Source organism: Henckelia pumila, chromosome 4, assembly GCF_033568475.1.
Source record: "Henckelia pumila isolate YLH828 chromosome 4, ASM3356847v2, whole genome shotgun sequence".
NCBI classification, from domain to species: Eukaryota; Viridiplantae; Streptophyta; class Magnoliopsida; order Lamiales; family Gesneriaceae; genus Henckelia; species Henckelia pumila.
Window position 1 is genome coordinate 69,104,635 of NC_133123.1, and position 72,089 is coordinate 69,176,723.

Consider the following 72,089-nt stretch of genomic DNA (forward strand, 5'->3'; position numbering starts at 1 on the left):
TTCATTCCTGGCCACCAATACAACAACTGCAAGTCCTTGAACATTTTTGTGCTCCCTGGATGAATGGAATACGGAACAGTGTGTGCCTCTGTAATCACATCTACTCTCAATGAATTCACTGCTGGCACCCACATACGGTTCTTGTGGTGTATAATCCCATTTTTAACTATATATAAGGTACCACCTTTGGCCTAATCTCTTTGCTTCCACACTACAAACTGCTGATCATAAGCTTGGCCTACTCGAATTCTATCAAGCAAACTCGGTACCACTGTTAACGCTGATAAAGAGCATAATTCCATTGGTTCGAACACTTCCAATTTCATATGCTCAAAGTCTGCAATCAACTCCTGTTGAGCTGTCAACTTATTCAAAGTCGCAGACTTACGACTCAAGGCATCTACTACAACATTAGTCTTACCCGGATGGTAGCTAATGTCACAATCGTAGTCCTTCACCAATTCCAGTCATCTCTCCTGCCTCATGTTCAACTTCTTCTGAGTGAAGAATTATTTTAGGCTCTTATTATAGGTGAAAATCTTATACTTCTCTCCATATAGATAATGTTTCCACAACTTCAATGCAAACACAACTACAGCCAACTCGAGATCGTGAGTCGGATAGTTTCTCTCATGAATTTGTGGCTGTCGGGATGCATAAGCAATCACTTTTTCATCTGCATCAAAAAAACCCATAATCCATTCTTGGAAGCATCTATATAAACTACAAAAATACCCGTGCCTTCTGTAATTTCTAGCACTGGTGTTGTAGTAACCCGGTCCTATTTTATAAGATTAAATGGTTAAAAATGATTAAGAAATTCTTATTATATCAAACGGACCAATAAATCATATCTAGAATGTCCAAAAAATGGTTAGTTTGCTTAATTGGGCTCGGGAAGTTTGGAAGTTCAGAACTACATAGCTTAGTGGGTTCGGAGGTTCCGAAGGGATCGGAACCAACGAAGCAGTTTGGAAGCAACGTGACGATCGGAACGTCTGAAGGGAGATCGGAGCTTTCGATCGTGGTGTTCTGCACGTGGCAATGATACTTGAACACGTAGCTGTATCCAAGAGATCGGAACGTCCAAAATGTAGATCGAAGCTTCCGATCATAGCCGTTCCGAACGTGGCATCCATGCAGGTATCGGAGCTTTTGATCGTGCTCTATAAATAGGGGCGTGAAGGCTCATTTGAAAATCGTTCAAAATCCTATCCTCTCCCATAATGGCTCGATTTTAATGGCTTTGAGACTCTTTTATAAAGAGTTGGAGTATGTATTAGTATATTTTTATATAATGGACAGTGTTCGTAATAGTAGCCAAGCAGCGGAGCTTTGGCGAGGTGTCCAGATATCGTAGCAGGGTTGTGCCCAAGCTCTGGGACATTCGACATCAGCGGGCTGACGACGGACAAAGGTATAGCTCTAGCTCCTTATAGAAAATTGTGAGACCTCGGTTCTAAACGACAATTAAAGGAGTAATTCAATAAGTAAGCAATTAAAAGCCAAGAGCAATTTTTTTTAAAAGGGGACGCGCGGGCGCGCAGCTTGAGGCGTGGGCGCGCATGGCGTCCTGCCCAAGCCCTCGCGCGGGCGCGCCACCCGAAGCGCGGGCGCGCCTGAAGCTCTGCCCAAAACTTCCGAAACGAAGTGTGGGACGCGCGGGCGCGCATGGCCTGCTGAATTGGCTCAAAACAAGCCTCCAAAAGTGCAATAACATAACCAAAAGAACTCTAACATGATCCAACAAATATATATCCAACAACGTAGCATTTAAATACATAAAAGTGAAGAACACGCATCGATGCTAGCTATTACAAGCCGAATACAGAATACAAGAGTTCTAACCACAAGCAAGACCACTTCCAATCCAAGTTCAAGTTCTTAACATGCTTCAAAACATAAGCTAAATTGTCATGCTAACAAGACTTCTAAACCGAGTCTCACTTCTACATCATTCCCTCAAAGCTAACCATGCCTCTTCTGATTGGATCCTGCCCCACCTGATGCCAAGTACACATACAAAACAAAGCAACAGCCGGATAACCGGTGAGAATGATAATCCCAGTAAAAGCAACATAACAAGTAATACAACAATAATCATGCTTTCAAGACAACGACGAAATCCATGACAACGTAATGATATGCATGTCTTTAAACCGGGATATCAAATCTTATAAACGAGGGATTGCTGCTGTGCTTTTGGGATCCCGAGGGTGAGATTACGTAACGACTCACCGACTCACCCAATCGAGGTGGTGCCACGTATCCCACTCCTCTAGACTTTGAGCAACTATAATGAGTATGCTAGCACTAGGCAAAACGACTACGACCTAGGCCACTCAATCATAGTTCCCAAACGTCTAAACAAAAAGGGCGGTTCTGCCCGCTGAAAATAAGATTGGCTCAAGATGAATGCATAACAGAAACATAAAACATAGCCATATAACAAAAGCTCAATCAAAACAACAGAACACAAGTTCCTCATGCTAGAACGAGTGTAGATGCAAGTATGTGCTTTTAAGGGAAACTCGAGAACCAACTGTCCCGAGTATGCTATCCCGCTATCGATGTCTGCTTTTACCTTTCAATGCCGTAGATCCAACTCCGGACAAGCTACACCAAAAGATTGTATCAACAACTATACAACCTAAACAACAAACAACGGTTCAAGGAAATCTCTTTACCGATCTTCGTCCAACTCTTGACGAACAATGCTGCTAACACGGGCTTGACAAACTCCAAACGAATCTGTTCAGATACAAATCAAAGATCAATTACCATGATCGACTTACAAGCCAAGTTCAACAACTCAATAACGGTTCGAAATCCCCAAAACTCAAACCGACGGCATAACGGCTATAAACTGAACAAACCGACAACGCAGACAGCAGTTCAATAGCGATATCAACTCAATTCAATGTTAATACAACAACAACAAGACAAACCCAACAAATCTCAAAATCATGATTTTCAAAAATAGCTTCCAAAAATCATAACAATTCCGAACGTCGCTCTAATTCAAAACCGACAGATAATAAACGATCAGAACTCCGCCAAGAACAACATACTAGAATCTAGATCGATTCTAACAACCTCCGAAAAACAAAACATATCTGATCGGAGAAATACTTACGGTATAACGGAGCTCTCACTGCAGTGATCACTAATCTGCCTTCAAAAATAATTTCTAACGGCCGGATCGAGCTCGGGAGGAAATCTGGAAGCTTGGAAAAGCTTGAAGGTGTCTTCAATGGAGTCTCTCGGTTGTGTGGAGGAGGAGGAAGACTTTAGAAGTCAATTTCAAGTGTAGATAATATATAAAAATCAATATTTGCGTTTTAGTCCCTGAAATTTCCAAAATTTGCAAAAAGAACCCTGATCAAAATCAAACCGGCTCGAGAACTCTGTAATCTCTGATTAACTCAAATAAACTTATTTAAGATAAAAACAGGGCGTTACAAAAATAGAGAGTATGCTATAGTTTAATTAATGATTTTAGAGAATGTTATATGATGCATGGTTATTATGAATTGTAGTGATGTATGGTAGGCTTGAAACCTATATGGGTGCTTCTAGGAACTGCCTTAGAAAGGTATGTAAGTACTAACTGAGATTGCCAGCGGGTTTGCATGCTTATGTATTGCATATTATTTAACATGATACATGTTACTGCTTTGAGATATCATACTGCATGTGCATTTCATATTAAGCTTGGATCTACTTCGAGATAAGTCAATGTTATGGAGTGCTCAGCCCTTATTAGGAAGTTTTGACACTGAGAGTCGTTTTGACCGACAGGTCTATCGGACTCTAGTGATCTGGGGACATTTGGTCCACGTCCAGTTAGAAGTGAGTTGTCGTATCCAGTGGTTTGATTCCCCGAGATTACAGCTCACATCATAGGCGCCAGTCTGAGAAGATTCTGATTTGTCTATCCAAATATGATACTCGTTCATTTCATTGCGTGCATCATATTTGTATATCTACCCGTACTAGCGTACTGAGCGTTTTATGCTCACATTCAGTTATTTTTTGTTGTTTGGACACCCCATTCGATGGAGCAGTTGCAGGTAGTTATCCTGGATTTGTGGATATTAAGTGGTGACCAAGACAGGATTGCAAGTTAGCCACTAGATTTTGCCTTTCTTGCATTAATTTATTTCGATTGGGTTGTATAAATTTGGATTTATTTACCAGTTGTATTCTTCTGAGTTCAGGACTTTATATTCATTTTCGCAGTTACTCTCATTATGATTATTTACTGTTTAATTGCATGTCTAAGTTTATGATTGGTAGGTGATCACGGTGCGGGTCACTACATTTATAGTATCAAAGCATGCAATAAGATTCTTCAGGATATAATATTAACATTTGGGTTATCCTTGTATATTAGAATTTGGATACAATGATAATAGCAGGAACATGAGTTAGAATAGGAGGGTACTTAGACTTTTCCAAGATCGTCATCGCCGAGATTGGCATCAGAGTTTCGCCTTATGTAGATCCTAGCAGGATGAAGCTAGAAGAGAAGATCCAGATTTAAACTTCAGGCATTTCTCGGGATCTATTGAAATGTGAGAAGACTTGATCGTCTAGATTCTCTGTCATCCATAGATAACCCCAAAAACTCTCCATTAGTATATGGAGAGATTGTCAGAAGATTCTGCCAAGAGAATGCCTCATTAAGCTTTGGGCATCTGTAGTAGGATAAAATATTTTAGATCTTGTGAGGAGGAAGTCTGCTGACATGCTTGTATCTATGTTTTTTTCTGTGGCAGACTAGAAACTTCATGTTCAAGATCAGAAGACGGAATGAAAGATTTTCGCATATAGTCAGATTGTAAGATTTTCGTTGTATTTGGGTTTTAAATACTATATTAAGATTTGTTGTAAACAGTATTTCAGCTGTAAGCATTTGGATCATTGTATTTTTTATTCTAGAAATTTGATGTAATCATTGCACATCCTTCAATGTAAACTGATTTGAATTGTAATAAGAATTATACGACAGTTGGGTTTATCTATTGGTATTTGGTTGTTTTGTTTTGGGAGTGTAATAAAGATTGTTTAGAACCTGGATTTGTGGTTCAAAGTACTGCAATCTTTAGGATTATCATGATGTTATCAGTTATTCAACTACAGTGATTTGATTGATAATTTGTACAATTGGAATAAAGATTATACATGTTTCCAGTACAATAGTTCTATATGCATTCCCTAGAATATTCTATTGAGTTACAGATGATAGTTTTCATTGAGGCAAGATTATACCATGTATGGTGGACTGTATGAATTCACTATATGAAAAAGAAGCGCGACCCTCTGCCGGCATTGCTTTGGAAACCTCTCGTGTTTCACGGGGCATTTATGGGGGAGGCTACCTTAGCCTAGTAATTTTATAGCAGTCATATGGGTATTTTGACTACTTGAATGCTTTATAATCATAAAATTCATATGCATATCATATTTTTTGATAAAATTTGTCTTGATTATATTTAGAAGTTTTTTTCAATACGTATTTTTGCAAACATCGTGTTGCGCTTCGTGGGCCCACGTTATTTATTCATTCCAGATAATATGGGGACTTCTATCAATTTGAGATTTTATGATAGTGTCATCAATTTTGCTAAGCCATAAATAAGAATTCATAAAATCTTCTGGATCTTTTTGATTCAAAAACATCCATATTTATCGATCTAAGAACTTTTGACTTATTCATTAACATATTTGTATACTATCAATAGTTTATATAATTTGAATGCTCAATTCAATCCATTATGTCAAACTCTGAAATTATTTGTATCAATGATACTTTTGGAGCTCTTTAGCTCTTCTAAAAATATTGATTTGTAATATACTATTTAAATCAAATCAGTATATACTAGATTCAAAAATACATATACATCAATATTGTGTATCACTATTTTATAATATCAAGCACATCATCTTTTTTCATCGTCAATCAAACGATCTTCAAGATCATTCATACATTTATATCAACATACGATGAATAATTTTGGTTAGACATCAACGGTCTCCAAAAACTTTTATATATATCTTGCTTGATAGATATCAATAAATTCTCTTTACGTACTTCAAGTACGACATCATTTAAATAGTGATATGAGATAACAATGTACATTTAGTACAATACTTGATTATGACGTATATCTCAATATTTTGTGTCATATTCATGATTCATATCTCTTTTCATATGAGATAACATATTATCTTTGAAGAAATAATCAACAACAGTGTATCAACTGTGTCAATTGTCACTGTCACATTCACTTAAAAGAATGAACCACATTAATTAGACAATTTTCATAGTTGTATTTCATTGAACAAAATATTATATAAATAAAATATTAGAAGAATTGAAATTGAGAAATCGGACGTACCTTTGAAATTCTTGTATGCCCCAAGTAGATCTCTTACCTTCAACAATGACATTCAATCTATCACAAATGTCATCTCACATTAAATTTATATTCCTACATGTAATATAATAACATGTGATAAAAATATGTTATCATTCATTTAAAAAGTGATAGCTTAATCAAATAATTTCGAAAAAAATTCAAAATTTATATCCACAATCAAAATTGAGGAATTTAAAATCCATAATCAAATTTTATGGAATAAAGATGTAAACCCAATATGTCCTTAAAATATAAAAATTCTCAGATCACCAAATTGCATAATCAATATCTCATGCAATATATTGACCAATAGAATAGATTCACAAAATTTGTAGATCTTATTTTGAAACGACCCTAACTCTATAATTAATAAATAAATATGCGGAAAAATATTTTTTTTTATACTTACTAAATAAAATATGTCCATATATGCCCATACATATATGCACAAAATAAAAAGATTTAAAATAAATAAATAAATAAATAAATAACTTAAATAAATGACTAAAATAAATAACTTAAACAAAAATTGCATCCTTTAAATAAAATAAATATCTGAGTCAAACATTTAATTAAAAATACTGCATAAGTAAAATGATCAAGGTTTGCATGCACTGAAAATATTCAAATGAAATATTCAAAACCACAACCACTGAAAAATAATATAAAATGTGTAACGTGCTGACATAATCAAAAACATGCCATGTGACTCAGACATCTACCACGGTCACGGGGTCACTGCATGTCCGCTCATATGTCCTCGCCGCAGGTAGGAGCTACATCCTCCTCTACGTACTCACCTGCACCATATAAGTGTAGTGAGCCTAGAGGCCCAACATGCTAACATAACAAGGGTTTAAAATAATTTAAATCACTTTGATACTAATACATAACATATACATGAATGAGCATGCTTAAAAATATCATGACATAAACATAACTTAAATTAACTTAAATAACATAATACATAAATATTGTTGAGCAGTTAAGTTTCTAACATCGCATGGTTGTATCCGTAGTGTAACCTTAAATCATACATTAAATACTGATCAGCGTGGAAACCAACGTACGTGGCGGTGACGAATCACCTCTTAAATTGGCAGTAAACTGCCCTTCAATAGTTCACATATGGGGACGAATCCCCCTTAAATTGTCACACTACTTCAACTTCCAACATAAAATATTTTATTATTGCTCAACCTTAAACATTTAATTATGCATAAAATTATTTCATGAATGCATGTACTTAAATAAAATGTGTGTCCTTCATATATATTTAATTTAATTTCTTACTAACATATAAATATTAAAATAACTTCAATGCATAAAAATAATTAAATATATAATCAGGAAACATGCAAATTTTTCATGGATTGTACTGGACTGCTGGCCCTAACACTCAAGCCCAATTACTTAAATCTGGCCCAATAACATACTTAAGCCCAATAAAATTGTTCTAAGCCCAATTAAAATAATTTAAAGCCCATAAAACATTTTAGGCCCAATAACAACTTAAACTGGCCCAATGGGCCCAAAAGCCCAAAGACTGGCCCAATAACTTTTATGGGCTCAAAAGCCCATAAAATTAATGGACTAACTTAATTAAAATTTTAAAAGCCCAAATAAAACTATTTGGGAGTCCAAATAATTTTATTTCTAATTAATTGGCCCAAAAACTAATTAATTCATAAAATACTTTAAAAATAAAAAGACTCGAGCCCGGCCCACCAAACCCAGACCCGGACCAACTTAACCGGACCCCCTAACCTACTGACCCGACCCAAGCCCCTCAGACCCGGACCAGACCACCCCAGCCCCAAACCCGTACCCCCCCCCCCTTGCCCTGCTCACTTCTGCTGCGGGCAGCAGCAAGAAAGCCCGGCGGCCATCCCGCTCCGGCCACCCACCGGCCGGAGGACCACCCCTAGGACCTATCCCACATCCAAACCTTTCCAGCAAGCCAATAATCAGCCCAATCCATCGAATATGGAGTGAGAACGAAGCTCTGCAACCCAGCCCATCTGCAGCCAGCGCACAGACGCGAGCAGCTGCGGAACTTCCCTTCGTTCTCGATGCTCCGACCACTAAAGACCATGAAACCTCTTCCAAAAACTTAGAAAACATCAAGGGGATTCTAACCCAACCAACCTTACCCTAAGCCGTGGTCTGAGGAAGGAGAACGAAGCTCCCTTCCCCGAAATCCTAACCTGCGAACCCATGGCCCCAGAACTGATGCAGTTCGGTTTCCAGCCCTGCTCCAGCCTTGACCATGGTCATGGCTCGACTCCTAGGACCCCCACACACTCCTTGGCTCTTGAACCAGCAGACCGATCCAATCCCATGACATAAAACGTGTGATTATGCATGAAACAAGGCAAAAATAATGAGTTTACCATGTTCTAACCAAGAACTAAACAAAACCAACGTGAGTTACATCAAAAATATCTGACATCAGTGCATTAAATAGCTTATATGGTGTTGAGAAAGAATTACACATGCCTTGCACCGAAGAAATCGATAGATCGACGGACGTAGGACGTTTTCGGGACGACGGGACGACAAACAACTCGAAGTTTCGAACAAACTCGGCTATGGAGCCTTGGAGGCTGCTGGAAACGATGAAGGGGGTGATGGAGGAGAGTGGATAGTAGGGAGGGAGGCGGCTGATGGGAAATTAACGTGGGGTTTGGGTAGATTAGGTTTGGTTTTTTTTTTTTGTTTTAATTAAAATATAGGTTAATTAAATATAGAAAAAAAGGTTTTAAATATAAAAATATACAACTTAATCTTTCAAATAAAAGTTAAAATCTGATAACTCAATTTAAAAATATAAAAATCCCGAAATTACAAATTAAGGGAATTTTAAAAATAATTAAAAGTCATTAAAATGGCTAAATTTGAATAAAAATGGACTCCTAAAATTATATCAAATTAAATACTAAGAATTTTGAGAAAATAAAACTCAAAATAATATTTTTGGGCTCTAAAAAGACTCATAAAATAATTTGAATAGAAAGTTGTCATCTCGTCCGTCCACGGTCTCGTCTACGCGATCAAAAATAATTAAATACTATAAATCATAAAAATCACTAATTATGGGTTAAATGCTTAAAAATAAATTAAATCATGCACAAATAATTCACATAATTATTTAACCCATAAATCTAAAATTTAAATAATTAAATATCCTAATTATGCATGCAGATTTACGTATTTAAAAATACCGGGTGTTACAATTCTCCCCCCCTTAAATTGAATTTCGTCCTCGAAATTAAGGTACTTACCCGAACAACTCCGGGTAGCGAGTCCTCATGTCTGCCTCGGTCTCCCAAGTAGCTTCCTCCTCTGAGTGATTTAGCCACTGGACTCTGACCATCGGTATGACCCGCGTCCTAAGCCTCCTCTCCTCCCTAGCCAAGATCCGCACTGGCCTCTCCTCATAAACTAGATCTGGTGGCAACTGCAAGGGCTCGAAATCCAACACATGCGACGGGTTAGAGACATATCTTCGAAGCATGGATACATGGAAAACATTGTGCACTGCCGCTAGCCCTGGTGGTAGAGCTAAACGGTAGGCCAACGTGCCAACTCTCTCCAAGATCTCGAATGGCCCTATATACCTCGGATTAAGCTTGCCTCTCCGGCCAAAACGCACTACTCCCTTCATAGGTGACACCTTCAGGAATACGTGATCACCTACAGCGAACTCCAAATCTCGTCGTCTGGCATCTGCATAACTCTTCTGACGACTCTGAGCAGTCCTCATCCGATCTCGAATCTGAGTCACAATGTCAGCTGTCTGCTGCACAATCTCAGGACCCAGTAAAATCAGCTCACCAACCTCATCCCAATGCACAGGAGATCTGCATCTCCTCCCATACAATGCTGCATAAGGAGCCATACCTATAGATGACTGAAAACTGTTGTTATAGGTAAACTCCACTAATGGCACAAAAGCCTAGTCCCCAATGCTGTGTGCAGACTCTTCCAAAACGCAGATGTGAATCTCTTATCTCTGTCTGACACAATCGACACTGGTATGCCATGCAGTCTAACAATCTCCTTGATGTAAAGCTCTGCATACTGTGTCAATGAGTAGGTAGTCCTCACCGGCAAGAAATGAGCTTACTTGGTAAGTCTATCCACAATCACCCAAATCGTTGTGCAACCTCTGACACTCCTCGGTAAGCCAACCACAAAGTCCATCGTAATATTCTCCCATTTCCATTCCGGAATAGGAATAGGTCTAAGAAGTCCTGCTGGACGCTGATGCTCTGCCTTGACTTGCTGACAAGTCAAGCACTCTGACACCACTCTCCCGATGTCACTCTTCATCCCGGGCCACCAATACAATAGCTGCAAATCTTTGAACATCTTCGTACTTCCAGGGTGAATGGAGTACGGAGATGTGTGAGCCTCTGCTAAAATCTCAGCTCTCAACTGATCGACGTTCGGTACCCACATCCTACCACGGTACTGAACGATACCATCCACTACTGTATACAAGAGGTTACCCCTAGCCTCATCTCTCTGTCTCCATCGCTGCAACTCCTCATCAGTAACTGTCCATCCCTGATCCGATCTCGCAGAATTGACTGCACCGTCAACACTGACAAGCTCAGTGCGCGACCACTCGGATAACACTCCAAGTCAAATCTCTGAATCTCGCTCTGCAGTGGTAACTGTACGGTCAAATATGAGACCACTGACGACTTCTGACTCAAAGCATCTGCTACTACATTAGCTTTACCTGGATGGTAGCTAATGTCACAGTCATAATCCTTCACCAACTCCAACCATCGGCGCTGTCTCATGTTCAACTTCTTCTGTGTGAAGAAGTACTTGAGACTCTTGTGGTCTGTGAAAATCTTGCACTTCTCGCCATACAGATAGTGCCTCCAGATTTTCAAAGCGAAAACCACTGCTGCTAACTCCAAGTCATGCGTCGGGTAATTCTGCTCATGAACCTTCAGCTGCCTCGACGCATACGCAATAACCTTGCCACACTGCATAAGTACTGCGCATAAACCCAGCTTAGACGCATCAGTGTACACCACTAACTCCTCGTGTGGTACTGTCACTGCTAACACCGGTGCAGTAGTGAGTGCTTCCTTCAGCTGATCGAAGCTCCTCTGACAGTCTGAACTCCAGATAAACTTCGCATTCTTCTTGGTTAAGGAAGTCAAGGGTACTGCAATAGAGGAAAAATCCTTGATGAACTTCCTATAGTATCCTGCCAAACCCAAGAAACTGCGAATCTCCGAAGCATTCTTCGGAATACCCCAATTCTGCACTGCCTCAACCTTCGACTGATCCACTACAATCCCATCTCTCAAAATAACGTGGCCAAGAAACGCCACCTGCTCGAGCCAAAACTCGCACTTGCTGAACTTGGCATACAAACGATGCTCCCTCAAAGTCTGCAAGGCTGTCTGTAGGTACTGTCTATGCTCCTCAATGCTCCTTGAGTAGATCAAAATATCATCAATGAAGACTATGATGAACTGATCTAGATACGGCTGAAAAACTCGGTTCATGAGATCCATGAAAACCGCTGGAGCATTGGTCATCCCAAATGGCATCACTAAGAACTTGTAATGCCCATATCGTGTCCTAAAAGCAGTCTTGGATACATCTGCATCTCTAACACGCAACTGATGATAACCAGATCGCAAGTCAATCTTGGAGAACACTGAAGCTCCCTGCAACTGGTCAAATAAATTATCTATCCTCGGCAGTGGATACTTGTTCTTCACTGTGACCCTGTTGAGCTCTCGGTAATCGATGCACAATCTCATACTGTCATCCTTCTTCTTCACAAATAACACCGGAGCTCCCCATGGAGAAAAGCTAGGACAAACAAAGCCTTTCTCTAATAGCTCCTGAATCTGCTCCTTCAACTCTTTCATCTCGGTAGGAGCAAGTCTGTACGGTGTCTTAGAGATAGGCACGGTGTCTGGCACTAAGTCGATGCTGAACTCCACATCTCTCACTGGTGGAATTCCTGCAACATCCTCCGGGAAGACGTCCGAAAAGTCACGAACCACCTCTATCTCTGATAATGATCTGCTAGATGGTTCTGATGCCGTGACAATACTCGCTAGAAAATCTCGGAAACCCCGTCTCAACAACTTCCTCGCCTGAATAAGAGATATCACCTGAGGTGTACTACTGCTCTGAGATGCATAGAAAGTAAACAGGTCGCCTTCTGATGGTTTCACTGACACTGTCCTTCGACGAAAATCAATCGAAGCTCCATTGACTGTCAACCAGTCCATACCCAATATCAAATCAAACCCGCTCAACGGCAAAACCACTACATCTGCGCGAATGGAGTGCCCCTGTAGCTCCAACTCCAGTTCTCGAATGACACTAGAGGTAGAAATAATCTGTCCTGACGGCATAGTGACATCATAACCACTGTCGGCAAATCTCAGGTGTGATGCCGATCCGTCTGATAAACTCTAGGGAGATAAACAAATGCGTAGCCCCTGAATCTAGCAACGCAAATGTGAAGTTTCCTCCTACTAGAATTCTCCCGATGATTAAGGAGGTATCTGGGTCTGCCTCCTCATCCTGCATGACAAACACCCGCCCAGTGGTGTTCTTCTTCCTTGAGCAGTTGTATGCCCCATTCCCTAGCTCCTTGCAGTGGTAGCAAACGTTGGAACCGATCAAACACTGACCTGAGTGAGGCCTCTGACACTATGGGCACAAGGGAACTACTCCTGTCTTAGGGGCCCCGCCCCTCTGCTGCTGCTGCGGCTGGCGCCCCTAAGGCCTCTGCTGCTGTCCCTGCTGATTCGGGCCCTTAGACGGCCCAGTAAACTGCTTCTTCGCAGAAGGCTGCGAAGATGGTCGATAAGCTCCTGGCTGGAACTGCCTCTTGCCTTGCTGTTACCTCTGCATCTCTTGTCTCCCATCCTCAGAACGCAATGCTCCGCTAACTGCCGCCTCGTAAGTAGTGACATCCAACATGCGAACGTCATGCTTGATGTCAGCCCGCAATCCACAAACTGTCTCAACTTGTCTGGTGCACTCAGCAAAAGAGGTACGAAGCGACACCCTCTCTCGAACTGGGTAATGTAATCCACCACATGTTTCTTTACGTAAATCGCCATGCATAACTAAGTGGTTTAAAAGTAATGCTAACTTAAATCCTTAAAAAAATAAATCATACTATAAACACTTAAAACTTACAGACCGGTAGCGTGGATTTCTGAGCTCGCATAGCAGTAATGACCCCTCCAAGAACCGTGCTCTGATACCAACTGAAACAACCCTAACTCTATAATTAATAAATAAATATGCGGAAATTTTTTTTTTTTATATACTTACTAAATAAAATATGTACATATATGCCCATACATATATGCACAAAATAAAAAGATTTAAAATAAATAAATAAATAACTTAAATAAATGACTAAAATAAATAACTTAAACAAAAATTGCATCCTTTAAATAAAATAAATATTTGAGTCAAACATTTAATTAAAAATACTGCATAAGTAAAATGATCAAGGTTTGCATGCACTGAAAATATTCAAATGAAATATTCAAAACCACAACCACTGAAAAATAATATAAAATGTGTAACGTGCTGACATAATCAAAAACACGTCATGTGACTCAGACATCTACCACGGTCACGGGGTCACTGCATGTCCACTCATATGTCCTCGCCGCCGGTAGGAGCTACATCCTCCTCTACGTACTCACCTGCACCATATAAGTGTAGTGAGCCTAGAGGCCCAACATGCTAACATAACAAGGGTTTAAAATAATTTAAATAACTTTGATACTAATACATAACATATACATGAATTAGCATGCTTAAAAATATCATGACATAAACATAACTTAAATTAACTTAAATAACATAATACATAAATATTGTTGAGCAGTTAAGTTTCTAACATCACATGGTTGTATCCGTAGTGTAACCTTAAATCATACATTAAATACTGATCAGCGTGAAAACCAACGTACGTGGCGGTGACGAATCACCTCTTAAATTGGCAGTAAACTGCCCTTCAATAGTTCACATATGGGGACGAATCCCCCTTAAATTGTCACACTACTTCAACTTCCAACATAAAATATTTTATTATTGCTCAACCTTAAACATTTAATTATGCATAAAATTATTTCATGAATGCATGTACTTAAATAAAATGTGTGTCCTTCATATATATTTAATTTAATTTCTTAGTAACATATAAATATTAAAATAACTTCAATGCATAAAAATAATTAAATATATAATCAGGACACATGCAAATTTCTCATGGATTGTACTGGACTGCTGGCCCTAACACTCAAGCCCAATTACTTAAATCTGGCCCAATAACATACTTAAGCCCAATAAAATTGTTCTAAGCCCAATTAAAATAATTTAAAGCCCATAAAACATTCTAGGCTCAATAACAACTTAAACTGGCCCAATGGGCCCAAAAGCCCAAAGACTGGCCCAATAACTTTTATGGGCTCAAAAGCCCATAAAATTAATGGACTAACTTAATTAAAATTTTAAAAGCCCAAATAAAATTATTTGGGAGTCCAAATAATTTTATTTCTAATTAATTGGCCCAAAAACCAATTAATTCATAAAATACTTTAAAAATAAAAAGACTCGATCCCGGCCCACCAAACCCGGACCCGGACCAACTTAACCCGACCCCCTAACTTACTGACCAGACCCAAGCCCCTCAGACCCGGCCCAGACCACCCCAGCCCCAAACCCGTACCCCCCCTTGCCCTGCTCGCTTCTGCTGCGGGCAGCAGCAAGAAAGCCCGGCGGCCATCCCGCTCCGGCCACCCACCGGCCAGAGGGCCACCCCTAGGACCTAGCCCACATCCAGACCTTTCCATCAAGACAATAATCAGCCCAATCCATCGACTATGGAGTGAGAACGAAGCTCTGCAACCCAGCCCATCTGCAGCTAGCGCACAGACGCGAGCAGCTGCGGAACTTCCCTTCGTTCTCGATGCTCCGACCACTAAAGACCATGAAACCTCTTCCAAAAACTTAGAAAACATCAAGGGGGTTCTAACCCAACCAACCTTACCCTAAGCCGTGGTCTGAGGAAGGAGAACGAAGCTCCCTTCCCCGAAACCCTAACCTGCGAACCCATGGCCCCAGAACTGATGCAGTTCGGTTTCCAGCCCTGCTCCAGCCTTGACCATGGTCATGGCTAGACTCCTAGGACCCCCACACACTCCTTGGCTCTTGAACCAGCAGACCGATCCAATCCCATGACATAAAACGTGTGATTATGCATGAAACAAGGCAAAAATCATGAGTTTACCATGTTCTAACCAAGAACTAAACAAAACCAACGTGAGTTACATCAAAAATATCTGACATCAGTGCATTAAATAGCTTATATGGTGTTGAGAAAGAATTACACATGCCTTGCACCGAAGAAATCGATAGATCGACGGACGTAGGACGTTTCCGGGACGACGGGACGACGAACAACTCGAAGTTTCGAACAAACTCGGCTATGGAGCCTTGGAGGCTGCTGGAAACGATGAAGAGGGTGATGGAGGAGAGTGGATAGTAGGGAGGGAGGAGGCTGATGGGAAATTAACGTGGGGTTTGGGTAGATTAGGTTTGGTTTTTTTTTTTGTTTTAATTAAAATATAGGTTAATTAAATATAGAAAAAAGGTTTTAAATATAAAAATATACAACTTAATCTTTCAAATAAAAGTTAAAATCTGATAACTCAATTTAAAAATATAAAAATCCCGAAATTACAAATTAAGGGAATTTTAAAAATAATTAAAAGTCATTAAAATGGCTAAATTTGAATAAAAATGGACTCCTAAAATTATATAAAATTAAATACTAAGAATTTTGAGGAAATAAAACTCAAAATAATATTTTTGGGCTCTAAAAAGACTCATAAAATAATTTGAATAGAAAGTTGTCATCTCGTCCGTCCACCGTCCCGTCTACGCGATCAAAAACAATTAAATACTATAAATCATAAAAATCACTAATTATGGGTTAAATGCTTAAAAATAAATTAAATCATGCACAAATAATTCACATAATTATTTAACCCATAAATCTAAAATTTAAATAATTAAATATCCTAATTATGCATGCAGATTTACGTATTTAAAAATACCGGGTGTTACATATTTTATATAATCAAAATAAATTAAGTGAATCAAAACATGCTAAAGTTTTTCAAAATTTATTTTAAACAAAAATAAAAACTTAATTTACCAAAAATAAATTAGTTCAATAAATAAATAAAATGACTTGAAGTTAGTCATAAATCAACTCATTGACATCATCATGCATAGGATATCATCAATCCATCATCGTTGTTGCCCAATATAGATGATGTTCCAATTCATTGGGTTTAACATTTATTTTTCTTTTTTGGTTCATAGTGTTGCGATCTTACTACCGCAAATTAATAATTTTCAATCAATAGTCTATGCAGTTCATCATTGAACACCAAGTCGTTATTAATAAAAAATAGTGACAAATAATATATATCATGCTTTTTCTAGAGCATTAAAAACAAATATATGCTTTGAATCGATATCAAGTCAATATTTTTTTATATATATTTCACATATATCTTTAATAACAATTTCTTAAAGATATTGGCAATTTTAGATCATATATCGATATTCTTTAAGAAATTTTATTAAATTTTTCAATTCATAAGATCCTCAACAACCAATAGATCTTGGATATCATATCAGATATCCATTATGATTTTTTCAATTTCTCGATATACGAAATCATATATCATATATTTATAATGGATCTATTCAGATTCTCAATATATTACATCATAATTATGAATATATCTTTCGATATATCAAAATCGTAATCATTATAATCTCTCAAAATTCTCAATATGTTATATCATGATCATGAATTTTTTCAAATTATCAATATAAAATCATGTTGTGCTACTTTATAGCCATCAACATATTCATGATTATTCATGGGCACCAATATATCAATTATTTTCATTGTGCTAATTCTAGAGCACCAATGAACATATCTCTCATAAAATTGAGTATTGACAACACGTTGTGCTATTCTAATAGAATCAATAAAACGAGAATTATTTTTATTCTCAGTTGGTTACAACGTCGTGCTGATAACGTGTTATAAATCATGAGAGAAATAAGAGAGATGGGTAGAGAGAATTCATGAGAGAAGAGAAAATCATACGAGTCAATATTCAGATGCAATTTTATTGAACTCAATCACCCCTATTTATAGAGAGGAATAATAGAATACAAATTTTTACAGATATTATCTTGACATATTTATCTTGATCACAAATCTTCCAAATCTACATAGATAAATATAATCATCTATAATAACAATATATTTATAACATCTTTTGATTTTTGAAAAAGGTTAAAAAAATTTCCTTTGTTTATACAAGGAAACCGCTGGAAAATTTTGGTTGTGAGGTGGTGGAGAAATTTTTGAATTTATTTTTTTTAAAATAAATAGTTTATATTTAGGATCCCATCTTTTATTGATTGATTCTTCGCAGAGAAAAAATTTTGCTCGAGAAGTGATCGGCTAAATTGGTGTGATTAAAAATCAACTGGCAAGCGCACCAGGTCAAATTATAATATAGTGAACAAAAGTTCAGATGTCGAACCCATAGGAACTGTATATATATATGAATACCAAAATATATTTATTTCTACTTAATCTAGACTAATGAATAAAGGTGATTCAGATTTTAAATTAATAATAAAAAGTTGCAATTAAAATTAAATTAAATAAAATGCAGCTGGAAATTTTAGATTTAAATCAAATTTGGGAAAAACTCGATCAAGGACACACGTAGGTACCAGACAATTCAAGTAACAAGCAGTCGATCTAAGATATCAGACTTAATCTTAATTCACGAGAATTTTCCTAATTTGTTCGAAGGACTATTTCTAGAACAATCAAACTTATTCAAATATTGATGAACTAATCTTTTCGTAATTCTAATCAAATTCGAATGCATGAATAACTGTGAAAATTCAGTAAACACCTAAACCGCATAATGAAACCGAATTCTATTTCTAGTCAGTTTTACACTATGTTGATTATTGAAGCGATCAAAATCGAAACCTCCTCCGTCGAATTGGAATCAATTAACATGCAAGCAAATAACTGGCCAGAAAATTCACAAGACAAATATAAATTCAATAAACAATAAATTCGAATCAAGTCTGAAAATCTCAAATAAACAAACGAGTTTTCTACATCATTTGTCTGACCCAATCACGTGGCCTTGATCGAATAAAAACTACTCAAGAATCAAATTCATAATTCAAACAATGTTTTAATCATGAATTGAAAATAAAATAAAAGAAAAGAATAAGAAATCTCCCAAGCAGTAGCCTAGCCACCGTCTCTGAAAATCTGGAACTGGAACCCTTAAAATTAATTAAGATTTTCTATTTATAGCGTTTGGATCCCATCAAAAATTAATTTCCTTCTCGAATTATAATTTTCGGAAAATTTTGCCTTCACGACACGCGCGCGTGCGCCATGGAGTCCTAGCGCGCGCGCAGTTATAATAAACAGTGGATTTTCCTCTCTACCACGTGCGTGCGCCAAACAGTTCTGCTCGCGCGCGTTCCTTCATCAATGTTGCTGGAAATTTGTGCCGCGCTCGCGCGCGCTATGTAATTCTTGAATCTTGCGCGTTAGCGCAACATACTTGCGCCAATCCTCTTCCCAGCTTGCGCGATTGCGCTCTTGATCATGCTAACATCTTCCACGCAGAGCTTCTCTTCAAGCGCTAAACTCCACCCTTCAGCACGATAGCACTCCCTTTAGCGCTAACCATACTTCTTTAGCGCGTTAGCACTCTCTCTAGTGCCAAACTCAAGTGCAATCGCGCTACAACACTCACCATCAGCGCCACTTTCAACCTGCTCCGAGCGACAAATTTGAAAAATTTATATCTTAAGTTCTAGCCGTCGGATCGACCTGAAATTTGGACAGCAGCTTCAAAACATCTTGAATTTTATTATGAACGGTGCATATTGGATTTCAATCTTTCTAAAATTAAATATGATTTCTCGATCAAGGCTGCTCCGTAATTCACTCTTCAAAAATCCATTTTCTTACAAAATTAACCCGAAGAGTGAAATACACACAAATGCAATAAAACACATAATAACACACCAAATAATACGAATGCACACAGAATTAACAAAAAAAATATCACGAACTAATGCATACAAAATGCACTTATCAGGAAGCTGCCTCTGTTTATCACCAATATGTTTCCTTATGGCGACGGAGATGGTGAGAAATGCGATGGAGGTATCTGATCCTCCGACTGGTCTGTTCCCAGATTTCAAGACGTTAAACGATTCGAGGATTTCAAGATTTACGTGGATGGTCTAATTATCGACTCCAAATTACCAGCACGTGATAAAATTAAGTACTACGAGCTCTGCTGCAGTCAAAACATGTTTTTTCAATCCCATCTGATCGAGGGCCTTGGCAGTAAGCTAGTCGCTTCGATGATCTGTGAAACCACAAGTATCGCCATCGCAATCCAATGCTCGAGTCTAGTTCCCCATGATCAACCCGATTTTGAATCTTGGGACAAGACTCTTGAATCTTATGAAGACAATAGAATGAGCGTTGGATTTCTGCGTACTTGGATAGATGAGCTAGTTAAGATTTCGCGCAGATACGAGGCTCCTAATGAATCATGGGTTGCGAAATCTGCACATATTGAAAAGGATAAAGGAGCTCTATATAGTTTTTGTTGTTAGAATTCGATTTATAATATTAATTTGCATTGCACGTAGTTAGATGGAATATTAACCAGGTTGCTAGTACGGAATAATATATAACTTCTGATATATAGTGAAAAGCATAGCAACCATTAAAACATCTGTTAGGTATTTATACAAGTCCCCGTCCCGTTCTTGCTTCCGATTCCGATCGCCTTCTTCCATTTTATCCTGCACTAACCTGCAGAAAACAAAAACACAAAGAAACCAACACAAGTGCAGTAACATGAAGATTGCCTCAAGATTTCCGGGGCTCAGACGCTACTCTCCGGAACCACACCAAGAACCAAGACTTGAACCAGGTAAATGCTCTACCTTGTTAGAAGCCGAGATAAGTTCTGAAAAATATTCAGTCATAGCTATTTTTCGCACAGAAAAAAAAAAAAAACAAGCTAGCAGATTTCACACAGAAAAAAGCAGATAATCACAAAGACACACAAAGACACATGTGAATCACAAAGAAACACAGTAAACCACACAAAATAGATTTTCACACATAAATCTGATAAATCACACAAATCACACAGAGAACATAGAGAAAATAAATATAGGCACAAAAATGTAAACACAACAGTAACCAACAAGCAAGACCAAGGAGATGGAAACACAACAGTATCCAATAAGGCCACAGAGGTGGAAACACAACAGTAACCAATAAAACAAATTAATCCTAGGATTCTACCAACTCATAATACCAGCACATAATATCCGCACCAAGCGGTTATGCTACTAATGTAGTAAAAGAGGTTCCAGCCAATATACCAGAGCGAAACTCATTGCAAGAGTTTCGATTCCAACAAACCAAAATTCCAGCACGATGTACGCACCCAGCGTCCAGCTTTGGCAGCACCCAGCAACGACGTCGGCACCCGGCGGTGACGGCAACTAATGGACAGCAACCAACGAACGACAGCACCCAGCGGCTCGGGACGGCGAACAGCTTCAACCCGTGGCTCTGATACCACTGTTAGGTATTCATACAAGTCCCCATTCTGTTCTTGTTTCCGATTCCGATCGCCTTCTTCCGTTTTAACCTGCACTAACCTGCAGAAAACAAAAACACAAAGAAACAAACACAAGTGCAGTAACATAAAGATTGACTCAAGATTTTCGGGGCTCAGACGCTACTCTCCGGAACCACACCAAGAACCAAGGCGAAGACCACAAAGGTTCCCATGCCCAACTACACCTCACGCTCACTGCCCTCACTACACACAGTAGTAAATCCCAACCTTACGTGAAGGAGGAAGAAAGAGAAGCAGCACACACAAAGAGACGCTATTCTTCACTTTTTTCTTGCTCTCACTCAATCACTCTCTTGGACGCCTCACTCAGAAGCAGAACAAGGAAAATGGAACGCTCACATTATCTCTCACAAAGCAGCCGCCTCACACAGAAGTAGAAAAGAATCAATTGAACTCTCACTTAGCAGTTTAGGGAAAAAGATGATTAAATACAAGGCTTGGTAGTGGGCTGAGTAATTATAATGATAGTTGGGCCAAAGCCCAACAACATCAATAAAAAGTGCGGAGGCCGAGATGTAATTGTTGGGATCACTTTCTCACGGCCAATCTAGTTCTTTCCGACGATAAGCACTCTTTGAGAAAATCTTTCTCTAAATCAACTAAAACACTCTTCTATGCTTTTTGTGTTTATAGAAAAGAGGATTGTGCGTTTTTGGTGTGATTTTGGAATGAAGAATGAATAGGTATTTATAGGTGAGGCTTAGGGTGCAAAACAAAATATTATACATCATTGCTTACATAATCAACCCATCGAATCTTGACTAACACAACACGTGTTCGTGTGTTTTGAATTCAAACTTGTGCATGATTTCGATAAATGATGGTTTAATTCTTAGCAGTTTTACTTGTATGTGATCAAATGGATGTATAGATTCTTTCATCAAACATGATTTGTAATATTATTCCTTTAAACCAAGAAGTTGTCTTGTCTCTGTTTTTTTTTTTATGTTTTTGTATTAGATGATAAATATTAAAATCAACGATGATAGAATCATAGAAATAACATAATATAAATGTTTAACAGAAAATATTGCATTGGCTATTTGAAGTTAATCATGTTTATTTTTAAAATCTGAAATAGAAATACATTGTGTTCCCTGATTTTTAGAAATATGGATTAGTAAATTTTCAGAAACGATGTTTTTCTTCAAGCAAAAGCAAGTTAATTTTCGTACACAGTACAAAATGAGTCGATTTAATCAATTTTTATTCATCGGACTGGAACTACTCCAACGGGGGCACTATATTTATTTAAATAAAGAATGGTGTCACCGATGTTTCAAAAAGAAAAAAAAAAGAAAAAAAATAAAGAATGGTGTCACCGATGTTTCAAAAAAAAAAAAGAAAAGAAAAAGAAAGAATGGTGTCACCGATGTTTCAAAAAAAAAAGATGGTGTCCCCGATTTCCTTGCACCAGCCGAGCTTTTTACTCCTTTTTTTAAAAAAAATATTATTTATTTATTTAATAGTTACAAATGATTGATGAATAGTTTAATTTAATAAATAAATAACATAATTGTCTAATATAATTTATAAATATGTAAATTTATGGATTTTATAATAACTTTAAAAATATTTAATTAATAAAAATAATTAGTACAACACCATAGTTTTTAATTAAACATTCAAATTAAACACACAATTATCAAAAAAAAAATTAAATAATCAAGCACACGATATTCTTTTAAATTAAGATTTGAAGTAAATGAGTTGGGGATGAATAGCATATCATTTGTATTTGGTACAAACTTTGCACTAATTTAGCGTGGATCAGTTGAACTCATTAAATAAAATTATAAATTGGAGATGAATTTATACCATTTTTACACATAGGCGTAATTAATGATATATTATTTACGTGGCAAATCATGAGACATTAGATCTATCATTGGGGTAATACTCATATGCTAGGTTGAACTCTACCATATATTTGGATATAATTAAAAACACTTTTTATTAATCAAAAGGATGTACGAAGCTGTTGTAATCCAAAAAAAAAAAACAGAAAAAAAACAATCTTTAATTTATAATATTAATTTAATTACAGACACCTCATTTACAAAAAGTTATGCGATATGATCTCACTGTTCAATTTTGTGAGATAAATTTTCAACTCAAATCATGAAAAAATATTTTTATATATAAAAATATTGCTTTTCATTTCGTATATTGATCGGCAAGATGACAACACGTCTCATAAGAAATCTCCTCTGTATTCCGATCACTATATTGAAAAATAACTTTGATATTTAAATAACTTTGACTACTAAAACTAATATAAATTGTTTTTTTTGTGACGTGGAAACCCGCAGTCGCTATCTTTCGATGCGATGTGGGTAAACCTCCGGACTAACGCAATAGCATTCAAACTACGCTAGTCAGGTAAATCACGCTGGGCAAATCATATGTGATAGGCTAATCCAAGAAAGTGTTGGCAGGGAGAATCGAACTCCTGACCTCTAGCCAAAAGTTCACCTACTCCACTAACTTGGACACCCTCTTGGGGGCAACTAATATACAATTGTTGATGTAACTTTGATAGAGTTTATTGTATCAAACCTCCTTGTGAAATATTGAAAATACACATTTCTTCTATGTGAAATTTTAATAGGCATTACAGGCCTTAAATTTTTGTAATAGTGTACGTTTAACTCTTGTCACAACGATTTTGTTAAACACGTGTTGTTTTTTGCGCCAAAATAACCTTTTTTATAATAATATTAGGGGGATGATACGAAAGGGGATTGATATTTACACTCCAATTTTTTTAAATAAACTCCATATTTAATTTTATACTATATAATGACAATAATACCCTTTGATTCATTATTCTATTTTGAGTAAATTTACTGATTATCTTAAGGGGTAATTATTTTAAAATCCCTAAACCTAAACATAAATTTCTCCTAACTCCCTACATTCAAATTTTTTAGTTTGCACTCCCTAGTGGTCCCCAATTTTGATTAAACAAGTATTTAACTAATCTTTTGTACTTTGGCATTGTTTTACCTATCGAACCAGTTCATGTCGTGAGGAACTATTGGTTGCGCAAGGTTTCCAGCCTATATACTTTAGATTAGGGTCCAACATGCTTCCGTAAAGTAAATCAAATTTAAATACCTCTTTGACCATAATGTCGTCGGGTCATACCTGCCGAGTTTTACGAAGTGCTCCTCACACTCCAACCACGCAGTCGCAACAGATGGTTTCTGCACAAGCTCCTTCAATGACACCCAGTACAGCCTTAATTCGTTTTCTACCTTAAGGCATATGGTATATAAATTTAATTATAAAATATGAACATGAAAGAACAAGAGACTTTAGAAAAATTATTCAAACATAATATTATTACATAAATCAACTCCTTTGAAGAGGAGAAGACAACTTGTTTAGCTACTCATAGTAGCCTCGTTCTTGAAATACATAAACGAAAACTTATTACAATAAAAAGAGAAATATTACAACAATTTTATTCGTAAGAAAATCGAAGGGAATGATCGATGTCTTCAGCTTCCTCAAATGCCTGTATTTATAGCTGTAGTTCTACTCATTTCACCGAGAAACTTCAGGGAATCTTACAGCTGTCTTGTATTTCTTTATGTCATTATTGATGGCATCTTTTACTAGTGGAGGAGGCAGCTGTCTTGAATTTTTTATGCCATTATTGATGGCATCTTTTACTAGTGGAGGAATCACATGTCTGCCACTTTCTTTTGGCTTTATTCTCCTCACATGCCTGCTTTATTGTTGTCGGGGCATCTTTTGCTTTTGAAGTAGACCCCTGTGAAAACGCATCTTTGGTGGTCCTTGTCCACCTTTGCTTGTCTCGGAAAAATCCTTTCGATCCGTTCGGGGTCTAAAGGTTTTTCCAAATTCTGGATCCTTCTGATTTGGGCATTCTGGGCAGATATTCTCTGACCATCGTCCAATATGAGTCATGTTACAAAATTTTCGGCGAGTTTCTTTACTCCCCGGCAGCTTGTTGTTCCACAAAAGATTTCTCTTCTTTTCGAAGAGTTCTTCCGCAAATGCTGTAGTTTTTCCTGTCATTGTGTTCAACAGGAACGATCCGTTCACAGAATTTTGATAAAATTTGAATGGAAACTTGACTTTGTCCATCTCAGTAAGACAGACCCAAATACCCCATGCCCTTCTGGTTGAGATCTCATTTTCCCCGAAAGTGGACACCAAGGGTATTTTTTCAGTTTTAGGATCCTTGATAAATTTATGACTGTTTATATCAGGTCTCCTCAGCTTGATAAAATGAAAGGGTTTGTGTGATCCTTTCACTGTTGGTTCTGGAGCTGCACTGAAAAAATATAACTCAAGCACATCTCCTCTGGACAAATGATCATTATTTGCCCATGTTTCTTGGACTGCTTCCTGAATCCTTTTTGGTAACTGTGATATCTCCAGAAAGCTTGGTGACGTTGTATAAACTGAGGCCAAAGCCCCAAATTCATACCAGAGTTTTACATCTTTAGGATTGACATTGTTTTTTAGCCAAACCCTTGGATATATTCCTGCAACATCAACCCTGCAAGTGTTCGGGTTGATTTCCTTCCTTGTATTCAATTTCTCCCACTTCTGTTGATAAACCTGAAATGGAGAAATAATAGATGGATTAGTATCAATCTTAGATTTGCCCTTGTCAGTGTTGGGCCTAAGATTGATCTCTTCCTCTTTTACCCCAGAGGCGGAGGGTTGACTTGATGAGTTATCCTCATCAATTGTTGCTTCATCTAGATCATCAAAGGCTGATGATAGATTAGCTCTTGTTTCTTGAGGTTTAGATTCCTCAACATCACAACCGGTGGTTGTATTTCTTGTTCTTGTAAAACCAATGGTTTTAGTATATCTTGTTTATGAGAAACCAATGGTTTCTCTATAGCCTTCACAATTGGCCCTTGAATAGCAGCTCATAGTTGTGTTTGAGCTTGCATACATCCTGTAATTCGATTAGATACTTTGATCCGATCAGCTTGTTGTAACCTGCCGGCCATTTCAGCATTAATGGCTAACTGGTTGAACTCGTTTTGAAGCAACCCAAGGTGTTCCCTGAGATGCCTCTGCATTTTCAGGATGGAATCCACGTCACTGCCTTCCATCTCTTGTTAAAAAATCTGCAAGAATATTTTCATGAGATTTAATAATAACAATATCAAAAATATAATTTTGACATAATGCTTGCCATCTTAATAACCTAGCTTTCTCAGATTTAGATTCAATCTTATTCTTTAGTAAAGCTTTTACCTGGGTGTTATCAACCTTCAGAGTGAACTTTTTAGCAAGTAAAAATAATGGCCATTTTTCAAAAGCCCTTTTAACCGCATAAAATTCCTTCTCGTTGATATGCCATCTAATGGCCTCAGATTCTGAAAAAAGACCGCTACAGTATCTGCATGGTATTTCCCCATCTGGAGTGATTTTGGTAAGGACTGCCGCCCACCAATCATCGCTGGCATCCGTAAATAATACCAGATCATCTTCATCTACGGGTATAGCCATTTTTGGGAGATTCTTACATATCTCTTTTAATTGGTTTACCCCTTTAGTATGGTCATCGGTCCATATAAACCTAGCATCCTTTTTTAACAAAGGACTGTACATTGCTAGATTGTTAATGAACATCCCTGCAAAATTAACTACTCCAAGAAAACTCTGGAGTTGTTTTACATCTTTGAGTTTATCTGAAAATTCTTTACCTTTTCCACAATATGGGGTTGTAGAATTATTCCAGTTTCATCAATCTCAATACCGAGGAATTCAATTTTCCTTGTTGCTATGACTGCTTTCTTTTCAGATAACACCAGTCCTTCTTGTTTACAAATTTTAGAGAAAATCTCTAAGTGTTTAACGTGTTCGTCTATATTTTTTGATGATATAAGAATATCATCAATATAAACAAACATAAAGTTGAAATAATCTTTAAAAATGTTATCCATCTTTCTTTGAAATATCTGGGGTGCATTAGCCAATCCCATAGGCATAACTTCCCAAATATAGTGTCCTTGTGGAGTAGAGAAGGCTGTGAATTTCTTACTGCCTTCTTCCATTCTTATCTAGTAGAATCCAGACTTACAATCAAATTTTGAGAACACTCTAGCATTTCGTACACAGCTAATTAGATGTTCTCTACTAGGTATGAAGTACCCGTCAAACTCCAGGATTTTATTAATACCTTGGTAGTTAATAACTAACCTGGGTTTCCCACTTTTTATTTCACCATGATTTCTGACCAGAAAACCTGGGATACTATATGGTGAAACTCTTTCTTTGATTAGACCAAGGTCCAAATGTTCCCTGATAATCATTCTCATATCCCTTTGATCTGTTATGTTCATCGGGATAGGCTTATATCTGACGAATTCATACTCTTTGCCTTCCTTTAGAGTAAGACTGGCTTTGAGTTGATTTCTATCCCACCATGCCAAAGGATGCTCATTATAACTTTCTTTGAGCCTCTTTTTGACATATTCAAGGGATACCTTATTTTCTAACTCTATATCTCTATGATTTAGAGTTACCTTGAGAAGCTCCATATCCTCTGTTTGGAGTTCTTGTTCTGTTGTTATTTTCAACATGGTTTCTCCAAACCTTCTTGGATCTTTCATTTTTGGGTGAAAAAGTTGTCCCTTATCACCACGCTGGCTACGAAATATTATCGGCAATTGTCGATAAAAAGCAACTTTGAGTCTTTGAACGATAATTTTATGATCACAAATTGTAGTGATCATAAGTCTTCTTGACTCATTGTCTTGTGTGTACTTCTTAAACATTTGTAAGAAGTTATTTCCTAACAGGATATCAGCTCCTGTATCATGGAAATAGATTGGTGGTGTCTTTACCTTGTACCAAGGTGTCTGACCTGCTCCTCCTATAAGGATCTCTGCTTGTTTTATTCCTTTGCAAAGAATTAAAATTCTTCGAGAGAAATCTCGTCCAGCAATTTTTGGCAAATCTTCTTCACATTTTTCAGGGAAGACTCCTCTTTTTGCTGTACAAATTTCTGCTCCCGAATCAATATAAGCTGCAAAGTATTCAGCCTTATATTGTTCATACAACATCCCTATCGGAATGTATATGGAGAAAGGACTTGTTGTTATTTTTTAAAGGGATTACTAAATGGCCCTGCCATTTTTAACAGACTGTGTTGTAACTCAGTAATCCGATTAAGACTATTCACCTTTAGTCTTCCTAAGGCTTCAAAAGGTAGAGTATGGTTACTCCTTTCTACCTCTTCAATGCGATCTAGTAAATCATGTTCATGACTTACTAATTTCAACAGCTGCTTCTTCCTCTGTTTGTAAACAGAGTTCTCAAATCTGATTAAGGGATTGTCCCTTATCCAATTCTCTTGGTTTTCCATTTCGTAAAATTCTTATTGAATCCTCCAATTCTTTTCTTTTGCCATGAACTCTATTCCTTTTTCAAGGCGTTTCCATGGTTTATGGTCCTCCAGAAACTCTAGGCCAAGAATGAGTTGATCCACTTCTTTTCCTGGAATTCCACATATTTGAACTTCCAATTCTCCAATATTTATCAATCCTTGGTAGGTTCCTTTTTCATGTTGTTTCAAATAGTAAATCGAGTTACAAGGGAACTGGTTTCGATGACTTGTAATATCGAATACTATTTTCACTTCTTTCCATCCTTCTGGAGATCTAAGTTTTTCTATTATAGAAAACTCTTTTTCTTCTGGTGTAATTTCTTGAATAGGAGATTTGTCCCATCTCCTACTTGTCATTCGGTTTCCTTGAAAAGATAACCTTCGAGGTTCTATTTTAAGGTCTCTGTATAGAACCGGTCTGTCTTGGATTTGAATGTCTGTTTCCTGAATTAAAGGAAACTCGATTTTTTCTGGGTATATTGCATGAGCAACTTTCCCAAAGATCTTTGGAATTTCAATGAACACATTTCTAATAAATAATTCAGAATGATGAGTATTAGAAAGAGCATATGAAATTTGATATGTAATAGAATATGGTCTATTACCTTCCTTCATTAGTCTCTTTTCCTTGAAGTTTTGATGCAACGTCAAGGCTCGACTAAAGTCTCTGTCAGCTAAATTGTAGGCTATTCTTGGATAGATAACTCCTACAATTTTTCCTGCACAAAGATTTCCTAAGATAGTACCCAGGACAGCATCTTGAATATTCCCCATTCTTTTATCGCATACTACGATATCTATGGGTGAATCTATTCCTTCTTTAAAAGTTGTCTTGATCATTATTTGGATTGCTCCAATATGAATCCAAGACATCGTCCTTGCTACCTCACCTTTCAACTTTTGCAATTCCTCTCTTATTTCTTCAAAAGGAATTAACTGCATCTCTATTTGATTACTTGTTAACTCCATGGGAATTGCAATTTCCCTTCTGGATACTTTGTAAATCAAATTATGTCTTCTTTGTCTAAGCCCTAGGTTGCCTAAGACTCTTTCTACTTGTCCTGCCGAAAATCCCTGGTACTTTTGTAACGTTGGATTTTCTCTCATAATCCTTTGGACCATATTATGAGATATCGTGGTTTGGCTAAAGAATCCAGCCAAACTTTCATGTGTTTCATGCCGAAACACTTCTTCTTTATTCTGATTCTGATTCTGATCCATCCTCAGAATCTTCTTGACTAAACAATATCTCTTCTTCGTATATGCTTTCATCTGAGGGGATATCCTCAAATTGATATACTTGGACTAGATCTTGAAAGAAGACCGCATCATCCATATCTGGTGTTGCTTCAAAGAGTTTAACTCTTTTTTTCTTATTTTTTGGACAATTTGTAGATATATGTCATCTTGCTCCACATGTCCAGCAGTTGCAATCCTTGAAACTTTCACTTGCTCTTGTATGAGTTCTTCTGAAAGTTCTTCTTGATGGTGTTCTTCCCCTGCTTTGTGATGAGCTTGTTACTGGAAATGTTCTTGTAGGTCCACTTCTTCTTCCTGACCTATAAGATCTGGCCTTTTGTTTGGACCAAAATTTTCTTGGTTTCCAAGAACTTCTCATTCTTTTATTGTAGGAATTACTTCTGAATTTCTTCCTTTTAAATCCCTGTGATCTGTTTCCAATGATCGTTGGAAGATCATTATCTTTACAACATAAAGGTGTACGTTTATTTATACCCCTTATTTTCTTGTAGTTCTTCTGTAATGCTGCCATATGGCACCATTCTGCCAATTTTCCTTTCAAAAAGGACGTGCGTCTTGCCAAAGTGTCAAGATGACCTGGAACGTATTCTTTAATCAGCATTTCTCTCCAGGGACTTGGAATTTTTGCGAAAAATAGCTGAATAGCTACATTTTTCTCGACTCCTGAATTCCATCTGTATTTAGTGAATAACATAATGTATTCATCAACTAAACAGATATCATGTAACTCGAGGCTATACAAAGCTTGAGTATATCTTCTCTTTTTCTCTGTATCTTGATTGTTGAAATAGTCTACCCCTATGAATTGTGCTTTAAATAGGGTGGCCATTCTTTCTCCAATTTCGCTGAGGGATTCTCCTGCTAAGATTGATTCCTTCGTATCTGGCATAGTCATCTCCCAAGCAATCTTGACAGATCCCATTAGACTCATTTCTAGAAGTTTAATGAATCCTTCTTTATTGAGATCTAAAGTCCCTGCTGCAATTCTCATAGCTGACGTCCAATCATCTATAAGATCTTCTCTATTTTTGAAGTCCAAAACATCAAGGTTTAACATAACCCCGTAAGGATGTATTGGATCTAAAACAGTTTTTCCGTAAGGAGTTTGATGGAGTAGGATTTTACTCCTTCTTGATCTGGTTCCTGCTGGATGTGAATTTTCTCCAACCTGAAACTCACTATGTGGTTCTTCTGTTTTAACCGCATATCTTGGGGGATTCCCTATGGGTTGTTCACCCTCAGGGGAGTTCATTTTTAGATCTACTACTTTGAGATTCGCAAAAGAATCCGCGAGATCTTGTAGATCCTCGAGATTTAATCTCTCTAAAGTAGTCATCAGATAGTGTTTTTCTCTGATACTGCTTTTATAAGATTAATCATCCTTTCATCATCAGTTAAAGGTTTTTGAACCATTTTGGTTTTACCTTTCTGATGTAACAACGGTTCGGTACCAAACGAGAGTGGTAACCTTCCTCCTGTATTTCTTTTTCTAGAACCTGAAGTTTGTTCTAGATTTGTGATTTTAGTTTGAAGATCCTTTAGGGTTACAAGAATTTCTTCTTGTTTCTTAAGACTTCCTTCAATCTGCCGAGGTATTTCATACAGCTGATTGCTGTAATATTATACCGTTTTTTGAATTTCTCTAAGATCTCCGGAGAGTTTAGAGGAATCTGGGGTAATTTATAAAAATTGAGAGTTAAAAATCATATTTCTGTCGTAAGTAATCTATTATGAACAGATTAACTTGTTTATAGGATTTCATATAAATAAAATCCTCTTGATTCAAACATTCGTTTGAAGTCATCTTTTGTAAAAATCTTCTCCTCAACAAAGAAAAGTATGAGTTAACGAATAATATTAAGTCTGAATATTTAACCTAAAGCTTTGATACCATTTTTTGCACATAATTCTTTGTACCAAAATAAGCATTAAAACATGAGATATAAGCACAGAGATCTTTAGATATAAGTATAAAACCTTCAGATCTAAGCACAAAACACCCCATATTGAGTACAAAAATTAAATATTAAAATAATCAAGTTTTGTGGTCCTTAGGGAGTGCAAAGAAAGAATCTTTAAGGGAGGGAGTTGGGAGAAAGAAAGGTTTGGGTTTGGGGATTTATTCATAATTGACTCTTATCTTAATTCCTAAAATAAGTTACTTAAAAAATTTGCATAAAAATATCTAAAAATTTAGAAAAAAAAATTTGAATTTGTTTTGGTTTTTTTTTTTTTTTTACCGATTTGTTACTTTTTTAATTTTAATATTTTTCTTATTTTAAGTTTTCCAATCAAGTTATATTTCATTCCCATATTTTAATATCGTATCCACAATAATATTTTTTTTCTAAATTTTAAAAAATAAAATTTTCAAGTTATATTATAAAATAAATTTATATTTTAAAACTAAATAAAAATTTATCAGAATAGTTAATATATTTTGTGCAAATATTTTTTCCAGTAAAAAATGATCACGTCTAGGAGTGAGTTTTCGATATACACCGTATAAAAAATATTGATATGAAAAAATTCATACAGGTACCGATATCGAAATTTCGAAATTTTGGTATGAAAAAAATTCATACTAATACCGTACAGATACCGAAAAAAATTTCGATATACCAAAAAAATGTCTATATATCGAAAAACTTTTGGTACGGTATCCCAAAAAATCGGTATTTTGGTTCGATATCTCAACCCTGAATTTCACGTCAAATGAATAGTGTCGCAATATATTTTATTAAAATTATAGAGTTTATCACTATAAAATTTGCCAAAAAATTAAACTAATATTAAAAATAAAAAAAAATTAATTTCATATTTTAATTAATGTTTTATTTTACTCCACAGTTTTTACCCCTAAAATTTTAAAGTATTTATAAAAACAACTAACTATAATTTTCACACTGTTAAAGATTTGGGATAAAATATAAAAAATATTATGTAATATTAAAATTAAAAAATCTATTTATATTTTTAAGTTACATGATAGAAAATTATGGTAATTGAAATTTTTTAATTTTTATACGAGAAACATATATTGTACTTGAACTTCCATGATTCCATCATTAATATATATACTTGAAATAGAATAATCAAGGGTATTATTGACAATTTATGTTATAATAAGAATTAAATATGGAGTTCATTTAACAAAAAGTGTAATGTAAATATCAATGTCCGATACGAAAATATCTTCTATTATTGTAATAATTTAATATCTAATCAAATACATCACCCACATGAGAATACATAATTTTTTTTCACAAATACACGTGATGTATTTGAGTAAATATGAAAGATATATTACAATAAAAGAAAGACATTTTCATACTATAAACATAATATTGTACAATATACCTATTATTATATATAAAAAAAATGGTTGATTAGGCGTCGTAACAATACGTGCTCAATAACTCGCTGTGGCAAGAGTTAAACGTGCAACTACTACAAAAGGTTAAGGGCTAGAGTACCTATTAAAATTTCACAAAATAGAAATATATATTTTTAATATTTTATTGGGAAGTTTGGTTCAATAAACTCAACTTTGATATATAGAATCTCTCGCCAACATATGTTGAAACGAAATTTAGAGGGTGTTTGGATAAGCTTATTAAAAAGAGCTTATAAGATGTTTTACGAGCTTATAAGTTGTTAGAACTTATTTTAAAAATAAGCTGTTAAAGTTTTTGGATAAACTTATTTTAAACCACTTAAAGATGTTCATATATTTGGTATTATAAAATTTTTTTATTGTCAAAATTACCAAAAAAAATACAATTCTATGAAAATAATGTTTCGAGTTATATATATACGAAAATAGTTTTAGAATAAACCTATATTAAAAATAAAATTGTTTTAATATTTTACTTTTAGAAAAATTTATGTTATTTGTAATTTTTTTTGTAAATAATTTTTAATATTTAATGAGTGGGGGATATGATGGAGATTTATGAAAATATTCAAAGATATTTTAGAAAGATAAAATGTTAAAAAAAGATCTTTTTGAAAAAAATATCCCCTTACTTTTTTAAAAACAGCTTATAAGTTGTTTTTAAAAAATTTTACCAAACAAATTTGTGGAGCATATAAGCTCTAAAACTACTTATAAGTTGTTTTGGAAAGCTTATACGCTCAACCAAACACCCAACTTAGAATAGTAAATGTTGGAGGTGTAAGCTATTCAAGTTCTAGTTTTAATTTATATTAAAAACAGTTCAGTCTATGCCAACTAATTCCGCTGTAGCAATTTGTCAAATTTCATTGTCGAAATCGACACACTAAGTTGTGTCCCGGGTTCAAGTCCCGGCAGCGGACCTTTTTTCTTTTTTCCCAACCTCACTATTAAACCTAATTAATTATAATTTAAAAATATTTCAAGTTGGTTTCAAAAAAATATATTTCAAGTTATTGAATATATTTTCAAGTTATTATTTCTAGTTACTTTTAAAATTTGGTAACATAGGTTTTTAAAATAACTTGTATTGAAATAAAAAGGGTTTTTTTTAAAATAAAAATCCATTAAAATGACTAAAATATGTATATATAAGATTAAAAACTACTGTATATAAAGAATGTGTCCATAAAAACGAGGACACCATTGTATTTGGCCAAAATTACTCTTATAAGAATATGATATAGCCATATAGATATTATAATTTTGTTCTTTTTCTTGTTTTTGTTTTTGTTTTATTTTATAGGCATTGTTTGGTTTGATGTATTATTAATCTATGTATAACTTATTCCAATCAATTTTGCCTTATTTTCGTTATATTATTTATCTATTTATTAATTAATAATTTTATATTAATTAAATCAAATAAATTATAATCTATTCATCAAATCAAATAATGTATTAACTATTTTTTTATTTATTTTTAATTTACATTATATTGCTTATCTATGAATTACTTATCTTATCACTCAAACCAAACGGTGCCTATATGATATTACTACTATTTGAATATAAATCAAATTGATTAGAAAAAAAAATTGTACAAACATCCATACACTAGTTTTTAATTAAAGAAGAGAAGTGATATTTTTATGCACACGCTTCAACACATCATTTTGTGTCAACGTAAATAGATAGTATAGTATAGATTATCTATACTTGATGTAAAAACAAAGTATCCCAGAGCAAAAACTCAAAAATAAAGTTTGGTATGAAAAAATATATCTCAATTAATCTAGTTACACTTCCTACAAAAATTATTTTATAAAAATCAAATTTAATTGAAGTTCAAATATAAATAGTGGCAATGAAGAGCCAACGTTTGAACTCCTGGATTTATTCATGTAGAATAGAATACAACTTGGCGAGTGAAGTTTAAAGGACAACCCAACCATTAATCTCTTAAGAATCAACCAGCTCCTCAAATTCTGAGGTCTGCATATTATTTTGTGTGTTACCAGTTTCCACAGGAGCATGCAACATGGTAGGGAACATTCTTTCTTTCTTTCTTTCTCTCTTTTCTTTTTTATATATATTTTTGTTGTAGTGTTCTTTTTCTACAAGATCAACTAATAATCGAAATCTGTTTCTTGCTGAGCAGGCGAAAACCGCAACTTGGACGAAGCATTCGGGGTGGTAAGTGATGATAATTCATAATTCCCATTGAATACTCGGGAATTAACTTCTCTGTGTTTCATCCATATGGTGTTCTGTCTGATCTTGTAGCGATGGAGCGAAGGCGAACTCGAGCGGTTGCACCTGTGCATTGGCACGAGCTCGACATGTTCTAGACAAACTATCGCCGCGGTTCGGGAGTTGCGTGCAGCTCGTCAATCGATCGCAGCGAACGTATCTGGTAAATCAAATCTCGAGTATAGTTTGTGACCATAGTTTTGATTGATTTGGAATGATTGTTCTTTTGCCACATGATGCAGGCTCTGCCGAGGAGATTTTGCCATGAACATTTACCAGATTTCGATCAGGCTGTTGTATTTGTGGGTGAAGATGGGAAAAAATTCCGAGTTGCGTACTGTTCTGGTACATGTAGATTCAGTGTTGGGTGGAAAAGATTCTACGATGCTTACAATTTGGTCGAAGGAGATGCCTTAGTTTTCCTTGTCATAGATGCAGAACACTTCAAGTTCAAGGTAACTTTTTTTTTTTGGGTCAAAAGAGAATTATATATATTTAGTACCAGATTTAAGACAGGGCCTGCTCGCGTGTACGACTGATTGCTTGTTGTTTTTTCTTAAGGTTTACGTTGTAAGATCATGTAGACCGAAAAAAGCATACCAGGCTGTTCGAAATCCAAAAGTAGGCGTTTCCATTGACAATGGTATTGGTATATGCGATGATACTATACAGGAACATATTTTCTGCTAAAAAAATGTTTCATTTACGCAATCTCAAAAATAAATCATGACTTGATCTTTTGAAAACTAATGATCAAATGGCAGAAGCTGCAAGTATTGGAATGGCTCGTGTAAAGGAAGAAAATATGGATGATTTTTTACAGGAAGATGGCCATCGAGAGCACGGGACGCAACCACGCAATTTGGAGCGCACGCCTCCCCCACGGCGAAGTGAAGGAGCTGCTATCAAATTTCAAGACGTGAAAAGATTTGAGGATTTCAAGATTCACGTGGACGGCCAACTTCTTGACTCTGAATTATCAGTTCAGACAAAGATGAAGTATTATGAGCTCTGCCTTAGTCTAAAAGTGTTCCTTCATGATGGTCTCATGGAGGGCCTTGGCAGCAAGCTAGTTGCCGGAGTGATTTCCAAAACCTCTGATATTGCTTCCGCGATCACATCCGCTAGACTCGCTCCCTTTCCACCTCTTCGGGATTTGCAATCCTGGGACAAAGCTCTCATAGCTTTCGAAGAATTAGGCATGAGTGTGGGATTCATGCGTGCTCGGATAGCTAAGCTGGTCCAAATCTCACGAGCATGCGAAACTGTTAACGGATCATGGAGTGCGAAATGGGCAGCTGTTGAAGAGACTGACAGGGCTTTGAAGGAGAAAGTTTCGACTATGGATGCATTACTGGAAAGCATTGAGACCCTTAAAGCATCGAAAAGAAGTGTTGAGGAGGAGATGAATGCTTTTGAAGAGGAAGTCGGAGACCTCGACTCAGAGTTCTCTTTGGTAGCTGCTGCTCCTTGGTCATAGCTTTATATGGAGAGTCATAAGATGTTGACAAGGAAAATATTATGGCTTGGCTTTTATGGTGGTATGGAGATTTGGTAATCTTAAGATATGTTGAAAATTGAAATATATATTACATGATTGGAACAGAGTTTTAACCTTTGCTTGTACTATTTCCAATGGTATATAGTGATATAATTAACTATCAATGAGCAAAAAGAGATGGACCAACAATATATAATAGTTAGTTGCAATGTTTCACGTGATGATGTTCCAGTTGTTTTTTTGCAACAAGAATTCTTCTTGTACCTGTGCCTTGGTGCGAGCTCAAGATGTACAAGAGATACTATCGCCACATTTCGCAAGCTCGCAGTCGTGGCTTCAAATCAAAAGGAAGCCAACAATCTGACCCATACACGACTTTTTGGCAAATAGAGGAGGAAATGAAGCACCAAGGAGCTTTGACGACACTCGCTGTTTTGTTTCTTTAAGGTATACATTGTAAGAGCATGCAGACCGAGAAAAAGGCGATCACTGTGCGATTTGCAATCCAAATGTAGATGTTTCCATTGATATTGGTGAGCTGTTAAATCTTGTCATATTTTCGGCTAGAAGACTAGATTGTTCACAAATTGCCAAACAAAGAAATCACATATTTGATCAAATGACAGAAGATACAAGAATTGGCATAGCTTATAGCTATGATGATCTGGTCTATCTTTTGGAAGATACATTTGGAGTGTGTGCGCCTCGCCTAGATCAACGCGATAATTTATGCTCATTCGCCTCTGAAGGCATCGAGCTTTTAGAATCTGTCATCAAGTTTCAAGATTTACGCGAATGGCCTAATTCTTGACTAGGAATTACCATTACATGTTAAAATGAAGTATTGTCAACTGTGCCGCAGCAAAAAATATGTTTCTTCACGATCATCTTGTGAAGGGCCTTGACAGTAAGCTTAGTTACTGGAATGATATTCGAAACCTCGTAGATTGCTGATGCTATAAAATCGAGAGTATCACGGCCTCTGTTCATAATCTGGAGTGCTGGGGGACAAAACTCTTAATTAAAGCTGTAAATCTAAAACTAACAGTAATATTTAAGTAGTTGTTCTATTAAAATTTTTAAAGAAAAATATAGTAAAAATAATTTTGAAAGCTTTAAATTTCAATACCAACTCTAAATTTTTTATACAAAAATTATTTAACAATAAAAGATATATAAGCTCAAATCACGTGAAGAACTATTAGTCAGCATAATCAATTTCAATTTCTTACAAAATTGTGGCATTTAAATCAATGTTTTGACTATTCTTATCAAATCTAAATAATCTCATCCAAGCACAATTTTAAATAATTTTTATTCATCTTTATTCAAAAGATTTATGCTCAATGCTTCAAAATGCAAATTGGTGAATCTGAATTTCATCATCCAAAATTCTGTCAAGAAGAATTGAGAGTTAAAAACGTAAAATTACATTAAAAAAAAATTTCCTGAAAAAACAAAATTTTTGCCAAGAGCAAAGATTGTTTGCACAAAAGCTATATTGAAAATACATATCTTCCTGAATAAAATGAAAAAGTAAAGCCAACAAAAAGGTCTATTATTGGTGGTTGGGAAGTCCAAATCTATTGAAAAATTCAAAGAAATACAAGACGAAACAAAGCATTTTCCATTTCTGTCCATCGTAAATTCGTAATAAGAGACCATAGTCCACGATAAAACAAGTGAGAAGCATGTGTAACTTTCATTTCAAAAAAAATACTTTTAAATGTGGCAATTGCCCTTTAGTTATTTTATTTTAAATTGAATAATTATTATATGAGTTTAAAAGATCATCTTTCTTTTCTTTTTTTTCAAAAATAAAAAATCATATAACATACATTGGATCTTATATTCAGGAAAATTATTACTTTGATCTTCATATTTTTATTTATGTCTCGTACAAAAGTATTTTACTATTATTTTTCATTGTAAATATCTGATCCGTTTAACATATAAAGACCGACTGAATCACGAAAAATTATATTCGGATGGATTTGGTATATCGGGTCAACAGAAGTCGAATGGAGCTAAGGTGTGTTAGCAACTAGTTGATAAAAAATTCAAAACAACTTATAATATAAGATAAGATCTTTACGATTCCGTCTGTGTGACCTAATTGATCAAATGATTCAAATCCAACATATTGAACGTACAAATTCCCAAGCATAATGTACGAACACCGATGGCAGTAAATAATCAGATAACAGAAGTTTACGAGCAAATTAATTTGCAATCAAATTACCGTTGCACGAAACGAAACCTTGGGACAATCTGATCATCAACCCAAATCCAAACACGGGTTCCCCCGAAACAAAAAGTCATCTCGATTTGATCTCAACTTTTATCCCCGAAAACCCGGCAAAGTTTGAATCTTGTTGTATCTATCGGTGTTGATTTCTTTCTGTGTCTTCTGAATATTGCTTTCATGGAGGCTGAAGCCTCCATAAGCATAGTTCTTGTTCAGCTGTTCATGTACCTCGATGAAACCCTAGATTTTCTGCGAAATAACAAAAGGGTTTGAAGCGAGTTGCCAGTAGATATAAGGAAGATGTTCACGTGGAGTATCGCCAAATCCGCCGAGGCGATGTTCTCTCGCTGGGCGGTGAAGCGTCTTTGTAAATTCTTATTGAAGAAGAAATTGGGTCAGTTTATATTGGGAGATATTGATCTTAACCAGCTTGATGTTCAGCTCAGAGCAGGAACTATTCAGCTCACCGATCTTGCGCTAAATGTCGATTATATAAACCATAAGGTAGGGGCGATATATTTTATTCCTTCAATGCCTTATTTTTTTTTATTGCTTTCGATACTTTTTTGGAGTGTTGTACTGTTTTTCAATGATAGCACTGAATTTGGTTTGGTGTCTCTAGTTTTAAGTGGATATACAGTTCACGGAATCATGTATGATAAAGTTTGCAGCTGGTTTCTTGCTGGGAATCTAGTTTAGTTGATAGTAATCTTTAGTTTGAAATAATTCTGCAAATGTTTGAGTACATTCGGTTTGTGTCAGTGCCGCGCCCATGAATTTGGATCCACAGGGTGCATTTTTTGGCTTTTTTTTGGACGAGTTATAGTCGGGTACTTGTGAAGAATTTGATTAATTGTACTGCTATTGACTGTGGTTACTTTCCAGTTCGGGACAGCTGCGGTTTTTGTGAAAGAGGGGTCCATTGGATCGCTGAAGGTGACTATGCCTTGGAAGGATGGTGGTTGTCGAATCGAGGTGGACGAGCTTGAGGTCGTTCTTGCTCCACTAACAGTGAAGATTTCTGAAGAAAAACATGAAAGTTGTAGCGACACGAAAAAGGACCATTCTAGTTTCAGCCATGGTTCTAGCAAGCTAGAAAATGAAGTTATGAACAGTGAGCCAACGAATGTTGCTGTAGATGTTCATGAAGGAGTTAAAACTATTGCCAAAATGGTGAAGTGGTTGCTAACCAGTTTTCATGTGCAAATTAAGAAACTTATTGTAGCATTTGATCCACTTCTGGAAGAAGGAAATAGAAAAGGCTTAGATCAAACATTGGTACTTCGAATTGGTGAAATAGAGTGTGGGACACATATCTCTGAAGATTCTTGTTCTGGCAGTTCCACCAAAGTTCATAATTTTCTTGGCTTTAGTCGATTAACAAACTTCATGAAATTTCAGGGAGCAGTTCTTGAATTACTTCATATGGATGGTCTTGATCACCAGTCATCCCCTGAAGTTCGCACTGAAACAACTTTTGTTGACTGGTTTTCAGGACACGGTTCATCAGGTTCCACGACTACAATAGTTTCTGGGGAAAAAGGAGGCTTTTCGGGGAGTCTAAAATTTAGTATTCCTTGGAAAAATGGTTCCTTAGATATCTGTAAAGTGGATGCAGATCTTAATATTGATCCTCTTGAATTTAGACTTCAACCTAGCACCATCAGATGCTTCATCTTTCTGTGGGGCCTATTCAAAGATATTGGTGAAGAATGCGAAGACCATCATCATCGTGGACTGCTGAACAGTTCGTTAGCTCCAAGCTATTGCACACCTCCTGACAAGGGAATTTTAAGCAATGAAGGCTTTTCTGGTAACTTCTGTGCGATGGAGAAAGAACCTACAAATGCTCTGCTATCGGAGTCCCATCTTATATCAGATTGGGTGAGTAAAACCCAGAAAGATCGAAATGACGAAGAACCGGACTTCGGTGCAAGGTAGGTATCTGTGTTCGCATTTTAAGTTTTCTGTAATCTTTCTCAACCTAATGGTTTTAGAACAAAACAATTTACGAGTCTGGAACAGAAGAAAGAGACCAATTTTCAATTGAGAAAGTGGGAGGGGTACAACGCCCTTATCAAACCTAAGATAAATTTTTTGTACCATACTCTTGGATAGTTTGAAAATTGTCATGTCTCATCGGTTGGATAAAATCCTTGAGATTTACATATATGGTTGGACAATCCCCTCTTGAGCTAACTTTTAGGGTTGAGTTAGGCCCAAATCCATAATCTTAACATGGTATCAGATGGCAAGTGGACTAATCACCGTAATGTTTACCTTATCTGATTACTTTCATTTGTTCTTGATTAGAAAATGCAATTAGTATAGATGAGTTGTATCATGTGTTTGTAATTGAAAAGTCTTGTGCCTTTTGTTTATCTGTACTATTAACATCATGTCATAATAGTTTTTCATTGAGACTATAAATGTGCACATTTTGGTCACAAGATCTACATTATCTTGTCTTCAATAGTTTAGTCCATTTTAAACACTTATATATTATTCATTTCTTGGCAGCGTGGACCAGTTTTTCGAATGTTTTGATGGGCTAAGAAATTCACAATCAGCTTTAGGGAACAGTGGCATGTGGAATTGGACTTGTTCTGTATTTAGTGCAATAACTACTGCATCGAACCTTGCGTCTGGATCGTTACATTTTGCTTGTGGTATGCACTTTTCTTCTTATACCTTCACATCTATTCACTTTTTAAATTCATATGATTTAATTGCACTTCAACATTAGTCTTTGTTTCACCTTTTTAAAAAAAAAATTCTCGTTTACTCCTCTTGGGCAGGCGAAGAAGTCAGGTAGTGAATTGTGGCGTGCCATTTGGTGAACAGTAGAATAACGTTAATTTATGTATTTGGTAGGTTAGTAGTTTTGAATTTATTTTAGTGAATGATTGATGTTAACTTTTCCAAGCATTCCCTCATCAACTAATAACTCACGATATAGAGATGATAGACACTATTGGCTTCACTGCTTTGGTGTTGTTGTGTTCTCCAGAAAATTAAAGAACACAAGTGTATTACAATCAATAAAACCCAGAGTAAAATCTCTGTTACAAGCTTTTCTCCCTAGCTAAGTGCTAGTCACTCTTCACGTGTATAAACTCTAACTAACTCCTCCCCATACAATTCATTTTTGTTCTATAACCCCACCCCCATCACGTGTATTTCTCTTGGATTTCCTCACGTACACGTTAACGATCTTGGGCTTCCACTCTCCATCTCTGCTTGGACTTTCTGGGCCTGAAATCTCTGGGCCTATTGTATTTGGGTTCATAACATTTCTGGCCTCCTCAAAATTTGCCTTGTCCTCAAGGCAAAAATCCGGAAATTGTGCAGCAATATCCAAGAAGCTTTCCCAAGTTGCATCGTCTTCCGATCGCCCTTTCCATTTTACCAGAAGTTGCTTAGTAGTCTCCCCATTGATCACTTTAATTCGGCTTGCGAGAACATAATCTGGTTCGAACATCATCATCATGTCAGTGTCCAGTTCCTGCGGTAATCTGACTTCTCCAAAATTCTTGCCCACAGCTCTTTTCAAACACGAAACATGGAAGACCGGGTGAACCTTAGATCCCTCCGGCAACTGTAAACGGTATGCTACCTGTCCCACCTTCTTGATAATCTTAAATGGCCCATAAAACTTGGCTGCCAACTTCTGAAAAACCCGTGTGCAAACTGATGTTTGTCGATGCGGTCGTAACTTCAAATACACCATATCTCCCACCTGAAAATGGACCTCCCTTCGATGCTGATTCGCATTCTTGGACATTTGTTGTTGAGCTCGCACAAGATTAAATTTGAGTTGTCGCAAGAGCTCATCTCGGTCCCATAAGGCTTGTGACACTGCAGCCACTACTGTCTCCCCTGGAAGAAATCGAATAACAGTTGGTGGTTTGCGCCCGTAGACCACTTCAAAAGGGCACACTCCGGCAGACGTCTGGTAGGAAGTATTATACCAGAATTCTGCCCAATGCACCCACTGTGACCAATTTCTGGGTTGCTCTGAACAAAAACAACGTAAATATGTCTCAATGCATTTGTTCAATGCCTCACTCTGACCATCAGTTTCAGGGTGGTACGCTGTACTCATCTTCAGTTTGGTGCCCTGTAGACGAAAGAGTTCAAACCAAAAGAAGCTCATAAACACAGGATCTCTGTCACTGACTATTGTTTTGGGAAATCCATGCAGCTTCACCACATTTTTAATGAAGAGATCAGCTACTGTGCTTGCTGTATAGGGGCGTTTCAACAATAGAAAATGTCCATACTTAGACAACCTGTCAACCACGACCAAAATTACATCAAACCCCTTTGATTTGGGTAGCCCAGTGATAAAATCCATAGCCAAGTCTTCCCAAATTACTTCTGGAATGGACAGTGGTTGCAACAATCCTGCAGGGGAAGTAGCCTCATATTTATGCTTTTGACAAACTTCACATTCTGCCACAAATTTAGTAATATCTTGCTTCATACCCTTCCAAAAAAAATTATTTGCAACTCGCTTATAAGTCCGGAGTGCCCCAGAATGACCCCTTACCGGAGTGGCATGGAATTCTGTAAATAGTTTAGTGACCCACAATGAGCCCCGTGGAATAACTAACCTGCCCCGATGCAACAGGCAGTCATTGACTATGGAATAATGTGCACTGTTCATTTCTCCCAGTTTCACCTTATTAAAAATGGCATTTAACTCTGAATCCTCTCGAACCGCCTTCTTAACATCTTCAATTTCAATCCACTCAGCTTTTGTCAGTGCGGCTAACTCTCCAAATTCTTCTCTTCGTGACAACGCATCTGCAGCCCCATTTTCAGCCCCTGCTTTATGTTTAATTTCGAACTCATATCCGAGTAATTTGGCCAACCAATATTGCTGGTCCGGAGTGGTGCTCCGTTGTTGTAGCAAACTCCGTAATGGCCTATGGTCCGTTAGTACTACAAACTTGCGGCCCAGTAAGTAATGACGCCAATGTTGAACAGCCATTACCAGTGCCATCAATTCCCTCTCATAGGTGGATTTACTTAAAGCTCGATCTGCCAAAGCTTTGCTAAAGTAAGCTAATGGCTTGCCTTCTTGAGTTAATACAGCCCCCAAACCCACCCCTGAGGCATCACATTCCACAACAAACTGTTGGCAAAAGTCCGGCATGCGCAAGACTGGAGCAGTGCTTAGAGCTTGTTTCAGTATTTCAAACGCCTCCTCTGCCTTGTCAGTCCAACAAAAATTGTTCTTTTTCAGTAGATCCGTCAGTGGCCGGGCTATCTTTCCATAATCCCGAATAAATTTGCGGTAATACCCTGTCAAGCCAAGGAACCCTCTCAAAGTCTTGATATTTAGAGGTTTTGTCCATTGACGAACACTCATAATTTTTTCCGGGTCCACATGGACCCCGTGGCCAGTGATGATGTGCCCCAAATACCCCACCTGATCGAGTCCAAAAGCACACTTTTTCTGATTCAATACTAGTGCATTTGCCTTCAAAACTCCCAATACTTTCTCCACATGGATCAGATGCTCGTTCAAGTCTTGGCTATATATCAAAATATCATCAAAAAATACAAGAACAAATTTCCGCAAATAGGGGCGAAATACCTCGTTCATCGTTGCTTGAAAAGTGGCCGGGGCATTTTTTAGCCCAAAGGGCATTACCAAGAATTCGTAGTGGCCCTCGTGCGTCCTAAACGCTGTTTTAGGCACATCCCTAGCCTGAACCCGAATTTGATGATACCCTGATTTAAGGTCTAATTTTGAAAAATACCTCGCTCCATGTAGTTCATCAAACAACTCCTCTATTACTGGAATCGGGTATTTATCTGCTACTGTAATCTCATTCAATGCTCTGTAGTCAACACAAAACCGCCAACTCCCATCCTCTTTCTTGACTAATATAACTGGGCTCGAATACGGACTGTTGTTGGGCTGTATAACTCCTGATGTCAACATTTCGCCGACCATGCGCTCAATCTCATCTTTCTGCCTGTGAGCGTATCGATAGGGTCGAACCGACACTGGTCCACAACCCTCTTTAATTACTATCGCATGATCTTGGCTGCGAGGAGGTGGTAACTCTTGAGGTGCACAGAACACGCCCGCATAAGTATCCAAAAGGCGATGTAGATCTTTATTAAGGACTGGTGCAACTGTTGGAGACTGCCCTTCCTCATCCCCCTTCCATTTTACTAAAATAGCCCCACAAAATTCTAATTCTGTTGTCTTGACAATAGATTTAAGAGATACCACCGAGCGACCAAGTGAAGGATCCCCATGCAATAGAATCGAACGCCCCTCCCAATTAAACTTCATTTGCATTTTCTCCCAATTCAACATAACATCGCCCAGGGTGCGTAACCAATCCACTCCTAATATCAAGTCGATACCTCCCAAATCAAACAGATAGCCCTCAATCTGCATTGTACATTGACCCAGATCGATGTTCAAGTTCTTGCAAACTCCTTGACAGGAGATACGACCTCCATCGCCAAGGCACACTGCAAAACACACAATTTCATCAACCTCCAGTCCCAATTCCCCAATCAACCCTTTTGCAACAAAATTATGGATTGCGCCACTGTCCACCATTGCAACCACCTCACGTCCTGCCAATCTCGCCTTCATTTTTAATGTCTGCGGTTGGTTTATGCCATTAACGGAATACAATGGTAAGTCTAAAGTATTGTATTCCAAGTTCGACGTACCTGGCCAAACCTCCCCTTCCCCCGGCTGCTGTACACACGCTTCCTCCCAATGTCCTGGTGCACCCCCATCATCTTCACTTTCCTCCTCGGCCAATATAGTGACTCGTAGACTTTTGTTTGCACAGCTATGCATCGGATGGTAAGGTTCGCCACACTTAAAACAAAGTCCTTTCTCTCGTCGGTGAAGAAACTCCTGGTGGGATACTATTCGGCCGTTGCGAGCTTTAAGTGGCTGGATCCTAGCCACGTTGTTGCTCCGATCAACCCCCCCACTCCCACCGTAGAGAGCCCGCGCCCCTCCATTCGCCGGTGTGTGGCCAAAAGGTTTACGCGTGGCTAAATCGCCTGGATGTGGTGCTTTGGCAATCGCCGATGATAGATTATGGGGCTTACTGCGATCCTTGTCCTGGAATTGGGCCTGAGAAGCCCAACCCACTCCAGTAATAGTTTTACGCTCAGGGCCCAATCCAAACCCACTCGCATGTTTACCCCGATCTAACACCGCCCCATACAATTCCATCTCCAATCCTCTCGCCAACATCATGGCGCAATCCACCGTCCGAGGATTATGGACGATCATTCGCCGCCGTATCTCCTCCCTCAATCCGCTCATGAAGTAACCCAGACATTGTTCTTCTTGTACATCTCCCACCTGCGCCACCAGCATCTCGAATTTCTCGATGTAGGCTCCCACCGATAATTCCCTCTGTTGCAATGACGCCATCATCTCATATGGGTTCGCATCAACTCCCCCATACCGTTTGATGAGCTCCTCCGCCAACCTATCCCAAGTCAGATTTGGGATTCAAGCTTTCATCCAGCGGTACCAATGCACCGTGGATCCTTGCATACCGATGTAAGCCAACTTGAGCTTACAATCCCGGGGCGTATCATGAACCTCGAAGTATTGCTCCATCTTCCCCGGCCAGCCCATGGGATCCTCTCCTTCAAACATCGGTAATTCAATCTTTTTAAGCGCAGCCTTCATCTCATCAACAATACCCTCCTTGCTACTTCCACCAACTCCGGCGGCACTCTCCCCTTTCTCCTGCATATCCTCAATTCGTATGTTGTTGAAACGTTCCCCACCCTGTGATTTGATCATCTGCTCTATCAGCGCTTTCAAGTCCCCAAAACCTTCAAGTGTTCGATCGATTTTTTCCAATCTACCCTGTACCTGCAGCATATTCTCTTGCAACCCACTCACCGACTTTTCCATAGCTTCAAATTTTGCTTCAGCTCGTGTGCTGGCCATCGTGAATCGTCGCTCCTCGGAATCCGGCAGGTCGGACCAATGTTGTGTTCTCCAAAAAATTAAAGAACACAAGTGTATTACAATCAATAAAACCCAGAGTAAAATCTCTGTTACAAGCTTTTCTCCCTAGCCAAGTGCTAGTCACTCTTCACGTGTATAAACTCTAACTAACTCCTCCCCATACAATTCATTTCTGTTCTATAACCCCACCCCCATCACGTGTATTTCTCTTGGATTTCCTCACGTACACGTTAACGATCTTGGGCTTCCACTCTCCATCTCTGCTTGGACTTTCTGGGCCTGAAATCTCTGGGCCTATTGTATTTGGGTTCATAACAGGTGCTCTGGTCTTTAATATCGTGAATGTAAGTGCAGTGTGTACAGTTTCTATAGGTGATTATAAGAAAAGAGTGGCACTTGGACCATCTTATTGTTGCAAACTCTTTATTAAGCATGTGATTCATTGTTATATACATACTCCATATGAAGCTGCGGAGTGCACCTTGTTTGGATTTTGTTTTGTTGGACTGATTTGTTTTCATAATTGAAGTACGTACCCTAGTTTCTTTATATTTCCTCGATATGCAAATGCCTGTTAAATTTTCCTTTGTTGGTTTTGTATTTACCATAGAAACTGATATGACTTTCCCTTCACCTTGGTGCAGAGCAACAGCATGTTGAAACGAATTTGAATGCAAGCATTTCAAAAATATCCCTTCTTTTTTCTCTTACTGATGAAGACGAGAAAGAGCCCTCAAAAATCAAGAATGATGAGGGCGATACTGCTTTTCATATTCGTTCGGTGTGTGCCCAATTGGTGGACCTCTCGGTTGTCTTCCAGGTAATTACTTTTGGATCAGAATATTTTATTACTCATTTTTTTATTATACATTCTCTTGCTGTATTTTAGTAATAATATGTGATGAACTTGATTTTTTCAATATTTTGCCTCTTTAACATAAATATATTGCAAGGTTTACAGGTACGCCCTCGAGAAATGAAATTTGAATCGATTGTGCACCATATCCAACTAATCGATCACTTGTATTCCAAGAATGAATCAGCAAGTCTCCAGGCTCATGGTTGTGATGGAAATTCCAAAAGTGAAATTTCCTTGATCCAACAAATGCAAGATGGTGTACAAAGTGCTCTCCGGACTTTTAAAAAGTCGAGCAAAGATCAAGGATTAGATAATTGCAATCGTTGTTTTGCTGATATTTCATTGAGTATCCAGGACAACGATAGTTGTAGTCACATATCAAATAGAAATGATTTTCATGGCAAAGACGCTAGTGTAAAGTTGCTTCAGACTTCTGGCGTTAGTCAGTGCCATGTCACAGTGAACTCAGATTCATCTGGCAGCTTGTTACTGGGACCAACATCTTTTTCCTTAAAGCTGGCACCTTTTGTTTTCTGGGTGAACTTTGATTTGATCAGTATGATGTTAGATTTTCTGAATGAAGTGACAAGTTGTGTCGAACGAACTGCCATGGAGAGTGGTTTTGTGTTGAAATCAGAAGGTAAAAGATATAGGTATTCATCTCTGGGTGATCAAGGAAATATTTCACTTCAACAGGCACCCATTAATACTAAGAAATATCTGGAGGGTAATATATTCTTTCCAAATGCTAGAATAATACTCTTTTTCCCTCTCAGAGGGCGCAAAGATTTTAGCAGCTACTTGTGTGGTGAACAGTTTATTGCTTTTGACATTGTTTCATCAAAAATTGGAGGGAAGGAGAATCAGTCTGCTAAGCCAAAGCCTGTGGAAACTTCAAACAAGAGAGATGTTATGGCTGTATCATGCTCCTTGCAATTGTATTTAGGTAACTTGTATCTATTTTACATCACCTCAAGTTTCATGGATAAGAGTGTTGGAAGTGGAACCTACAGGCAGGAGCCCAAATTTGCTGTTGAGAAGATCGCCTCTGTTATGAAGGAAACTGGTAATCTGCCTCTCATTTGTATGTTTTGGCAGGAGGGTGCTGTGACTGGTCCTTGGATTGCCAAGAAAGCCAAGCTTTTGGCTTTTCCAGCGGAGAATACAAGGAGTAAAGATAATCCTGATGGAAAAAGTTTTGAGTTTGCCTCTGTAACCACTGTTAAGGACGTTGCTGATTTTGATGCTCATTGTCGACAAGAAATTCGGTCGAGCTCTGCATTTTTTGTGCATGTGCAATTACCTCCTATCACCATTGATCTAGGAAAAGATCAGTATGAGAACATATGTGGGCTCCTAAATCAAGTGATAGATCATTTTTCGTGCATTGTTCCTGATCCAGTCCGTACAGGAGAAGAGAATTCTAAATCGCAAACTTCAGTTTTAGTGGAGTGTGTTTCTGTAACAGTTTCTGTTAGCATAGAACCAGCATGTGATGTTAAGTACTCTGCACTTGAGGAGCTTCCTGGTTCTTGGCATAGTTTAACACTCCAAGTGAACAAGTTTGAATTACTTTCGGTATCAAATATTGGAGGAATAAGGAGTGCCAATTTCCTATGGGTGTCCCATGGTCAGGGCAGTCTTTGGGGTTCAATCACCAAAGGTCTACAAAGAGAGTTTCTTTTGATATCATGTGATGACTCTACAATGGGGCGTGGTAATGGAGAAGGTTCAAACGTTTTGTCATCTAAGTATTCAGGTTCAGAAATTATAAACTTGTGGGATCCAGAGAGTAGTCATAATTTTACTTCAATTACTGTCAGAAGTGCCACTTTCGTTGCCATCGGAGGCCGCCTGGATTGGTTCAAAACAATGTTTTGTTTCTTTAGTCTACCTTCTTCTGAACCTGATCAAGTAGGTGATAAGAGTCTGGATAAAATTTGTGGATCTTCTTTTGTTCTTAATTTGGTGGATGTTGGTTTAAACTATGAACCATACTTTAAAAAACTGATGGCTAGTGAAAGTTCAGATTTCATGTCTTCTGAAATTATCGCCAGTGAACTGTATGTTTCTTGTCTGTTGGCAGCATCTTCCTTGAAACTTTCTAATTCAAGTGTAGATGATTGTTCAGCAGAGGAGTACAAAATTAGACTTCAAGATCTAGGTTTTCTTTTATGCACAGTTTCTGAATCTAAGTTAGTTAGTGGTACGTACAGTGCAGAACATCTTAGGAAGTCTGGTTATGTCAAAGTTGCCCAAGAGGCACATGTTGAAGCACTTCTAAGGACAAACTGTGAGAATGGCCATGCATGGGAATTAGAATGTGACGAGTCACACATCGTATTGAATACGTGCCATGATACAACATTGGGGTTGGTTAGATTGGCTGCCCAACTGCAAAAACTGTTTGCGCCTGATATGCAAGAACATGTTGTGCACTTGGAGAATAGGTGGATAAATTCTCAACAGGTACATGAGAACATAGACGAGAGGACCTTAGGTAATGAGTCTCCTCCATCAGTTTCTCACACTGCTTCAAGTTTGGATAATAAACCCAAGACAGGTAATTTAATGGATGAAATATGTGAAGATGTCTTTCAGCTGGATGGAAATTCAGATGGCCAAGCTAAATTTTTTGAACCACATCTTCGGTCATTGTCAACTAATATTTCTTTTGGAGAACAATGTTTTGGAGATCCTGAACATCTCTCTGCTGATATGCCTCGTTCTAGGAATTTTTCCACTCTTGGAATTGGAGCTAGTATGCCTGCACCATTAGACGAAAAGATCCCTGAGTTAATAGAAGAATATTTCTTGTCTGACCTACGCCCCCTCTCAGAATTAGCTTTGAATAGTCCGTCATCTGACATGTTTTTTTGCAAGTCTGGTGCTGTTGGAGTAGCTCAAACAGGAAATTGTGGGTGGTACGAGGATATGTCACTAAGAATTTTAGAGAATCATGCTTCAAAAGTGAATGAGCAGTGCAATGTTCGGCAATTTGTTGAGATTGAGGCTTCTTCAAGTGATTCAAAAAATGGTGATGTGGGTAAAGCAGAGGGTTGCATAGTTTTTACAAACATGAATGTTGTTTGGAGAATGTATGGCGGTTCTGACTGGTCCAACTCTCATAATATTTCTCGGCCTTCTGCAATGCTGACATCTGGAAGGGATGCGACCATATGCTTTGAACTTGCACTGTCTGGGATAGGATTTGATTACAAAATTTACCCTGATGGTGAAATGTCTGCATCCAGACTTTCTCTTACTATTCATGATTTCTGCCTGAATGACAAAAGCGATCATGCACCTTGGAAGCTGGTATTACTCAATTTACTGATATTTACTGTACCGAAATATTTTGTTTTCACTATTATCTGATTTTTAACTAATCTGATTTTAAGGTGCTTGGTTATTATCGCTCTAAAAAGCATCCAAGAATGTTCTCTTCAAAAGCAGTGAAGTTAAATTTAGATGCTGTTAAACCAGACCCGTCAATTCCTCTAGAAGAGAATAGGTATGTTTTGTCCCCCCATTCTGTTGTTTTGCTCTTTAGTCAAATTTCTTGGGTTTGATGAGTTCTCTGCTGTTGCTTTAATAATCAATGAATGTAAAAGATAGAAAGGAGATGAAGGGAGAGGAAGGATTGGGATGGGGGAGGATGAGGCATCCCCTACCACATTCAATTTTAATTGTCACAAGAGCTTTTCTGTTGATTTTCTTTTCTTGTGTTCAAATGATAAATGCATACAAAATACTGGCCTCTTCATCTTGTGATCACAAATTTGTATTAAAGCTCCTTAGAAATGTAAGTTGCATGTGGTGATCTGCAAACGCGTGTTCATTCACATGGAATTTAGATCATTTCAGTACGATGCATAAATAGAATTCTTTATAAATTATATGTGAAGTGAATGTGGAAGAAGGGTACGAAAGAAGTGCAACTAAAATAGAGATAGCAGTCACACTGTTTGTAATCAGTTGAACTTTCTGAGTTCAAGCTTTGTTATTTGGATTGTTTTAGTGCAGTTTTTTTTTTTTTCATTGTATTTATGGTCTAGGATTGATTATCTTGCAAAATCAATAGTTTGTGCTTCCAGTCCCACAGCTGGACCCTCAAGTTTATCCTTTTGAAAATGACACAAGCATAGCATTCTCAAATGTTCTTTCCGTCTATAATTTGTTTGATATTGCTGTCAATCATTAAAAGGCGTTCTATGAATTTTGGATATTGACTAATGATGGACCCCTTTTTCTCTGAATCTTCAGTACAGGATTTCATACCAAATTACTGCATTGAGTGACAGTACCTCAACCATGTGTGTACGTTTATTGTTCCCATATGGTGCTTGCTTTTCTTACTATTATATCATTGCCAGGTTACGCGTCGCTTTACTTCCCATGCGGCTGCATCTTCATCAGAGTCAACTTAATTTTCTCATCAACTTCTTTGGAAATAATAATTCATCAAGTGAACCCTCCCCCAGTACTACTTCCATTACTGATAAATCAGGAGAACAACCAGAGAAGAGTGGCAATTTTTCAGGTCCAGTCATCAGTGAAGAGGCATTCCTTCCTTACTTTCAGGCAAGTTTGAGCATAATTTCTGAGTAGACCTAGTTTGAGTTTATATGTTGATAGCTAGGTATCTGGAACAATTGAGCATCTGTATTTATTCATCAGGAAAAGGATAGTGTTACCCCTCTCTGTGTGATATATGCTCTGCTTATATTCATGTTGCAAAGTTTGATTGTCTCAATTTTAATGCTCCTTAGTCCTTATATCACTGCGACATATTGGTCGCAATATTGCTCTTTTTTCAGGGGTCTCAAGTTTTTGCCTTGTGCATGCTTGATCATTTTTGCTAATCATTCTTTGCTTTCTTACAGAAATTTGATATACGGCCTTTGCTGATTCGAGTTGATTATAGTCCTTGCCATGTCGACTTAACTGCTCTGAGTGGTGGCAAGTATGTTGAACTCGTTAACCTTGTTCCTTGGAAGGTAATTTTTTATTTGTTGATTTCAAATGTATAATGATCCACAGCTTAATTTTTGGGGTCCACCACCCAAAATTGAAAGAAATCCAAGAATTAATCAATAGATTAACTAATTGATTAATGAAACCAGTAACAAATTTAAATAATATACTATGCATAGCAGCATGGGTTTGCCACTCTGATTGTTTGCATGAATTTGTTGTAACGTCATAATCGTCATAGTGTCTTGAGCATTGTCGTAGTTTAATTCGTGGACCTGGGTATGCGTGTTCTTCTTTGACTAATATGCTAAATGACTAAATGAGCTTGGAGAGCCAATTCTTTGCCCACTTTATTTTCCAATTAAATGTTTCATCATTGATGACTTCTAATGCAGGATGTGGAGTTGCAACTCAAACATGTGCAAGGAGTTGGCCTCTATGGCTGGAACAGTATCTGTGAAACGATTTTAGGAGAGTGGCTAGAAGATATTTCTAAAAATCAGGTTGAGCAAACTCTCACTGTTTCACTTTCTACAAATTTCGATATGGTGAATCCAACCGAATCTTGATAATTTACATGTTCTTTAGATTCATAAATTGTTGAAAGGCCTCCCTCCTATCAAGTCACTGGTTGCTGTTGGTTCTGGTGCTGCAAAGTTGGTGTCTTTGCCCGTGAAGAATTATAGAAAAGATCATAGGTTAATTAAAGGAATGCAGAGAGGTAAATACTGTGAAAAACTTATCTTCAACTTGTGATGTTAGTTCCGGTGAGAAGAGGCTAATTTCAGTTTCTTTGTTTACATGAGACTGTTTTCGACACATTTTTCTCTTAAATTTTTTTCTTTTGCTTATTTGTAACCTTTTTTCCAGACCACCAGACCTAGGGCTTGTTATTTACCTTCCAATCGAAAACAACTTTTATGTATATGTTTCGCCTCTTACGCGCTAGTCAATAATTTAGGTACTATTGCGTTTCTTAGAAGTATTTCGCTTGAAGCCATTGGGCTAGGAGTACATCTTGCTGCGGGAGCTCACAACATCCTCCTCCAAGCAGAGTATATTCTCACTAGTATTCCACCGTCTGTACCCTGGCAAGTAGAAAGCAGTGTAGCTACAACTGTGAGATCAAATCAGCCCAAGGATGCCCAACAAGGATTTCATCAGGTTAATAATGAAAAATTTTGTAGATTTATTTTTAAATTACTCAGGTTACAAGAGATAAAATCTGCTGATTCAAGTAAATCTTTATTGTTTATTAATATATGCACAAACTTTCTAACCATTTCCCGCTGTTTAGTTGGAAAAAATACAAAAATATTGTGTATTATCTGATCCCTGTGTATATTGAGCAAGATCTGACATTTTTCATTGACAGGCTTGCCAGAGCATTACTGATGGCCTAGGAAAATCAGCTTCTGCCCTTGTTCAAACTCCCTTGAAAAAACTCCAGCGTGGTGCTGGCGTGGGTTCCGCTTTGGCAACTGCTGTGCAGGCTACTCCAGCCGCAGCTATTGCCCCTGCTTCTGCTGCTGCACATGCGGTCCATTGTGCTCTTCTTGGCTTTAGGAACAGGTCTGGAATCTCTCTTTGTTGGTTCCCAAATTTTTTATTGGGCAATGATAATTGAATTATCATCCCATAAATCAAGCCTTATAGCGATTCATTACTGGATGTGCAGCCTTGACCCGGAGCATAAAAGAGAATCACTCGAAAAGTACTTGGGCCGATCCCCACCTAGGGAATCCATGCAATAGGTGTCCACAAAAGCACAAATTCTAATGTTTCTTATCGACATGATTGAGATTTTTTATAATTTTCATATCAACAACAATCTGTTCTTCTGGTCAAGGATTTTTTGCAACGCATGGCATGCTGTTCATTCGGGATAACAGATCACCATTTAATATACAAAGGTAATGACTAATTTCTAAACTTGCCCTATCTTTTTCCCCCCAGGCCATGTTCCTCTGTTCAGTGGCTACGCGATTAGTAATGAAAGAAAGTAGTTTTAGTCGTTTGTTAGTTGAAAGAAATACCTTTCTGAATATTAGCTTTTTCTCATTGGTAATTCTTCTAATGTAAACTTTAAGGCAGGATTGTCTTGTTCGTTTGATATTACTCGGAAAATCACATGGTCGACGCCAAGCAAAACCCTTGTTCATCAATTTCTGAACTTACAGTGCATTTATTCTTGTTTCCAGGTGTACATATGTAAAGATATTGTACAGACAGGGTCACAGGAGACTCAATCTATGGGAATTTTTTTTAGTCAGAAAGGCATCTTGTGGGTAGTGTGAATATCTGGGTGATTGATAGTTTTAGCAAAACGATTCAATTAAAACCTTGTAATTATTTGTTTCAATTGATTGGGGAATTCTTGTGACTATTACAACAATTTATATTTTATGGTGCCACTATATATTGCTAGTTATTTACTGTGTGAATTAATTATGTTGTTTTGAAAGCCTTTCTAGTGAAGGAATATATATTTGAAATGTTCCCATTATTATCCCACTGGACGCAAATTTTTTTTTTCCCTAAACATGCTAAGCCTTCAGGTTATGTACATTGAAATACTAATGTTATTAAATTGAATCATTATCCTTATGTGATCATTTAAAACTTGCCTTCGAATTAGGATAAGTTGTATTGAACTTTGCCTGATGTGAAAAATAAAACATTGATTGATTCTTTATCTTTGTTTCATTGATATTTGGCTCAAGTTTTTTAAATGAACAGTATTAGTCAAGTATAATAATTTGTTACCTTTATATTATGCATCGTTTATCATCTCATCAACGAGTGAAACCATGTCTTATCGAAATTATTTAGTGTCAGTTTGCAGTACAACACTACATTTCAACCCAGAAAAATTTCATAGCATCAGAAGGAAGCCCATAATTATTCATGAAAAGATCCATTCCGGGAGGAGAAAACTAACACTTATATTCATTAAAATACCCTTAAATACACAGGCAAAACAAAAACAAAAACAAAAAAACAGATTACAAGTTCAAATTAATACATAGAGAGAAATAGAGAAGTCTGCAGACATTTATACAAAACATACACATCTGCAGAAACCCCAGACCTAACATTTAATTCTTTTCTTGTTACCAAAAACATTTAATATTCCTCCCCAATATCAAGGAACAGCATCAGTTAAACACCCCTGTGACACCAAAAAAAATCCAAATCAAATTCAACACATTATTAATTTATAAATATATAGTTATAGTTCTATGTCTGAATACCTTTAAATACATTATTATCATGAGCCATTTCATGTGCCTTCAGTTCATCGATTCTTTCCAATCCTCGATCCATATTCTTATCCATTTTCTTAGAAACGACGTTCGATCTATGTAGACCGAACCTCTCCTTCCACCGGCTCGTCCCTTTGGCTATTCTTGGTGGCATGTTTTCGTAGTCGTCTTCGCCAACAAGAAGCTCATCTCTAAGGGTAGTAAGGCCACCTTTTACCCCGTTTTCCTTCGCGGGCACCAATTTTCCCTTGGAAAAAAGCTCATCAGCAGAGATCATGGTGTAATTTGGGACAGAGAACTCGAAATCCGATGAAACGGGGGCTTCCCTATAGATGTTTTCGAGCTTAATCGGGGGCTGTTGATCGGCGAAATCGTTAGAAAAAGAGATTCTTGGTGTGATGTTGTAGAGATTCTGTTGCTGTGGATCATTGTTGAACATGTTTAAACATGCCATGAAACAACACTAGCTAATACACACTTGAGAGGGTTTTTTTTTTTTTTTTTTTGCTTTCTTGTTATGTTGGCCTGTTCTTGGACTTCACATGCAATGTGATTAGCCTTTATATACAGGGAATAGTACTCTTTCATGTGCATGTATCATTTATATAATAATACATACATTATACACACACACACACATATAACCAAGCTAGCTAATATGTGTTTGTGTGTGTATTATTATTATACAATGCTAACTATTTTATCCAAAAATTCAAGAATAGTTTCAAAAATAAAAATAAGGGCCCTCATTTTCATTTGTATACGGATTTTTTTTCACATTATGTGACACATGCATTGGATCAACTCTTTTAATTATCTATACTATTAATTAAACTTGAGTCTTTTATGAAACCCCCTTTGGCCTGATCTGGTTATATAGAGCAAATTAAATTTACTTTTGTAATCCTACTTTTAATTGAATATCCAAAATGTCTCTACTTTTATCGGTTAAAATAAAATATGAATGTGGTGTATAACTTTACACACGTATGTATCGTGTGTGCTTCATTCGTTAGTTTCTTTTGAGTTTAAAGTGTTTGAATCTACCATTCGATCCGACTTATGAAAAAAAATATTGTATTTATATATTTAAAAAATGTTATTTTTTATTATAATTATAAATATGGATTGAGTCGAGCAATCTCACAAATGGATGATAACTATTAAAAAAACACTAGTAGTATTTTAAAAATTATATAAATAGATTATTTATTAACAAATTTTGCTTGCCCATACTCACCCGTGTGAGTTTGCTATGAATTAAAGTGACATTTATGAGAATGGTCAATCATTGATTTTAAATTTGTTCAAAGATAGATAACATGCACGACCTCAATTATCGCGGTCTTTTGGAGATGAAAACATTAAATATATACAAATTTTGCTAGAAAATTATGGAGGTGCTTTCCATGAGGATTCCCATATCATTAATCTAACTTTTCAAAGATATCACGGGCTCATAAATTTTGATGAGATTAATCATTTTTATTGTATAAATTAATTCCAAGAGAAAATTTATATTTATGCACAAAACTTTTTATAGTTGAAAAAAGAAAAAGAAAAGATATTCAACAATAGTTACATTTTCGCTCGTCACTTTGATCTCTTGGTAGATGAGATCCTAGCATATGAGTAATACTCAAATCATGCATCCAACAGTTCGTATTTTTACACATAGGCGTAATTAATTATATATTGTTGACTTGGCAAATCATGAAACATTAGATCTATCATTGGGGTATTACTCATATGCTAGGTTGAAATGTACCCTCTTGAACAACTATCGTGAGCAACTATATGAGCAACGACTGGAGTGACATCTTGTACATCCAATAAGTAAATGTCATGTGGGTGTCCACGTTGGTTGCCCAGAAGATCAAATATAGAGTTATTATAGTTTATAAACCATAAAAACTCCTGTCAGATGATCTCACGGGTCAATTTTATAAGACAAACCTATTAAAAAGTATTATTTTTAGCCAAGAATATTTTTATTTTAAATATGAAACGAATCTACCCATTTCATGCATATAAATCTGCAGCTAATCAGATCATCTTATAAGAGACACGCTTGTAATCATCGAATTAAGCCAAAATGCATGACCTCAATTTAAAAATAATCCATTCATCTATGAGAAAGAAATCAAAATCAAAATTGCATCCTATTTATTATCTAATAAAATTCAAATCATCTACAATTTAAAAAGGATAAATGACATATATCACCCCTTGAAAATCCCGGGTTTGCTGATAACTCTTTATAAAAAAAATTTGAGCTAGTAGCCCCCTGTGATTCTAGATTTGTAGCATACACCCCCCTTCTGACTAAAAAATGACGAAAATATCATTTGACATTTATGAACTCTTTAATTTATCATCTTTTATTGAATATTTAAATGAAAACATCAATGCATTAACTTATATTTTCAATTACGTTTATTTATAAATCACTTTAATATATTTAAAAATTAAATATTATTTAAAAAATAATTAAAGTTATTACATAATTTAATATAATAATAAAATTTATTATTAAAAATATTTCGTGTGTAACAAATATTAATATAAAATAATTATATATAATTGTCATAGTTATCTAACTAAAATTTAATTATTTTATTCAATTAAATATAAAATTATAAAACAAAATTAATTTAATTATTTATTTAAATAGGGGTATTTTCGTCATTTTTTAGCTGAAAAGGATGTGTACGTTACAGATCTAGAATCATCAAATTGTCCCTTAAACAAATATGTTCAATCTCTGATATGTTTATTATCTCTCATTCTAGTTTTTTTGTCGTCGACTGTCGCTCCTCATCACCTTCCGTGATCATCAATGTTTCTAGCATCGAGTTCTTAGCTTGAGTTATTCGAGTGATTTATTCTAGTCGCACTAAAATTAGAATTATTAGTTCAATTTAATTGGATTTCATGTGCTCATATTTGTTGTTAATTTCATGTAGGGTTGAAAATTTGTGGATATTTGTGCATGAATTTCGAAACCTAATTTTGAAAATTGAGGCTTTTGTTGAATTTAAATTTGAATAGCTAAATTAATTGTTTATAAATTAAATTTGCACATGAATTGTGAATTTTGATAGTTTATTGTAATTTTTTTAGGATAATTATGATTACGAAATATAATTTTGTATATTTTAATTTATTTGAGTTTTAACATTAATATAAGAGACCACATATTTAATCTTCGCCCGGAGCCACATTTTTTTAGGACCTCCCCAAATTATATTCTCAATTTTTTATTTATGTTGTCAATTTATTATGTTAAACATGCATCATGTGTCCTCGATTGCTACTAGTTTAATATATATGGGGAAATTACTTTTTATGTTCCATATACCAATTGATTAGGTTTGAAATCTACCGTGAATATGATATCAACGTCAAATTATATATATATCCTACAAAAATATTCATTCATCTTGTAGTGACCCTGCATGGTATCACCTACTAACTGGCAACTAATAGCATGCATTAAACTTAATATAGCAAAATAACTTAACAGAGTAAAACGTGCGAAAACATAACCATAAATTACATATCAGCTTAGTATAAAAGTGTCAAGCTTATTCATCAGTAGTGATACAACCATATCAAAATACTTAAAAGTAAACATTATACAGCTATATCAAATCCTGCTGTATAATTAACTCCTCAAGGCCTGCTCCCTAATCCTGCCTTGAACCACCAGCTCCGTCCATCCTGCGACCTGCCCCATGGAATAGGGTGTCCAAGATAACAACTAGGACGTGAGCGCTAACGCCCAGTACATAAACATGAGTAAACATATGTATATAATGCATGCAACATGATGACTGGTAAAGGGTCATCTGAAAAGTCATGCTCAGTACCGGCACCACATGAGTGCTGCCACCGCACGGATCAACCTCTGGGTGCAACCACACTCGTCTAGTACACCAGAGTAGACAGACATAAATGCCCCCGCCATCGCGGTACTCTCAGTAACAAACTATCGAGTATAGAGCTGAGCGGCTCTATAGTCAGGTATAACAAGGTATAGGCTCAACATGTATATGCACATGACATATGAATATAGAAAGCGGTAAATCATATATCATGCCATATAATAATGCCAAATAAATGCAACATATAAACATGTATACTCGCTGGCAATCTCAGTCAATGTGTACGTACCTCTAGGCTAGTTCAAGTATAGTAGGATCCTAGGTTCCAAGCCTATATTCAAAAGTTCACCGTATCACTACATAAATTCTATAAGCCTTAACTAAGCTAATAAGTACTCCCAAAACTTAAATAGATTCCCGGACCATACCTTCGTCCGTAGATAGCCCTTTGGAGACGCTAGTCCTGGATGACTATAACCACAACTTGGTTATTCCAGAACCTCTATTATAACTGATAGGGCTCTCAAGTGTATATCTCACACTATATAACTGAAGAAGAAAACTCGGAATTCGTATTTAGAAATGAATCTAGAAAGCCTTATTTATAGGCAAAATTTTCGGCCAGGATCGGAACCACCGATCTCGGGATCGGAGCTTCCGATCCAGCTCACGCCTTGCATGCATGACACGCCGGGATCGGAACGTCCGATCCGACGATCGGAGCTTCCGATCTCGCCTCCGATCAACACTTGTCAAACTCGTGGCTGAGTCATCGGGTAAAGCTGGCAGCCGGAGATCGGAACGTCCGTTCCAGGATCGGAACTTCCGATCTCGGTGCTTCCGCTGAGCTTCCGAAGTGACTGGGATCGAAGCTTCTGTTACGCCTTAAACGCATACAAATCTCGTGTTATGAGATTAATGTTTTTAATGCATTAACAAATCTCATATTATTATGTTTTGATGATTACAAAACTCGGTTAATTGTTACTAACCATTTAAAGTGAGACTTTGCAGATTAGATCATATTAACAATCAAATTCTTGGAAGTTACTTTGAAGTTGTAAAAGAAATGGACAAGGACAAGCCAATATTATAAAGCAGAAACTTGCAAAATTCACCGGGCACTTTCCGGTCATCCAAATCAGATCTCCAACAATGAAAATCAAGATCAGGATGTTCTCAAGCTTCTCTCCAAATTTCATAGCAATCCAACGGCTGGATATGAAGATATGAGTTTTTTTAACAAAGCTGCACAGTACTTACTTCTGCAAGGAATGAACTATGAAGACTCAACTTCAGAAAATAACTGGGAATGCTTCGGTTATTAAAATCCGATCTCCACCGATCACATGGATTTCTATGATGTTTTAAAGTTTGTATCCAAATTTCAAATCAATCCAACGGCTGGATATGGAGTTATGATTTTTGCAAATATGTTGAACAGTAGCTATTTCTGCAAGGAGCTAACTGCTGAAGTATCGGATTCAGAAGACTACTGGAATCGATGGAGGCATCCAAATCCAATCTCCACCAATCACGATCAATATCAGGATGTTACAAAGATTGTGTGTTAATTTCAGGTCAATCCAACGGATGGATTGTGAGATTCGAATTTTTGAAAAGTAATCTCAGAACAAAAGCGAGAACGTGATTTTGCGACTTCCGAGATTTACTGGAAATGTTTGACTCGTTAGAATCAAATCTCCACCGTTCAGATTGAAGATCCAGATGTTTTAAAGCTTCAGTTTAAATTTCAGATCAATCCAACGGTTAGATTGGAAGATATGATTTTTCCACAAAAGCTGCTCAGTGCTGGAAAAAGAAGGCAGCGGCGCCTACACTTTGTCTCTACTCCTTGGCTTCCCAATAAACGCTCCAAGCACACAAATTCAAATTCAAATCTTTGCCAACTATAAATAGAGGCTTGCCAAGACCATTTAGAGACATCCCAACTCATCTCTTCTCTCCTTTGCAAGCAATTTCTCACTATCAAAGTGTTTGTGTGATATATTTGAGAGTGTTTGTAAAAATAGTTTGTGAGTTGGTTGTGCTATTGTTGTAAACACTTGAGTGTGAAGCCAAGTGTGTTGTGCTATCGTTGTAAGCACTTGAGTGTGAAGCCAAGTGTTGTGTTGAGGCTATCCTTGGAGCCCTTAAGGCCAAGAGTGTTGAGTTGTATCGGCGCGGTGATCGTGTCAAGTTGTAAGGCTATCCTTGGAGCCATCAAGGCCAAGACGTTCGAAGTGCTAGTGGATCCTTGGTTAATCGACTTAACCAAGAAGGGGAGACGTAGACGATTTATCGTCGAACTTCCATAAACATCTCTTATCCCTTTTACTGCTTTATTTACATTACGTATTTATTTACCGCACTTATTTATTTGATTGCTTAAGTCTTCCGCTTGCGTACTTGCATAATCACTTTAAATTGCTAAAGTTTCCAATAGAACCTAAATCCCCCCCCCCCCCCATTAGGTTCTAACAAGTGGTATCAGAGCCATTTGAAAATACTTTTCAAATCCTTTTTATGGCAAACCTAGCGAGTGATTATGCTCAAGGGCAATCTACTAATCGTCCTCCTCTTTTTAATGGCATAAACTACGGGTATTGGAAAAATCGTATGTCCCTATATATCCAATCCGTAGACTATGACCTATGGAAAGTGACGGTGAAAGGTCCCTATACACCTATGAAAATAGTTGATGGGGTTGAAATTCCTAAGGGAATGGATGACTTTTCAAAAGAGGACATGAAATTAATTTTGCAAAATGCTAAAGCTATGAATATCTTGCATTGTTCCTTAGATATGAACGAGTACAACCGGATATCGATGTGCTCATCTGCTAAAGAGATATGGGACAAGCTAGAGATATGTCACGAAGGCACCAACCAAGTGAAAGAAACAAAGATCGACTTACTCCAACTCAAATACGAAACATTTGAGATGGAATCCAACGAAGATGTTGACACCATGTTCCGAAGGCTTACTCAAATCATCAATGAGTTAGCACAATTGGGTGAACAATATCCTACCAAGCAAGTTTGGAGGAGAGCTCTTCGTGCCCTACCAAAAGAATGGGATGCAAAGAGAACCGCCATCATCGAATCCAACAAAGGGGACACTGCCGCCTATGATCTTGATCAACTACATGGGACCCTAAAAACCCATGAGTTAGAAGTGTCCACAAGAAAAGAATCAAAGAAAGAAGATGTCAAGCACAAAGGGATAGCCTTGACTACACAAGTCGAAGAAGATGACGATGATGACATGGCTCTCTTCGCAAGAAAATTCAAGAAATTCATGCGAGGAAACAAATTCAAAAAGGACAAGAAACCTGAGAAAGAAGTGACCTGCTACAACTGTCAACAACAAGGTCACTACGCCAATGAATGCCCACTCAAGAAGAAAGTGAACAAAGGAAAGAAGAAAGCCCTACTAGCTACCTGGAGTGATAGCGACGACGACGACGAGGAAGCAAACTTCTGCTTAATGGCTAAAAGTGATGACATCGTCTCTGACGACGATGACGAGGTACCTACTTACGATGAACTCTTACATGCTTATAAAGATATGTTTGATATGGTTAAGGTTCTTAGAAAAGAGAATAGAAATCTTAAAAAGGAATTAGAAACTAAGGAGCATGATAACCTTAGACTTAAGGATGACTTAGATCACTTAGAAAAATCTTTCGATAAATTCAATGTGAGTAGCAATAAATTGAACAACCTACTTAGCATGCAGAAATGTAGCTTTGATAAGGGAGGAATAGGCTATGGTAAAAAGTCTATAGACTTTGCTAGTCTAATAGCTAAAGCTAAAATGAGATCAACCCCTACTTGTTCTTATTGTTGCAAATCTGGTCATGTTAGACATAAATGCAGATCATTGAAATATCAATATGTTCAAAAGAGCTATATGAAATGGAGGCCTAAGAGTACTTAACAACTCATTAGTCGGCATTATGAGATCAAAATCTAAGGGAGTTCAATATAGACCGGCTTAAAAATGCCTTGACTTGCGGCTGGTCTCCCTGTTGAACGTTGCTCTGTCCAAGGAAATAGGTTTTTAAAGTGGCCATATGCCCTACCTACTACTGGGAGCACTCTTGAAAAGTGGCGATGATGTTGCTATGAGAGACTGAACTCTTAGAAGTCTATTTTGTATCTCTCTTTTCTAACATTGTGGACCCAAAAGAACTAAAGGGTACCAAAATCAATTATTTTCAGGGAAACAAGAAAAATGCTCTCCCTAGCATATGGTATCTAGACAGTGGATGTTCTAGACATATGACGGGGAACAAGGATCTTCTTCAATCAATCAAACCAAAGGAGAAGGGGACTGTCACCTTTGGAGACAACAGCAAAGGAGTAATTGAAGGCATCGGCTCAATAGGTATATCTAATTCTTGTCTAATTGATGATGTACTCCTAGTGAAAGGACTTAAGCATAATCTACTAAGCATAAGTCAATTGTGCGATAGAGGTTATGAAGTCAAATTCACTCCCCAACACTGCACTGTATCATTTATTAGTGACAAATCCATAAATTTCAAAGGATATAGAAGTGAGAACGTTTACAAGGTCTCTTTAAATAATTTATCTTTATCAAATATAAAAAGCCTTGTATCCGTGAATGTTGATGACAACATTCTTTGGCATAGACGATTGGGTCATGTTGGTCCTAGTACCATCGAAAAACTTTTAAAACTTGACTTAGTCGTTGGTATGCCAAAACTTGATTTGAAACTTGATTCTGTTTGTGATGCGTGTCAATTTGGCAAACATACAAGGGAATCTTTTAAAAGCAAAAATTTTGTATCCACTTCTATGCCCCTTGAACTTCTCCACCTAGATCTATGTGGTCCCTCGAGGAACGCTAGTTTAGGAGGAAAGCTTTATGCATTTGTCATTGTAGATGATTTTTCACGTTACACGTGGACATTGTTTTTAGCTCACAAAAATGATGCCTTTGAGTATTTTAAAACTTTTGCTAAACGAGTTGAGAATGAGAAAAATCTTTCAATAAAACAGATCTGTAGTGACCACGGAACTGAATTTCAAAATGAGAATTTTTCAAACTTTTGTATAGAAAAAGGCATCGGTCACAATTTTTCTTGTCCTAGGACTCCTCAACAAAACGGGGTCGTTGAGAGGAAAAATAGGACACTAGTAGAGATTGCAAGGACCATGTTATGTGAGCATTCTCTACCAAAATATTTTTGGGCTGAAGCAATGAACACTGCCTGTTACATCATCAATCGCGTATCAATAAGGCCAATTCTCAAGAAAACTCCATACGAGTTATGGAGGGAGAGAAAGCCTAACATTTCATTCTTTCGGGCTTTTGGTTCTAAGTGCTTCATTCACAACAATGGTAAGGACAACCTTGGCAAATTTGATGCCAAATCCGATAAAGGTATTTTTCTTGGGTATTCTACTACAAGTAAGGCTTATAGAGTATTCAATAAGCGCACCTTACTTGTTGAAGAATCAATGCATGTTATATTTGATGAATCTTTGTTAAATATTTCTCGCACTAACAATGATGATATAGAAATACTTGAAGAAGAGATGGTTTCCTCAAGCTTAAATGATATAGATGCTACAGTTGAGGAAACACCACTTCCTAAGGAATGAACACATCACAAAGATCATCCTAAAGATCTGATAATTGGAAGTCCATCAAAGGGAGTATCTACTCGCTCTTCTCTCAATAATATTTGTAATCATCTTGCTTTTGTTTCTCATGTTGAGCCAAAATGTGTTGATGATGCTTTACTTGATGATTCCTGGATTATTGCTATGCAAGATGAGTTAAATGAATTTAAACGCAATAATATTTGGGATCTTGTTTCTAGGCCGCATGATAGACCTGTGATAGGTACTAAATGGGTGTTTAGAAATAAACTTGATGAGCATGGCACCATCACTAGAAACAAGGCTAGGCTCGTAGCTAAAGGATATAGTCAAGAAGAAGGCATTGATTATGATGAGACTTATGCTCCTGTTGCCCGTCTTGAATCCATTCGTATGTTACTTGCTTTTGCATGCTCTAGAAATTTTAAATTATTTCAGATGGATGTTAAAAGTGCTTTCTTGAATGGTGATTTGAAAGAAGAGGTCTATATTGAACAACCTGATGGCTTTGTTGATAATGTGTTATCTGATCACGTATATAGACTCAACAAAGCTTTGTATGGATTGAAACAAGCTCCTCGAGCTTGGTATGAAAAACTCTCTTCTTTCCTTATTACCAATGGCTTTACTAGAGGAATTGTTGATATTACTTTGTTTACCAAACATGACAAAGATGATTTATTAATTGTGCAAATTTATGTTGATGACATAATTTTTGGTTCTAATGAAACTCTTTGTCAAGAATTCTCTAAGTTGATGCAGGAACACTTCGAGATGAGTATGATGGGGGAACTTAACTATTTCCTCGGATTACAAATCAAACAGTGCAAGGATGGGTTCTTTGTGAACCAAAGCAAATACATCAAGGAGATTCTAAAGAAGTTTGGAATGGAGAACACAAAATCATCATCCACACCGATGAGCACAGCAATCAGACTCGACAAGGATGAAAATGGTAAAACTGTAGATCAATCTTCCTTTCGTAGTATGATTGGCTCCTTATTATATGCTACTGCTAGTAGACCGGACATTATGTTTAGTGTTTGCTTGTGTGCACGATTTCAATCATGTCCAAAGGAATCACATTTGTTCGCCTTAAAACGCATTTTCAAATATCTTTCAAATACTCCAAATCTCGGCTTGTGGTATTCGAAAAATTCTTTCTTTGATTTAAAATCTTATTGCGATGCCGACTTTGGTGGATATAAGGTGGACCGGAAAAGCACTAGTGGAACCTGTTTCTTTTTAGGAAACTGTTTGGTTTCTTGGTTTTCCAAAAAGCAAAACTGTGTTGCGTTATCAACGACCGAAGCCGAATATATGGCTGCCGGTAGTTGTTGTGCGCAAATTCTTTGGATGAAGCATCAATTGCTCGACTATGGCGTCTCTTTTTCAAAAATCCCTATTTTCTGTGACAACACTAGCGCCATATGTCTTACAAAGAATCCGATTCAACATTCGCGCACCAAACATATTGACATTCGTCATCATTTTATTCGTGACCACATCGAACGAAATGAAGTTGAACTTCAATATGTTGACACTAAAAATCAAATTGCCGATATTTTTACAAAACCACTAGATGAAAATACTTTTATTCGTTTGCGTGGTGAACTTGGCATGATTGAGTTGTAATCACTTGTGGACATAAATAAATTTAATGTCATATTAAGGGGGAGCTTAATATAAAATTTGAGCAACTTAATTTTGGATAATACAAATTAATTGTATTTATTCAAAGTTATAAAGCTCACATTTTATGTGAAATTTATGTGTTGCTTTTTAGAAATCATATTTAATTATCATGTTTTGTATTTATTTTTCCAGTCTTTTTGATTATCACAAAAAGGGGGAGAATTAGTTTGGTTAAATACTTTAACTAAGGGGGAGAGTTAGTTTGCTTAAATGCATAGAGAATAAAAAAATTGGTTATTTGATAAACAAACTCTTCTTAACTAATTGTTTAATTTAGGAGGAGTTTTATTCATGCAATTATATTGTGCAAATTTAAATTATTTATTTAATATTGTACATTTATTTCTCCTATTTAACCAAGTTTTGTGATCATCAAAAAGGGGGAGATTGTTACGCCTTAAACGCATACAAATCTCGTGTTATGAGATTAATGTTTTTAATGCATTAACAAATCTCATATTATTATGTTTTGATGATTACAAAACTCGGTTAATTGTTACTAACCATTTAAAGTGAGACTTTGCAGATTAGATCATATTAACAATCAAATTCTTGGAAGTTACTTTGAAGTTGTAAAAGAAATGGACAAGGACAAGCCAATATTATAAAGCAGAAACTTGCAAAATTCACCGGGCACTTTCCGGTCATCCAAATCAGATCTCCAACAATGAAAATCAAGATCAGGATGTTCTCAAGCTTCTCTCCAAATTTCATAGCAATCCAACGGCTGGATATGAAGATATGAGTTTTTTTAACAAAGCTGCACAGTACTTACTTCTGCAAGGAATGAACTATGAAGACTCAACTTCAGAAAATAACTGGGAATGTTTCGGTTATTAAAATCCGATCTCCACCGATCACATGGATTTCTATGATGTTTTAAAGTTTGTATCCAAATTTCAAATCAATCCAACGGCTGGATATGGAGTTATGATTTTTGCAAATATGTTGAACAGTAGCTATTTCTGCAAGGAGCTAACTGCTGAAGTATCGGATTCAGAAGACTACTGGAATCGATGGAGGCATCCAAATCCAATCTCCACCAATCACGATCAATATCAGGATGTTACAAAGATTGTGTGTTAATTTCAGGTCAATCCAACGGATGGATTGTGAGATTCGAATTTTTGAAAAGTAATCTCAGAACAAAAGCGAGAACGTGATTTTGCGACTTCCGAGATTTACTGGAAATGTTTGACTCGTTAGAATCAAATCTCCACCGTTCAGATTGAAGATCCAGATGTTTTAAAGCTTCAGTTTAAATTTCAGATCAATCCAACGGTTAGATTGGAAGATATGATTTTTCCACAAAAGCTGCTCAGTGCTGGAAAAAGAAGGCAGCGGCGCCTACACTTTGTCTCTACTCCTTGGCTTCCCAATAAACGCTCCAAGCACACAAATTCAAATTCAAATCTTTGCCAACTATAAATAGAGGCTTGCCAAGACCATTTAGAGACATCCCAACTCATCTCTTCTCTCCTTTGCAAGCAATTTCTCACTATCAAAGTGTTTGTGTGATATATTTGAGAGTGTTTGTAAAAATAGTTTGTGAGTTGGTTGTGCTATTGTTATAAACACTTGAGTGTGAAGCCAAGTGTGTTGTGCTATCGTTGTAAGCACTTGAGTGTGAAGCCAAGTGTTGTGTTGAGGCTATCCTTGGAGCCCTTAAGGCCAAGAGTGTTGAGTTGTATCGGCGCGGTGATCGTGTCAAGTTGTAAGGCTATCCTTGGAGCCATCAAGGCCAAGACGTTCGAAGTGCTAGTGGATCCTTGGTTAATCGACTTAACCAAGAAGGGGAGACGTAGACGATTTATCGTCGAACTTCCATAAACATCTCTTATCCCTTTTACTGCTTTATTTACATTACGTATTTATTTACCGCACTTATTTATTTGATTGCTTAAGTCTTCCGCTTGCGTACTTGCATAATCACTTTAAATTGCTAAAGTTTCCAATAGAACCTAAATCCCCCCCCCCCCCCCATTAGGTTCTAACAAGTGGTATCAGAGCCATTTGAAAATACTTTTCAAATCCTTTTTATGGCAAACCTAGCGAGTGATTATGCTCAAGGGCAATCTACTAATCGTCCTCCTCTTTTTAATGGCATAAACTACGGGTATTGGAAAAATCGTATGTCCCTATATATCCAATCCGTAGACTATGACCTATGGAAAGTGACGGTGAAAGGTCCCTATACACCTATGAAAATAGTTGATGGGGTTGAAATTCCTAAGGGAATGGATGACTTTTCAAAAGAGGACATGAAATTAATTTTGCAAAATGCTAAAGCTATGAATATCTTGCATTGTTCCTTAGATATGAACGAGTACAACCGGATATCGATGTGCTCATCTGCTAAAGAGATATGGGACAAGCTAGAGATATGTCACGAAGGCACCAACCAAGTGAAAGAAACAAAGATCGACTTACTCCAACTCAAATACGAAACATTTGAGATGGAATCCAACGAAGATGTTGACACCATGTTCCGAAGGCTTACTCAAATCATCAATGAGTTAGCACAATTGGGTGAACAATATCCTACCAAGCAAGTTTGGAGGAGAGCTCTTCGTGCCCTACCAAAAGAATGGGATGCAAAGAGAACCGCCATCATCGAATCCAACAAAGGGGACACTGCCGCCTATGATCTTGATCAACTACATGGGACCCTAAAAACCCATGAGTTAGAAGTGTCCACAAGAAAAGAATCAAAGAAAGAAGATGTCAAGCACAAAGGGATAGCCTTGACTACACAAGTCGAAGAAGATGACGATGATGACATGGCTCTCTTCGCAAGAAAATTCAAGAAATTCATGCGAGGAAACAAATTCAAAAAGGACAAGAAACCTGAGAAAGAAGTGACCTGCTACAACTGTCAACAACAAGGTCACTACGCCAATGAATGCCCACTCAAGAAGAAAGTGAACAAAGGAAAGAAGAAAGCCCTACTAGCTACCTGGAGTGATAGCGACGACGACGACGAGGAAGCAAACTTCTGCTTAATGGCTAAAAGTGATGACATCGTCTCTGACGACGATGACGAGGTACCTACTTACGATGAACTCTTACATGCTTATAAAGATATGTTTGATATGGTTAAGGTTCTTAGAAAAGAGAATAGAAATCTTAAAAAGGAATTAGAAACTAAGGAGCATGATAACCTTAGACTTAAGGATGACTTAGATCACTTAGAAAAATCTTTCGATAAATTCAATGTGAGTAGCAATAAATTGAACAACCTACTTAGCATGCAGAAATGTAGCTTTGATAAGGGAGGAATAGGCTATGGTAAAAAGTCTATAGACTTTGCTAGTCTAATAGCTAAAGCTAAAATGAGATCAACCCCTACTTGTTCTTATTGTTGCAAATCTGGTCATGTTAGACATAAATGCAGATCATTGAAATATCAATATGTTCAAAAGAGCTATATGAAATGGAGGCCTAAGAGTACTTAACAACTCATTAGTCGGCATTATGAGATCAAAATCTAAGGGAGTTCAATATAGACCGGCTTAAAAATGCCTTGACTTGCGGCTGGTCTCCCTGTTGAACGTTGCTCTGTCCAAGGAAATAGGTTTTTAAAGTGGCCATATGCCCTACCTACTACTGGGAGCACTCTTGAAAAGTGGCGATGATGTTGCTATGAGAGACTGAACTCTTAGAAGTCTATTTTGTATCTCTCTTTTCTAACATTGTGGACCCAAAAGAACTAAAGGGTACCAAAATCAATTATTTTCAGGGAAACAAGAAAAATGCTCTCCCTAGCATATGGTATCTAGACAGTGGATGTTCTAGACATATGACGGGGAACAAGGATCTTCTTCAATCAATCAAACCAAAGGAGAAGGGGACTGTCACCTTTGGAGACAACAGCAAAGGAGTAATTGAAGGCATCGGCTCAATAGGTATATCTAATTCTTGTCTAATTGATGATGTACTCCTAGTGAAAGGACTTAAGCATAATCTACTAAGCATAAGTCAATTGTGCGATAGAGGTTATGAAGTCAAATTCACTCCCCAACACTGCACTGTATCATTTATTAGTGACAAATCCATAAATTTCAAAGGATATAGAAGTGAGAACGTTTACAAGGTCTCTTTAAATAATTTATCTTTATCAAATATAAAAAGCCTTGTATCCGTGAATGTTGATGACAACATTCTTTGGCATAGACGATTGGGTCATGTTGGTCCTAGTACCATCGAAAAACTTTTAAAACTTGACTTAGTCGTTGGTATGCCAAAACTTGATTTGAAACTTGATTCTGTTTGTGATGCGTGTCAATTTGGCAAACATACAAGGGAATCTTTTAAAAGCAAAAATTTTGTATCCACTTCTATGCCCCTTGAACTTCTCCACCTAGATCTATGTGGTCCCTCGAGGAACGCTAGTTTAGGAGGAAAGCTTTATGCATTTGTCATTGTAGATGATTTTTCACGTTACACGTGGACATTGTTTTTAGCTCACAAAAATGAT

General features: G+C 36.9%; 3 protein-coding genes across 4 annotated transcripts; 2 read left to right on the plus strand and 1 right to left on the minus strand.

Moving 5' to 3' along the window:
* The first annotated feature begins 3,541 nt into the window (after nt 1-3,541).
* LOC140861165 (B3 domain-containing protein Os01g0234100-like) lies at nt 3,542-37,039 on the plus strand. Its single transcript, XM_073264175.1, has 6 exons — nt 3,542-3,595; nt 35,414-35,502; nt 35,593-35,722; nt 35,802-36,014; nt 36,121-36,208; nt 36,324-37,039. Exons 1-6 carry the CDS (start codon nt 3,542-3,544, stop codon nt 37,037-37,039), a joined length of 1,290 nt encoding a protein of 429 aa, XP_073120276.1.
* Nucleotides 37,040-39,218: 2,179 nt separating this feature from the next.
* LOC140894540 (autophagy-related protein 2) lies at nt 39,219-55,559 on the plus strand. Of its 2 annotated transcripts, XM_073303068.1 has the most exons (15): nt 39,220-39,812; nt 40,194-41,245; nt 41,829-41,977; nt 47,937-48,112; nt 48,254-51,469; nt 51,553-51,665; nt 52,528-52,735; nt 53,038-53,151; nt 53,524-53,631; nt 53,717-53,849; nt 54,090-54,292; nt 54,504-54,700; nt 54,807-54,882; nt 54,978-55,041; nt 55,330-55,559. In XM_073303068.1, the coding sequence occupies exons 1-13, from the start codon at nt 39,609-39,611 to the stop codon at nt 54,880-54,882; spliced, it is 5,949 nt and encodes a 1,982-aa protein (XP_073159169.1). In that variant the 5' UTR covers nt 39,220-39,608; the 3' UTR covers nt 54,978-55,041; nt 55,330-55,559. The 2 variants fall into 2 exon arrangements, with proteins under 2 accessions (XP_073159170.1, XP_073159169.1); XM_073303069.1 differs by lacking the exons at nt 54,504-54,700; nt 54,807-54,882; nt 54,978-55,041; nt 55,330-55,559 and having other exon boundaries at nt 39,219-39,812; nt 54,109-54,274.
* A 537-nt stretch (nt 55,560-56,096) lies between these two features.
* LOC140894381 (uncharacterized) lies at nt 56,097-56,899 on the minus strand. The gene is made up of 2 exons (XM_073302891.1): nt 56,383-56,899; nt 56,097-56,300 (listed from the first exon to the last, which is right to left on the minus strand). The coding sequence occupies exons 1-2, from the start codon at nt 56,846-56,848 to the stop codon at nt 56,287-56,289; spliced, it is 480 nt and encodes a 159-aa protein (XP_073158992.1). The 5' UTR covers nt 56,849-56,899; the 3' UTR covers nt 56,097-56,286.
* Between the last annotated feature and the right edge of the window lie 15,190 nt (nt 56,900-72,089).

Coding starts and splice junctions, on each gene's coding strand:
- LOC140861165 (XM_073264175.1), top strand. CDS start 3,542: ATGTATGGTAGGCTTGAAACCTATATGGGTGCTTCTAGGAACTGCCTT. Junction 35,503..35,592: donor TGGACGAAGCATTCGGGGTG/GTAAGTGATGAT, acceptor CTGATCTTGTAG/CGATGGAGCGAAGGCGAACT. Junction 35,723..35,801: donor GATCGCAGCGAACGTATCTG/GTAAATCAAATC, acceptor CACATGATGCAG/GCTCTGCCGAGGAGATTTTG.
- LOC140894540 (XM_073303068.1), top strand. CDS start 39,609: ATGTTCACGTGGAGTATCGCCAAATCCGCCGAGGCGATGTTCTCTCGC. Junction 51,470..51,552: donor ATCATGCACCTTGGAAGCTG/GTATTACTCAAT, acceptor TCTGATTTTAAG/GTGCTTGGTTATTATCGCTC. Junction 51,666..52,527: donor ATTCCTCTAGAAGAGAATAG/GTATGTTTTGTC, acceptor TATCATTGCCAG/GTTACGCGTCGCTTTACTTC.
- LOC140894381 (XM_073302891.1), bottom strand. CDS start 56,848: ATGGCATGTTTAAACATGTTCAACAATGATCCACAGCAACAGAATCTC.